General features: G+C 43.8%; 1 protein-coding gene across 1 annotated transcript; it reads left to right on the top strand.

Annotated features, from left to right (window-relative positions):
* Positions 1 to 35074: 35074 nt before the first annotated feature.
* LOC116862575 (egl nine homolog 3) lies at positions 35075 to 61737 on the top strand. Its single transcript, XM_032849934.1, has 5 exons — positions 35075 to 35734; positions 55601 to 55720; positions 57313 to 57449; positions 59436 to 59509; positions 60662 to 61737. Exons 1-5 carry the CDS (start codon positions 35378 to 35380, stop codon positions 60691 to 60693), a joined length of 720 nt encoding a protein of 239 aa, XP_032705825.1. The 5' UTR covers positions 35075 to 35377; the 3' UTR covers positions 60694 to 61737.
* The last annotated feature ends 10058 nt before the right edge of the window (positions 61738 to 71795 follow it).

The raw sequence follows: 71795 nt of genomic DNA, 5'->3' as shown, positions 1-71795 counted from the left end.
CATACCGGAAGCCTGGATGTCATCCTAGGATCCTCCCTCTTACTCATGCCCCACATCCAATCAATTCTTCTTCCTGAAAAGCGGTGTAAGTCTACTGAGTTCTACCTGTACTGTCACTACCCTAGGCCAGACCCTCATCATCATCCCTTACCTGTCCCCCACCCAGTCTCCCTGTCACCGGCAGTGATAGATCTCAAAACATACCAGACTCAGGTTTATGAGCAGAAGCTCTACATCTTCTTTAGCACCATCTATGCACCTGGGGAGAAGATGTGCGCATAGTAAAATGCTGAAGGCTCACATTTGGATAGCACTTCACAGACCACTTTCACATTCTTAGCACAATCAGTTCTGCAGCTGTGAGAGTCAGGTACTCCTTTCCTTGTTAGTTCTGTTAAATGACTTAGACTTGGGTTTCGAGACAAAGTTTCATTACTTTCTCAAATCAGCCTCCTACAGGGTCATTTCAAATTCCACACGTTCGAAGACACTTCCTCCTCTGGCTTCCCTCCTTCTGTCATTGAAACCCCCACCCCAGCCTTCACCCACCCTCAAATATACCCTTGACTGACTCCATCCTTATCCCATATCTAGCCAGACGCTGAGACTGGTTGGAATTTCTTTTGAATTATCTCTTGCCTCTGCTCCCACGGTCTCCACTACAGTCAGAATGCCCTGTTTTCCCTTACCACTAAGCCGATTCAGCTGCCTTGTTCCTAGTTTTCCTTCATCCTCTGTCTCACTGCCAGAAATAGAAAAAACACCATTTTATAACGTCGCTCCCTAGGTCAAAATCCTTCCGCGGCGCCTTGTTTTCTATTACACAAACCACAAGCCTCTCAGTGTAGCTTTCAAGCCCCGCGGTACTTGGACCCCTACCCCTACCCATCACATTTACGTAGTTGCCCCAGTATTCCAAACCCTTCTTGGAGACAGGCTGACCACCTCATCGACCCTAGTGGTTTTTCTCTCCATGCATTTGCCCTCGTCAGCGCCTCACTCAGAATGCCTGCTCTTCTCCCTCTGCCTTTCCAAACCTTGTTCTCCTTTAATACTGGCATCAATTTACCTCGTCTCTGAAGCCTTTATTCATTAACCCGTCCTCTGGGATCATGCCCGCCATAACTTAGTGCCCTTACGGCTCAGTAATCAAATGCCTCATGTTGTACTTGTTGTCTCGTTGCAACCAACTTCAGAGCCAGGCCTGTTTTCTGTTTTCTTTTTACCATAAATAATTTTTTTTAACAGATTCCCTTAATTACCCCCAAATTGGAGATTTATGACTGGTTTATTAGTTCAATTCCTCTTAGTATTTCAAACCATTAAGATATTGAAGTCTACTTGACAGTTCAAGGATTTACGTTGATTGACGAATAACTAATAATAGTTGAAAACCCCAACTGAACCATCTCCAGTTTTATCCCACATCTAGTTTCTGAAGCAGGATAGAATATAACTGACAAATAAAAACTAAACACAACCATCATGACAGTGAATTCATAGACATTCACAGTGAGGTCTTCCCTGTATGTCAAGTGCTACATGAGACTGTAAATTTGGAGAAGACTGAAGCAATTGGAAACTGGAAATAGGAAGAGAGTTTGGCCCACTCCCCCAGTCACAAGGAATTTAGCAAGTTTAGGAAGGGTAGTGTACAGAACATAGTCTAATGATCAGATCGACATAGGCATACAACAGAGGCATACGAGAACAGTGTTAGAGTAAGATCTTTCGATCAAGAAAGTGAGTGGTTAATTTACAAACTGACTGAATTGTTGCTCTGAAGGCTGTCATAACCCTGATTTACAATCAGTAACAGCACCAAAGCCAACACGAAAGCAGGCAGTTCTGTAACCAGAGGATCCAAGTACAGGAGCAACTACTCTGAGAAGACCTATCTTAAAAAGATTTCTCTCTACACATGATCGATTTACTAGTTTTGAAACTCAGTTTCACAATCTGATCAAATAGGGTTGTTCAGGTCTTTACAGGGGGAAGAGGAAACTTTCTTTTCTTTTTTTGTTTTTCCCATAAGAAACAACTTTATTATCATACAGTGATTTTTAAGACACTGTTCCAAAAGCAGCACAACCCCTTCCTCCACAAAGTGCACACACACATACACACACACACACACACACACACACTACGAAATGTCAAAGTCATTAGCTGTTTGTATCTTAGATGTGGAAGAAGGAATTCCCCAGGTGATTTTTAAATTCTGGGGCAATTACTACATACAGTTTCGAGAGCCAGAAGTAAGAATCAATCTGCCAAGCAACTATTAGGAATGAATTGCTTCTCCTTCCAGGTATATGCTGGATTAACTTCTAAAGTAGTTAATTACCGTTCAGATCATGCTGTAGTGACACACAGCTTACATGGAAAACTACGGCCACCTGGGGTTTAAGGAGGTGGGAGAGAAGGAAGGTCATGATTTCTGTTATCTTTTAGACTGTGTCTAATGAGACTAGCTTAAAAACCAAAGAATCAAAAAGCAGGGTTTTTTGTTTACTTGTTTGTTCATTTTAGCCAAACCAAAATAACAAGGTTTATTTTTCTTTAGGTAAATTAATTGTTTAAATGAGTCAACTACTGGTTATTTGATCATTATATAGATTTTACCCAAATTGGAGCTGCTTGTCAAAGACTCAGGAAATAGCCAAATGCTTTGGTTGAATAACTTTCAAATCCATTTTGACTTTGATAACGGACTAAATTTTCCTAGCAGAAGATGGTAGAATACAGGTCCCCCAATTCATTTCCCTTCAGAAGTACCTCATGGCAGGTGAAGAAAACACTGGTCTCAATGGAAAGATCAGGAACACAGATGGCACATGGCAGGCCTGGATTGCTGTTTCCCTCTCTTTGGACCCAAGACGATCCCCATTTCTCATGGCACTCTTCAGTCCCACCAAGTGTGTATCTGGTTTCAGAAACCTTCTCAACTTGGTGCTGTGGGAGCCTGCTACTGTCACAGGACTGCTCTGCCTTCAGTGCCCACAGTTCTTGGTCACGCTGTTTCAAAGAATGAAGAGGTAGACCAGACCAGATGAAGAGTGGTGGGCAGTAAAGCAAAGCTTATTGAGTGATAGTACAAAGCTCCTGAAGAAGGAGTGACCCCAAGAGGGTTACCCTTGGAGTTTCTAAGTTTGGGGGTTTTTATGAACTCTTTTGTGAAACTACCTTAAGCAATCAGGGTGTGCTGAGTCGTGCCAATCAGGGCTGTGATCAAGCATTTGTCTATCTATTAGGCTAATATTTATGTGCTAATAGTCCTTTTGGGGCTGACATTCTGGGGGCTGACATCTTAACTGTCCCTTGCTTGTGATAGGGACAAATGCTTTGTGGTTGGGGTGCCTGGGTAGCTCAGTAGGTTAAGTGTGTGCCTTTGGCTTGGGTCATGATCTTAGGGTTCAGGTCATGATCTCAGGGTCCTGGGATGGAGCCCTGCATCCAGCTCCCTGCTCAGTAGGGAGTCTGCTTCTTCATCTGCCTTCTCCCCCTGCACATGTTCTCTCCCCCGCTCCCCTCTCGCTCTCTCTAATAAATAAATAAAGTCTATAAAAAAAAAACAACACAAATGCTTTGTGGTTAATTGTTTTATTTTAGGATGTTTTGCAGAAGTCATTTCTGCAAAGGCTGCAGAGCAGAGCGTTAGTGCGGTTCTGTTTAAGCTAAAAACAGGATGTTAGGGCTGTTTTGTCTTAGCTGTCCCAACTCCATATTTTCTTGTTGGCGACCCCGGCCCTGACTATCTAACTGTCCAACTAACTCCTAACACTACTAGCGAAATGGACTGGACCTGCAGATGAGACTTATTTACGATGTCTGATTTAGAAAGAATATAAACTCAGGGGGAGGAAAGAAACTGCTAGAAATAGATACTCATTCTCAGAATTTGTCGATATCTGCCAAACCTAGGGGAAAGAACCTATTTGGTTCTTTGAACCTGTAGGGTGCATTGACACCTCTGATGGATTTCAGTCTCGGGATACCTTATCAAAATATTAAAGTTGAAAAGGCCAAAGTCACCTGTCTATGCCCTCATTTCTATGACTCAAGAAACTGCGTCAGGCTTGAACAGTGTTCAGCTGGGCCCCCGGGTCCCCTGCTCCTCTGTTCTTCTTCCATCTCATGTTGCACGTCCACTGACCATGTTCTGCGCCCAACAGATCTTTTGTGTCCTGCTTATATCGTGTGTGTATTTATATAGAGATGTGTATGGATTATTGTATGAAATAGTACTGCATGAAAATGATTTATTAGTAAACTAGCTATTTGACCAATTTGTAAAATTCTTTTGTTCTTTTTACAGATGTATTTATTTATTTGAGAGAGAGAGAGGGACGGAACCAGCGAGAGGCAGAGAGATCCACTGCTCAGTGCAAAGCCTGACCTCGGTTTGATCCTAGGACCCTGAGGTAATGGCCTAAGCCGAAGTCAGAGGCTCAATGGACTGAGCTACCCAGGTGCCCCAATTTGTAAAATTCTAATCACAACTTACTTCAGAGGTTAACTTAATGGTCAAAAACTGCACAACCTAGTTGTCTGCTGATTTTTGAGTAGCAGTAAATTCAGCATCTGCTTCTAACATGGGCAGAAAGAAATGACAATACCAGTTTTCAGAAATTCAAAACATAACAGGGATGATTAAATGATCTATAACAACTCCCTAGGATTTCAGCATTTCCTCTGCTTCCTAAAATTTCTAATTAAAAAGGAAGTCTCACTAGTGTTTTCTTAAGGATTCAGAAAAGTAATATTTAAGGTCTTTCTAGGACCCACAAAGGAGTCAGAGCACAGACCTCTTCTCTTCAGGCTTCCCTTTCACTAAGAAACAGTCCTGGCCTTCCCATTGACTTCTTCTGTTTTTGCCAGGCTATGTAAGGTTGACTTTTCCTCTTGAGGCCAAAAGCAAAGATAATAATACCAACCCTCTGCCACAAAAATAAGAGGTGTGCTACTTTATTTATTTTTAAAGAATTATTTGATAGAGGGAGAGCCAGTGGGGGGAGGAACAGAGGGAGAGAGAGGATCCTCAAGCAGACTCCCCAGTGAGCATGGAGCCTGATGCAGGGCTTGATCCCAGGACCATGAGATCATGACCTGAGCCAAAATCAAGACTTGACCGGTTGGTTGCTTAACCGACTGAGCCACCCAGGCACCCCAGAGGTCTACTACTTTAAACCAGCAGTTCTCAACCTTGGCTGCAATTAAAATCATCTGCCTTTTTAACATTCCCCGCCCAAAGCAATTGAACCAGAATCTCTGCGGCTGGACACCAGGCACTGCTAGTTTTTTAAAACTCCCTGGTGAAGGGGCAACTGGGTGGCTCAGCTGTTGAGCCTCTGCTTTCAGCTCAGGTCATGATCCCAGGGTCTTGGGATCCAGCCCTGCATGGGGTTCCCTGCTTAGATGGAAGCCTGTTGCTCCCGCTCCCACTCCCCCTGCTTGTGTTCCCTCTCTCAGTGTGTCCAAAATCTTAAAACCAAAAAAACTCCCCAGGGTTTCTGGTGTGCAGTCAAGTCAACCAACCCCTGACTTGAACCAAAAGGATGAAATGTTACTGTGGGAGCATCATAAATCAGATGAAGTTCAGGCCCCAGATACACTTCCGAGAGCATGAGAGCCACAGCCCACGCTGTCTTACTCTTCCTCGTGCACATCACTGGACATTTAGCATCCTCCTCCGGAGTGTAATGAAACCGGGAAGCAATCCCAGGCTGAGGCAACAGTTAGAGAGATCCCAGCGTTCTGGAGTCAGCTGGTATTACTTTGCAAAGTGCAGATGTGAACCTTTCTTCTCATACTCCTAGCTTGAAATTGACCATGGTGGGAATATTTACATCATGGAAATTGGCAAATTCTACCCGCTGGGGCTTTTTTTGCCCTGGGGGGCCAGTGAACATTTATCCACACTGAGCTGAATAGTTCTCTAGCTTCTGACCCTAGTCAAACATGAGAAGGGGAAAATTAAAGTCACCCTTGATTCGTTAGCAAGTCTGAACTTACATTATATATATTACTGCTCTTTTCATTATTGACTAAAAAGAGGCGGGGAGTAGGTGAGCCTGGGTGGCTTGGTTATTCGGTTGAGTTTCCAACTCTTGATTTCTGCTAAGGTCATATTTTGGACGTCGTACAGCCCTGTGTCAGACTCCCTGGGAGTCTGCTTGAGATCCTTTCCTTCTGTCCCTCCCTACTCCCTACCGACTCAAGCTAAATTGTGTGCACTCTCTCTCCCCTTAAAATAAATAATTATAAATAAATATATATTTTTAATAACAGGAATAAAGTCAAATAGAAAGAAAAATTAGGAGTTTGCTACTGCCATTATGATCCTGGTAGCTTCTCTGGTAAGTAGGAGAGGACAGCAAGAATTTAACATGGCCTCATACATCCCTTTTCCTTATCACTTTTGTCTAGGTGTCTGTTATTTATTTAAAAACCTTTTTTTCCTATTATTTCTTTAGGTAGAGACCAAGGTAAAGGAAAGGTGGATAGTTATTGTAGTAGTTAAGTTATAGTATAAACTCTTTAATATGGACACTCCAAACCACAGTGACGTAGGCTTAAAAGAAATTTTAACTGTAATGGAAATTTCCATTCCAAGGCTGTGATGGGACCTTTCACCTCTGGCTACTCCCAGTTCTTGTCATCACATCTGCATACCAACCAGTCAGAAGGGAAGAAGGAGTAAGGGGAACACACACCTCTCCCATTAAGGACACAGCAGGAAGGAGTTACATCACCACCACTCATAGCCCATTGGCCAGGACTTTGTCTTAATGGACACACTTAACTGTAAGAGAGGCTGGGAAATGTAGTCTTGACTGGGCGATGTGCCCAGCTAAGCCTCAGAAAATTCATTATTAAAAGAAGGCGGTGAGGGTGAATATTGATGGATAAGCAGAAGACTTAGCCACACCATCCTACTCATTTAAATGCAAGTTTGTGTGTTCTCATGGCTGGAGGTGGAGGCTTAGGAGGACAGTACTTAAAACATCTTACAGGGGCACCTGGGTGGCTCAGTGGGTTAAGCCGCTGCCTTTGGCTCAGGTCATGATCTCAGGGTCCTGGGATCGAGTCCCACATCGGGCTCTCAGCTCAGCAGGGAGCCTGCTTCCCTCTCCCTCTCTCTGCCTGCCTCTCTGCCTACTTGTGATCTCTGTCAAATAAATAAATAAATAAATAATCTTAAAAAAAAAAAAAAAAGCATTTTACAGACAACAGTATCTTCTCAGGGTTTTCAAGTTCTGACTTTCCCAGGAGCTTGTTGTGTTAATAGAAGACACCATTTCTGGAAATTCACTGGAGCTCATTTTTAGAGTTAATTTCAATGTGCACATGAGAAAATATCATGTATTATAAAACTTGGTCATAGACTTTCCAATGTAGCATTTTACTTGATATATTTTTGGCCCAAATAATTCTTTTAAAGACCATTTTATTAAGACTTATGAAAACACATGGGTTGTTTTTACAGTCACAAACTACAAAACTGTAGAGCATAAATTTGCTAAGTGTAAATAAATTGGAACTAATGTAATTTCCAGTCTTTCCCTCTCCAATTCACTTTACAGTCATCACACTAATCTTTCTTTAAAAATCACTTCTGTCATAGCACTCTTCTGTTTAGAAGCCTTGAAGCCTGTGTTTTAAAGTCGAAATGTGTTTGCTTGGCACTGTGGGGCTCCATGTACCTGTAGTGGTGTCCTAACCAAACACATATGAGAGAAAACAGAGGACTGATCAGGAACTTCCGAGTCTTGGGTTCTAGGTCTCGTTCTCCCTCTATGAGGTGAGTGATGTTGGACACACCCACATGGTGGGTGTGACTCTGGGTAGAGCTGATCCTGAAGCTAAGATTCAAGATTGGCTAGACCATCAGGGAAAAGAGCCTTCTTTAAAGTAGTTGTGGAGATCAGCTTCTCGCATTATTCTTGATGATCCCTGCCTTCTGGAGTGCACCCCCTTGCACCCCCTTGTCTAATCCCTTCACCTGGAGTGCAAGATGTGCGTAATGACTTGCTTCTAACAAGATAGAGCAAAAGTGATGGGATGTCGCTTCTGAGATTAGATTACAAAAGAGCAGGCCCTTTGCTCCCATGCTGTCTTTGGTTTGTCTTGCCTTCTCTCTGATGAAACAGGATGCCATGTTGTGATCTGTTCTGTGTAGAGGCCCATGTGGCAAGGAACAGAGAGCAGCCACCAGCCAGTGGCCATGTTGTGAATAGCACTCTTCAGAGGCCTTCATGGCAAAGAATTGATGCCTCCATTCAGCAGTCAGCCAGGCTCTGAGGCCTCTCAACAGCCCTAGGAAGGAGCTTGGAAGTACATCTTACCCCGGTCAAGCTTCGAGATGACTACAGTTTCTGCTGACATCTTGACTGCAGCCTCTTGTGAAACTGTGAGCCGAGGAATCCAGCTAAGCTGTGTCCCGGTTCCAGACCCCCAGAAACTGGTGACAGTGAAGATGTTGGTGTTCTAAGTCACAAAGTTTTGAGATGATTTTTATGCAGTGATAGGTAGTAGATATAGGAGCACTAGAGACCAACTATCATCTGAAAATGGAGGGAAATTAGGAAAACGTTACTGAGATGTTAAAGCACTTAAAACTGAATTTAAAATTTTGAAAATCACATGCACAGTAAAAGACAATAAAAAACTAAATAACACCAATAAATCTTGGTCTAGTGATTAAGAGTTATGCTCAGCCTTTGGCCTTCAAAGGAACATGTTTGATCTTCTGTGGAATGATTGCTGTTCTGGCACAATATAAAATACTTCACGCACTGGGAGGTAAAGGATCTGAGTAAGACATTGGTATGTAGGCCAGAAATTACTGGTTTCAACCAATTTCCCGATCATTGTGATGAAAAAGAAGAGGAACCTCATTTTATGAATATTCTAGATCTCCACTGTCCAGTATAGTCACCACATGTGATTATGCATATATAAGTTACAATTAATTAAAACTGAGTAAAATCTCAAATTCAGTTTCTCAGTCCTACTAGCCACACTTCTAGTGCTCAAAAGCCTCAACAACCAGTGGCCGCAATATTGGACAGTGCCAGTACAGAGCATCTCCAAAGTCACGGAGGTTCGGCTGGGCAGCCCTACTGTAAAGGGCTTCCATGATGCCTCATAACAGTGCTTACGAAGTTTGTTTCACTATTGTTCTCCTCATGTACCGTTAAACCAGTAGACGATGTCAAGTGTTCTTGGGCTACTCTGGAGGAGTTGGCAGCTCAGCCAACCTGGAGGTATTCTGAACACACTGCAGAGCCTCCAAATGGAGTGGAGAGAATTTACATTCTAAAAAGCATTAGAGGGGGGCACCTGGGTGGCTCAGTGGGTTAAAGCCTCTGCCTTCAGCTCAAATCATGATCCCAGGGTCCTGGGATCAAGCCCCTTGTCGGGCTCTCTGCTACGCAGGGAGCCTTCTCCCCCGCCGCCGCCTGCCTCTCTGCCTACTTGTGATCTCTGTCTGTCAAGTAAATAAATAAAATCTTTAAAAATAAATAAATAAAAAGCATTAGAGGGCAGGTGCCATAAAGGACTACGAAAGACTCAGTCTTAAGGTGAGCCAGTGGACGTCACCACTGCTGATACCAGCTCTCAAACATAGACCAACCCACGAGCTCGCTGTGGGCTTTAGTTTCCATCTTTGTCAAATGAGAGCAAAGGGCTGATGTTCTCTTAAGTTCCTTCAAGCTCTAAAACTCAGTGACTATACAGCAATCAACAAGAAGGAAATCTTGCCATTTGCCACTATGCGGATGGATTATGTGGGGTGTATTATGTGGAGTGGGTTATACTAAGGGAATTAAGTCAGTCAGAGAAAGACAAATACCATATGATTTCACTCCTACGGGGAATTTAAGAACGAAAACAAATGAACACTGGACAAGGGAAGGAAAAATAAGATAAGAACAGAGAAAGAGGCAAACGGTGAAAGATGAGACTCTTAACTACAAAGAACAAACTGAGGGTTGCTAGAAGGGAGGTGGGTAGGGGGATGGACTAAATGGGTGATGGGCATTAAAGAGAGCTCTTGCTGGGATGAACACTGGGTGTTCTAGGTAAGTGATGAATCATTCAATTCTACTCCTGAAATCAATACTACACTATATGTTAACTAACTTGAATTTAGATAAAAATTAGAGGAAAAAAGTACAGAATGGAGAAAAAATCCAACAGCATAAAACTCAATGACTGTAAATATGACACTAATGAAAATTTACCTGTGTAAATTATTTGATGACTCACAGATGCAGGGTAGGAGTCCAGCAACTGGCTTAACACTGCCACCTCCAGATTTCTTCCTACAACCCGCCTCCTTTCTTCTTCCTGGATGATATCAGGGAACAGAAGGGAGAAGAAGGGAGGGAGCAGGATTGCACCTGGGGAGTTCTGCTGCCTTCCTCCAAAGATCCGGCCATTCTGAACTCCTGGGGTTGCTTATCCCTTGCTTATCCCTCAGTGGGTCTTGTAGGGCCTTGGGAATTTCTTCCACGTCACATGACTGCCATAGGCAGCCAGGTCTGATAGTCTCTAAGTCTTTCCTCTACCTAAGGATACTTTACCGCCGTGCCTACTTCCCTGGGGTTACTTCCTATAGTGGGTTAAGGTGCTTAAGGTTTTCCTCAGCTACCAAGTCTCAGAGGGCAAGAAACAAGTCCTTGTGCTCTTGATTCTCTCAAATTTATCTGTTCATTCCATGGACTCGTAACTTCCAACCCACTCTTGGATTTTTAGGTTTGTCCCGGGGTGGCGGCTCCCACACTCACACAGGACCTCTTGCCCTTCACCTCACTTCCCCTTCATGTCTAACCAAAAGTGGGTTTCTACCTTACCCTGTCTCTCTCAACACTGTTTGTTTTTTTAAAGATTTTATTTATTTATTTGAGACTAAATGAGCACAAGCAGAGGGAGGAGCAGAGGGAGAAAGAGAGAAGCAGACTCCCCGCTGAGCAGGGAGCCTGCTGTGGGGCTTGATACCGGGACTGCAGGATCATGACCTGAGCTGATGGCAGATGCTTAACCCATTGAACCACCCAGGTGCCTCTATACACGGTTTTCTAGCAAACTTTCCTCTCATGCCCTCTACAAGAATTCTGAAAGCTTCCACATTTTTAGGTTGACATCTGAAAATTTTTATCTCACGTTTAATAGTTGCAAAAGATGTTATCTCTGGTGTGTTTTATATCGTATATATGCTCTAAATAGATTTTTGTCAAAACCTTAGAACATTTGATTTTGCTCATTTAACGTATGGAAAATAACCATACAGAACCTAACTGGCGAAGTCAGTTTTTGTTTTCTAGCCGGTCAGCCAAAGCAACCATACTTTCTGTCCAGACAAGTCTGGATTTTATTTCTCAGTTTAAGTCAATGTTTCAATGTAAGTCCTCATGACAACCATATCATTTCTGAATTCTAATACAAGGAAACAAAGATAAACAGATGAGGCCCTTCGCCATGGAAGATGCTGAAGCCCGGATGAGATGAGGTCCCATGACCCTCAGTATTTTCCTGGGAGCTCACCTGGGGCTACTCTCAAAGAACCTTCCCTCGGGGGCACGCATTTTCCAACTGTCCAGTCATTTGGTGACCCAGAGGTTTTTGTCCCCTTGGGCAATGTACTATTTTAGGATTCTGGACAATGAAGGGTATGTTTTTCTTTTGTAAAAGAGGAGAACACTTTGAAAAAAAGCAGGGTCATCAGCAAATTCTAAAAGTAGGTTAATTTTAGGAAAGAATACACATGGAAGTTGATTATTTTGAAAACCGTTCCTTTAAAGTCCCCAGTGACCACGTATCCCTTAGCAAATCTTCATGCATTCCCAGGGGGACACACACGGCAGTGTGAAAACCAAAGCATTCTAGTGAAGTTCTAGGCTCAGACCCCTGAGCTTTGCTCTTTAAGGGTTGAAAAGAAAACTTCTTGAAAGTAGGCAAAACCTTTTTTTTCCTCTTAACAAAGTCTGAAATTATCTTGCTGTGAACTGAAGAAATTTAGTTTGCCACTCCAGGCTGAGTAATGACTTTGTTCTACTGAAGTATGCAGCCTTTCCCTGAAGTAGTCAAACCCATTGATTCAATGAGTGAGGGGTCATAGGACAACACCACTTACAGGGAATGAAAATTACTTTGGTTTAATATTTCAAGGGCATCATCATGCCTTTATCTTTCATTCAGAACCAGGATGAAACGGCCTGAGTTGTTACAGAGCAGAACTGAAGGCACGGAGGCAGACGCAGATTGGGAGCTGCTCTGAGCAGAGCTCTGGGAGGGGCTGCCCCGAGTAACCCATACCCGCAGGCCGCTGGGGCCTGGGCCTGTGGAATCCCAGCAAGACGACCCTCCTCCCTCAGGGACCACCAGGTAAGGGTCCCAAGCCGTGAGTGAGAGTTTGGTAAGTTCCAGCCTTACGGGTGATGTTGACTCTGGGTGCTGTTTCATAGCATGTCTGTTGAGGCTTAAAAGTTACCCACGACTTTGATTTTCACTAAAAAAAAAAAAAATTTGAGTGGGAGGAAGCAAAGCAGAAGAGACAAGGAGCTGTTAACGTCACAGGGAACAAAAGAAAAACCCAAACAAACCAAGTAACAGTCTCATGGTGCCCTGGGTGGAAAGAGCTCCCACCGACCCCTCTCAGAGATGGCTTTAGTGGTCCCAGCTTCTCTCCAGCTTGTGAAATGCCCTCTCTCCTCATCTTTCTCTGCAAAGCTCTCTCCCATTTCCTTCAGGAAGAACACTTGTTCTTCCCCTTGTCTTACACAGAACACTTGATCACGGGTGTACCCTGGGTCTTGGAGGCTCCCTGCACCTTAGTGCCCCCTAGTATTCTGTATTTCCCCAAACTCTTTTCCCATCCCAAATGGAATTCCACCATCATCAGAATTATCTTGTTATACGTGGAAAGTAGTGAGTTTCCCATTCATTCATTAAGTCTGGGTGAGTATCTGTCAGAATCTTCCAGAAGGGGTCTCAGCACTGGCAGTAAGAGGGTGGGAGTGGTGGAGTTGGATGAGGGAAGCTTTTTACTGTTCCTTCTACACCCAAACTCTTGGACTCTACCCTTCAAGTTGAGTTTTAAAAAATGAAAATGATATTACTGTTGGTTCTAATGATGAAGGTAATATGTGTACATTGTTTTAAAAAGGCACATCATTAAAAAAATAGAAATTCAAATAATTCACCCATATTTCCATCACCCTGAGAAAAGCACTGCCATTTACATTTTGGCATACATCATTTGAAACTCCAGATTCAGGGCGACTGGGTGGCTCAGTGGGTTAAAGCCTCTGCCTTCAGCTCAGGTCATGATCCCAGGGTCCTGGGATCAAACCCCACATTGGGCTCTCTGCTATGCGGGGAGCCTGCTTCCTCCTCTCTCTGCCTGCCTCTCTGCCTACTTGTGATCTCTGTCTGTCAAATAAATAAATAAAATATTTAAAAAAGAGCTTCTTCTTAAAAAAAACCCACAAAACTCCAGATTCATACAATATTTTTTTTTTTTTTACAAAAAATGGGATTGAAACCTGCCACTTTATAACCTGTTTTTTTCCCAGTGAATATACTTCCACACCAACAATTCTAAGCCTACATCATTTTTAATAACTACAGAGATTTCTGTGGCTTACTTAACTAACATCCTATTGTTGGACAGTTAGGTTGTTTCCAGTTCTTAGATCATGCTGCAACAAGGATTCTAGCACATAGCTGGTAAGAAGAGACTTTCTGAAGTTTCTGTTTCCTGAAAACTTTTGACATTAGCCACTCCACCACACATTTTACCCATATGGGAATCTAGTTTTCTTCACTTTCTTAAGTTCTTTAAGACGCAGTTGTAAAGTCATTTTAGAAAATGATAGTTATTAAATAAATACTATGTTGTTGTATCATTAGGTAAAGGGAGCTCTTTAAAAATTTAAATACAGGCTTTATTTGCATATACTCCAATGTAATATGCCATGTTAGGAAATATTTCCTGTAATTATTATTGGTAAACCTCATAAGGATAATTTTTATCAATTTGCAGCTCATTCTGTCACTCCAGGAAAAGTTGGAATAATCTTAATCTCCTACAGGGAAATCCAATTTACATAAAGTTATATATCCATAAAGAAACAGCTGGACTGTGATCCAAATGACTGTAATGAAGCTGATGATATTTAACAATAAGGTTTTCTGTAATTAAATTGAAGTGAGCTCCAAAAATTCTACCTAGAAAAAAGTTTTCAGATGCCCTCAAATCTAATGGCAGGATTTCCTCTGGAAAGAGAATTTTCTCTGTTAATGCTTTGGGGTTGATTAATTTGTATATGACCTGCTGGCTCTATTAGTTAGATGTATCTTTTTGGATCCAAGTATCAGAAATCAGCTCATGCTAACTTAAGTTAAAAAGAGAAATATGTTATGGGAATGCAGAGGTGTCCTGTCAACAGGGTCTTGGGGAGGTTCTGAAACAGGGACCTGGAAAGCTGGGTAGCCACTCTGGCTAGGAGTCAGGAGTCAGCCTTGCTTCTCTGCACATACGCACTCCTTCTGTTCGCTTGTGCATCAGCCTCTCCTGAGTCTCTGCTGTGGAAAGGGTTTGCCCCACAGCTCAGCCTCGCTTACCTTTAACAGGTCTACTCTCTGGAGAGGGAAAGTCAGTTGATCTTTTGCCCTCTCTCTCCGGATTCCAAATGTATAGAAAAAGAAACTCTGGCCTGGATCACATGACTGCCCCTTCCTCAACCAACTGTGGCCTGGGGGCCAGAGTGCAACACACAAGATGGCTGCCTAGGAGGCGGCTGCCGGAGTGGTCACTGTGAGCTGGGAAAATGCTCAGAAGCGTTCCTCTGAGTATGAAACTTGAGAGAGAGAGAGAGAGAGAGAGAGGTGAGTTGTACAGAAAGTCAAACGCCATTAGGTTATAAGCATTGATTATAAACTTGGGAATAGATGAGATGGTGTAGTTACTTTTTCACTGTGCAGAGTAAAGAGGAAAGGACAAGCACAGAATCCTGAGGAATCTGACTAGAGGGCTAAGCAAAGGAAAGGAAACCATTTCTCCCAAAATAAACCTGACTTGTCAGTGAAGAGAACTCCAAGAATGTGTCAAGAGCTGCCAAAGGCATTTGCTTTTCATTTCTGGAATTTATCAAGTTCACTGCCTGTTTCTCTCAAGGGATTTCCTAGGTCCTTTGTCTGTTTCCCTTTCCACCTGGTGTGGGTTTTATAAATTTTCCACCTTGATCAATAAGGACTCAGTTGTGCTTTCTATTCTGGCATTTCTTCACATGAGAAGGAATCCAGGTTTGAAAGGACCCTGAAGCTCACACAATAGTGGAGGCCATTTTAAGAAAAAGACTACAAAATTGTAAATACAAAATAAGGTCCAAAAATATTTATTTAGAATGAAAAGAGAAATGACAATAATCACACATTTTTAGAAGTTGGCAAATGCCACAACATCACAAGATCTAGAAAGTCACATAATTTTTTAAAAATTAACTCCTTTAAGTACCTCTAAAATACTTTTCCCCTAAATTTTTGACATGGTAGTTTTAATCACTGATTCATATGATAATGGTTTTGCAATATCACTTTTCGTAGAGTAAATAGGTAATTTTCTCTTTCCTCTAGCGTGGTTAGTCAAGCTTTAAAAAATTGATAGTTTTGAAAGTTTTCTTTGAGCATCACAATAATTATTGATGATGTCGTGTAAATATTTAAGATCGTTGTCAAATCTGAGAAAACTATCAGGCTTCTTTCCTATAAAATTTGGAAGAGTTTTCCATGGACTAGCTCTGGGGTCCATACATTTCATTCCTGCTTCTCCTCCATTAAACACAGGCATCCAGGGCGGGGCTCTGTGGGACGCATTCCTATTGGGATACAGCCTCAGGCTCTGTACTTTCTGGTGTAGGACACCTCACACAGGAGTGGTCGACAGCTCATTGTGGAGGCTGGTTTTGAACAGGCTAGTGGCTGGGGTGGGAGACAGACCCGGGAAACATGCATCTCAAGGTAGGGGAATTTGAAGGAGAGATGGCAGGAAATTGAGGGAGTTCTGCTAATTACTTCAGATTTTACCAGGAGACAAAGGTGGCTGCGAGAGAGAGACATTAGAGGCAGGCTTGCCAGATTTCAGCAAATAAAAATATAGGACATATGAAATGTGGCACGGGACAGACTTCCACTAAAAATTATTCATTGCTTATCTGAAATTCAAATTTAACTGGGCATTCTGTATTTTGTCTTGCAATAGATGGTGGGCCCTTCAAGAGAAATGTGAAGCTTTGGCATAGTCACCGAGAGAATGAGAGAGCTAACCAGAGGTTAGTGCAAGGAGGGCTCGATAAAGATTAGATACCAGAAAATTCATGGTGGGGGTGGGAGGTGTTTTTCTAATGGAGCTCAGCCACTCAGGTGCATTGGCATTCATGCAGCCTGTGATTCCAGAAACAAGTTTTAAGATATATGATAAAAGATGGGATTCAACTAGGTTTCTCATCTCTTTATGCTTACTGTTTGTGCTTTCCATAAAACCAAGGCAGCAGAAATTTCAAAAGAAAGATGTACTGATTATGGATTGGAATCCAAATCGCAGAATATGTTAACATAAGAATATTTTATTCTACACTTCCCAAACATGCCATAATATATTCACCCAAAGCAATAAATCCCAAGCTGCACAAGCAAATTATAAACAAATGATAGAAGCTGAAGTTTCCTCTCAAAAGAGGCTAAGGAACAGATAATTTAGAAAGAACAGATTTTATTGGAACGTCAATAGTTTTCATGACACAGATACTTAAACTACTCGTTTTCAACATTCCCATATAAAGAAAATTATAAAAGGTTTTTTGTGTTTTTTTTTTTAAGAAAAGATAATTTGACAGATGGAGTCTTTTTATGGGATCCATAGAAGTGATAAAATTGAATAAATTACCAAGATTTTATCTCCATTTCTGTAATTCTCCCTAAAGATTTAGAGGTGGCAGATTGAATCAACTGGGAAATAAATTTGCATGTTTATAACATGTCTAAAACAGGAATTAAAGACAAAAACTTCTCACTTGTTTTCGAGAGTGGTTTGTCGGGAGGAAACTTGCTCTCATGAGATCACACATTTCCTAACCAAGTATCAAGGTTCACCAAATGGAAATGTATTGCAAAATGTACACGAGGTTTGGTGAACAGTGTACTGTCTATTATTATCATCAGTGTTAAAGAACAAGCAAAAATAATTACGGACTACAAAGTTGGGGCAACTTAACTAAATTCTAGATAATTTTTTACATAGGAGAGGATTTGGTTATGAACAGGCTGGACTTGATTTTGAGTAAAGTTGAGCCACAGTACTTTGGTTCGCAAGATAGCTCACTTTTGTGATCCCTGAGTCACATATCACATTACAGAGCCTGCAGGCCTGCCTGCCCCTTAAGGAGCAGAAGGACCCCTGCCTGGATGGTGGTGGGATGTTTTATGTACAGTGTATGTGTCTTACTTCAAGAAAAGCACCCAAAGACCAGATGCCCCTCCTTCTCCTACAGAATCCTTAGTGATGATACTCACACAGCCAGCAGGCTCTGGCTTAGACCAGAGTTTGAGTGGGAAAAGGCAGTGAGATGTACAGTTTGCATTGACCATGGGAGATGGTATCTGGAGAATCTGTTAGTCCTATACCCCTCACCTGGTAGGTGAGGATCCTGAGACTCAGAGGGCAGAACTGACTTCTCCAAGCCTCATGCACTCACTGAGTGAGTGGCGGAACTGAGGGCAGCATTGGCCAATAGTGAGCGAGACAAAGGCTGAAATGGGAAGCCTTAGAAAGTGGAAGCAACTTTGAGGGTCTTGTCCTAAGTCTCAAGTCAGCTGGCACTGTCATTTTCCATTGGATTTTGGCATTCTCGAATTCAGGATTTACATAAGGAATATTCTCTGTGTTCTGTCATTTTTGTCTTTTTTGTTTGGGCTTGTTCCATAATAATAGCTAACAACTTTATTTATGTACCCATTGATAAGAAAAATCAGTGGTAGGCTAGGAGTCATGGGGAATGGATTCATCAATTTTTTTTAAAAAAGCAGAAAAGCAGCTCTTGTTTCCTGGTATATTTTTGGCTGTTCACCCCTCTCTTCCATTTGCAGCTGTTTGCCTTTGTTCTTGTATTCAATTAATTTTGTAATGTAAACAGTGAGCAAATCAGAATATTTAAGGATTCTTTCTGTTTATGTATTTAATTGTACTGCAGTGTATTTGAAGCAGGACCCCTCTCATCTCCAACTAAATCTATGGTGGGTAAAAAAAAAAAATTAGGATTTATTTTCTGCTGGGTGTTTTCCCTCTCTGTGTAGGATTCTAATTCCAAATTAGTGTGGTTGCTATGTGTGGAGGAGAGATGTGTCAAGAGAATGTGGCCCCAGGGAAATAAGAAATTGGAAAGAAGTCAGTGCATCCAAACCAAGCACACTGATATCTTCTTTGAGGAAACATTGAAATATTATTTGGATAAAAGATGGCCCTAGAACAAATATGACGTCGACTTGGCTGGGAGGAAAAGCTGAGAAAACTTATAACTACAGTTCTCTTTTCCTTCTTCTGCCAAGAGCAGAGCCTATCTGCTGGCCCAGCTCACCTGGCTGAAGGCACAGCCGGCGCTCACCTGGGAGACCTCCCTGAATGTTTTCAATAACAGGAACTTTCCTTTTGCTCTGATTGAGTTGAGTGATAGAGGTGAGGCCTTGTATGTAGATGGGGTAGAAATCCCACTACCATGGCCGACTCTGGGGAAGTCACTCAACTTTTTTTTGCCTTAGTTTCCACAGCTGTAAAACTAGGATCATAATTTGTAATTTGGAAAACCTCCATGAAATGAAATGAGGCAAAAAAATGGAAAGCACTTCCGCAGTGTCCAACCTGCTCTCTGTTCCTCCTTGCCCACTCCCCTCCTGGTCTGCTGCACTTCCAGCAGGATTCTGAGAGAAGCGCGCTCTGTCCTCTTTTCCTTATTTTCCTCCCACCTCAGTTTCGGGCCCTATCTAGGCCTTTCTCCAGATCTAGGATCATGTGATATTGTCTGCCTCAAGTTTTGAAGGTGTTCCTTTGCTAACCATCCTATGGATGTAGGCTTTGTTTTCTTGTCCCTCTGAACCTTCTCGACTGCCTTCTGATGTACTGATCCCATCTTTAATTATGGCTTTGCCTCATCTATAGGGAAGACTCTCAAATCTGTTTCCTGTAATGACCCCTCAGACCAGTCTTTGCCCTCAACTGTTCCTAGACCTGAATTGTTAAGAGGAAACCATACTATCTGCAGTTAGCCATTTTGGAGACACAGCCCATGAATGCATAATAACATCACCTGCTTTTTGTAGATATAGTAGATTCCTGTCTCTTGCACCATAATACAACACAAGAGGGAAATGGTGTGGTTCCTGTCCTTGGGTACTCCTGGGGCAAAGAATGTTCCCGTGCCAGTTACATGCACGGCGTCGCTATAAACACGTGTGACTGAAAATAGAGAGTTTTTTCCACATAAATGCTGTCTTACCTTGTCCCTTAATGCTGTCAGTGGGGTCAGGAATAAAGCATTGGCTGTACTATCAAGTGAGAGAGGAGAAAGGAAAGGAAGGAAAGAAGGAAGGATGGAAGAATAAAAGATTTATGAACAGAAAAGGGGAGAGCCCATGAAGGAAGAGAAAAATTGAGGCGGGGGAGGACAGTATAGATGATATACCACAGAAAATCTCAGAATCCCGGTATTCTTGGTAAAGAAAGAAATGTCACTGAGTCGAACTCCCATCAAATGCTTCAGTTTCCTCTAGTGTTTCCACCCAGCTGTGTTATCCTTCTGCCTGAAACTCACTGACAAATACTCCTGGAGCCCAATCTATGCTGCACTGTGAGAATTATTAGAATAGTCATCTAATAATATGTAGAATCTAAAATGGCTTCCTATCGTTTTTTTCCCCCATTGATTTTGGTTTCCCTATGGGGCCTTAAAGCTAACCTATAATCCTTTCCCTGACCTTCAGAACGTTTATGATTTGGGCCCTGTCTATCTCTGGTACTTCTTGTTGGCTGTGTTTGCTAACACGCTGTGCACCGGCCTTCCTGAGAGCCTTCTGACGAGAGCGCCTGATTCCCGCTCTTTGCATGAGACCCCCGAACAAATAGATGTACATGCAATCTTTGAGGTTTCGTGTCAAGGGCCACCCTTCTGGAGGAGCCTTCCCACAGGGCCAGAGCTAAAATAGCCCATGCCTGGGGCGCCTGCGGGGCTCAGTTGTTAAGCGTCTGCCTTTGGCTCAGGTCATGATCCCAGCGTCCTGGTCCTGGCATGGGTCCTGCATCAGGCTCTGTGATCAGCAGGGAGTCTGCTTCTCCCTCTCCCTCTGCTACTCCCCCTGCTTGTGCGCTCTCTCCTAAGCTCTCTCTCTCAAATAAATAAATAAAAATCTTAAAAAAAAAATAGTTCACTCTTGGAAGTCTAAATTGGGTAACTTTTTTTTTTTTTTTTTTTTTTTTTTTTTAATGTGATGGCAAAGCCCCTAGAAGCTAAGTCAAAAGACCAACAAAAAAACTGGGAAAAATACTTGCATTTTACATATTACTGTGATAGTTTTCCTAAAATATGAAGTGTTTCTGCAGTTTGGTGAGAAAAAAACCAATTAGGTTATTGGTCTACTGTAAACAAAACAAAACAAAACCAGGCAAAGGATACAAACAATTCAAGTAAACAACCCACATATGCTGCCCAAATATATGAAAAAGTACTGAAAAAGAGAGAGAGAGATACAGTTTTTCATCTATCACATTGGCAAAGATAAAGCAATACTATTCTTATGCCAGCAAGGATGTGAGAAACAGGTACCCTTGTATCCTACTGGTAACAGTATAAACTGGAACAATTTTTATAAAGGTGATTCCATAATATTTATCAAAATTAGAAATGCGCAAATGCACTTTCCGCCCTGGGATTTTTAGTTCTAGAAATTTGCCCTACAGATATGTTCCTGAATGTGGGAATTGATGTATGTACACAGGTGCTCATAGCAGTGTTTTATATAAGAGCAAGAGGCTGGAAACCACATATGGATCTATCAGTAGAGGAATGGATAAGTGGTGCATTCATACAATAAAATAGTATGCAGTTATTAAGAAGAAGGAGGCAGATCTGTCTGTGGCAGTGGAGTGCTTTGAGTGCATTTTAGCTTACAGGCATTTTATATCTGCTATTTTGTATTTTGTTTAAAGAGAGCACCTAAAACTGTATCACCTTCAGATCCCCCCAAATCTGGATACACTCTTGGCCCCAACCCACTTGGGAGACAGACTCACTCCTGTGAGTTAACAGAGGTTCATTCTATAGTGTTAAGGGGGAAAAGGAGGATACGGAGGTATCGATATGGGTCTTGGGGGGCATGGTGGACAGGGTTGGATCAAAATGATGAGTTTGAAAAAGTTTCACGGGTGATTCTGATATGCTTCCCCCTTTTGAGATGCACTCTTACTCCGTGTTCAACCCACAAACCCCCAATCCTGCACAGCCACGCCATCTCCCTCTGCTCCTTTAAGGCTCTAAAACCACTTTCACTCTCAGATGAGGACTAACCTTGCAGCAAAAGTCCAAATGGCCTTTGTCCATTTCACTGTACCTCTCTGCCTTTGTCAGCCTCATTCTCTGGGTCCTGGAGGTGCCCGAGGAAGGTAGACCAGCCATGCAAACTCCAGAATGGTTTCCTCTCTCTGGCTTTTCTGACCTCTGCCTTGCAACACAGCTACTATTGGCCTCATCTTTCTCGAAAACGTGGCAATGTACTGAAGTTCCCAGATCCTTCTGTAAGCCGCTCACCTTTTTGGAAGCAGGCAGCCTCAAAATAGTTCTTATCTCTTTAAAATCACCTGGGTATTCACTTTCTGTTTGTCTCCGTTTCACCTGTTGTCAGACAAACACCTGCTGCTGGGGAGGTTTAGAGAGATTTTGAGGAGGGTGGGGAGTAAACCAGGCTGGCAGGAAAAATTATAGTCTCATAAATCAAGAAAAGAAGTTATGTGGGATTTTTTTAACCATAATTTTTGAACTTTTTTAAAGACTTTATTTATTTTTCAGAGAGAGAGCAAGCACAAGCAGGGGGAGCAGCAGGTAGATGGAGAAGCAGGCTCCTCACTGAGCAAGGAGTCCCATGTGGGTCTCCATCCCAGAACCCTGGGATCGCGACCTGAGCTGAAGGCAGACACTTAAACAACTGAGCCATTCAGGCATCCCTTAACTATAATTTTTTAAAAAATATTTTATTTATTTATTTGGCAGAGAGAGAGATCACAAGTAGGCAGAGAGGCAGGCAGAGAGAGAGGGGGAAGCAGGCTCCCTGCTGAGCAGAGAGCCTGATGTGGGGCATCATCCCAGGACCCTGAGATCATGACCTGAGCCAAAGGCAGAAGCTTAACCCGCTGAGCCATCCAGGCACCCCACATTTTTTTTTTTAAGTAAATGAGGCATCGTACTTTGAAAAATGAAGGGGCACTCAGGAGTAACATGATTCCATGTACTTCCCTAAATTTTTCCCTTTCCTCCTTCCCTCCCTTTCTGTCTTTTTAATGAACAAAATGAGCTAAGAACACTCTTTAAAGGTTTATTTTTTGTTGTTGATATTATTTTGTGGTACCTCCCAGGCTGTGGATTCATCTGATTTGCATTTGGACTTGATTTTGAAGATTCTAACTCAAATCTATAATAGTTTGAGAAAAACAATTTATTTTTTAAAAATTGAATTGTGGCGCCTGGGTGGCTCAGTTAGTTAGGTGTCCGACTCTTGATTTCAACTTAGTTCATAATCTCAGGGTCTTGGATTGAGCCCCTCATGAGGCTGTGCACTCAGTGGGGAGCCTGCTTGAGAGTCTCTCCCTCTCACTCTGCCCCTCCCCCCTCAAAATTAATAAATAAATAAAAATCTTTAAAAACTGAATTGAACCTGAATGTAGCTGAGAGTGAACAAATGAGATATGGCAGAAACCAGCCTCTCAGTCAGTCCAGGAAGTTTTGTCAAAAACTTTAGCTTCCATCACTTTCCATAGCCCACTTGCCTCCCCTTGCCAGGAAGAGCCAACACTCAGAAGAAAGCAGATCCAGAGAGCACCCAGACAGTCACCAGACAGGCAGCAGATGCAGAGTTCTCAAGTTAGAGAAAAGAGGACACATTGCTCTTTGTTTTTTTAGAGAAAAAGAGACGCGGGCCTGCTTTGTCTAAAGTGTCAGCTCTTCAGAAGAGAAGCCCAGGCAGGTGGGCGCATCAGCAGAGCCCCAAAAAACACTGTGCCCTGTGAGAATGACCAGAGAGGAGGACACAGATCAGGACTCTGCCAATAGCCTGCCCCGGTTCTCAGCAGCTTGTCCCCAGGAGAAGCTGAAGAGTGACACCAACGTCCGCACTGTTTCTGATGGCACAGGCAGCTGGCAGAGGCCCTGGGGGACTTCCGAGGCATCTGGGAACAAAATGGGAGGCCAGAGTCCAGAGGTTCCTGTGAAGGCCAGAAATGGGCAGAAGTACATCAGAGGCCTCTCAAAGAGGATGAATCAAATGGGACGACTGGAAAGGCAACTTTTCCGACTGCTAAGAGCTACACTGAGAAGGATACATTGAGCCCTTTCTGGAGAAAAATAAGCCCATTTGCAGATACAGAAGGATTGGTGCTCCCGGACACTTGATGCCTACCGTTCCCATTCAAGTCCCAGCCCCAGGGGACTTGACCCTTACCGTGAGCCCCCATCCCTGGGGACTTACCCCAGCTGCTGCCAAAGCTTCTACCCGGTTCTGCCATGCCAGCCTCCTGCCCACAGGCTCTGCAGAGTGGCCATTGTCGCCTTTTAAAAAAGGGAAAAGGAGGGGCACCTAGGTGGCTCAGTGGGTTAAGCCGCTGCCTTTGGCTCAGGTCATGATCTCAGGGTCCTGGGATCGAGCTCCACATCGGGCTCTCTGCTCAGCAGGGAGCCTGCTTCCCCCTCTCTCTCTCTCTGCCTGCTGCTCTGCCTGCTTGTGATCTCTGTCTGTCAAATAAATAAATAAAATCTTTAAAAAAAAAAAAAAGGGAAAAGGAAATCATGCTCCCGCGGCAACTGAAAATTCCCCACCAGCTCTTGATCTTATTTCATAAATTAAAAAAAGAAGAAGAAGAAAGAAAAAAATCCATGGATCAGCAAACTTTTTCGGTAGCGGGCCCCTCAGTACTTCAGGTTTTATCTGACATGGAAGCTGTTGTATGCTGTCGTCCTGGGGTGGTGGGCCACACTAGGGGGAGCCAGACAAGTGGCCTAAGGGAAGGAACAAAGTTAAAGGAGATGGTCCCTCTTGGTGGCAGTAGACTCAGACAATGTACAAAGAATGTGCCAGTAAAACTGTATTCAGCCCACAGGCTGGATACACCAAGTTCTCAATCAGAGGCTTTGCAGTCGCTCTCCCTTCAACCTGGAATACTTTCTCTTCAGGTTTTTGCATAGATGGCCCCTGGTACTAGGTCACTCAGTAAACAGATTAAAAGTATACTTTGGAGACCCAGCCAAAAAAGAGCCTCCACAATGAGAAAATATTGTGGAATGAATTTGATTTTAGATATTTTCCCCCAAAGTCTTCAAGTGGTTGTCATTGTTGGGGGGCAGAGGGTGGAGGGTGGTCAGAACTTTGTTGACCTTCTCTGCACTTACTTTAAGCCTTGGTTGGCTTTTTAAATTTTTAATTACCTGGGAGGGGGAAAGAGAGAAGACACCATCATTTTGGTATGTTCAAGTCTCAGGGTAGCCTTGTGAGTGGGGCCTTCTTACGGAAGAGTTCTTGGACAAGAGACTCAATGGTGCCCCTCTACCATGTTTCACATTCTCCTGTTGTATTTTCCCATAGCACTTCATCACGACCTGAAATTATTTTGCTTTAGTTATGTGTTTTCTTGTTGACTGGCTGTCTCCCTTTTGCATGTAGGCCTCCAAAGCCCAGGAATCCCATCTGTCTTGTTTACTCTGTATCCTGCGCCTACTAGAGTGTGTGGCACAGGGAAAGCAGTCAAGAATGTATTTGTTGCCTGACTGACTGACTGACTGACTGACTGATTCAATGAATAAAGGCCTGACTGAAGGATGTAAGAATGCAAGAGCTAAAAGCGTTTTAAAAATGAGATCTGGGGGCGCCTGGGTGGCTCTGTCATTAAGCATCTGCCTTCGGCTAAGCTCATGATCCCAGGGTCTTGGCATCGAGCCCCACATTGGGCTCCTTGCTTGGTGCTTGGTGGGGAGCCTGCTTCTCCCTCTCCCTCTGCTGCTCCCTCTGGTTGTGTTCCCTTTCTTGCTATCTCTCTGTCAAATAAATAAAGTCTTAAAAAAAAAGAATGAGCTCTGATCCTATGTGAAATTCTTTGCTCGACCTTCACATAGCCTTAAAAGAGACTCAGAACCCAGGCTGGATAACTGAATAAGCTTTAGCTAATGGGCTTAAATCAACTCAGGCAAAACCAAATTTGGCCACAGAAGAGTTTGGACCAAATCAGATTTGGTAGAACGTTTTGCAACTGCATCATGGGAAGATTTTTCAGCTCTATTTATCTTTTGTCAATTTGTTCTGTTTTTCCAAAAATTTGTCAATTTGGCCTGTTTTTCCATTTTTTTCTTTCTACTTTTTAGATTTTCATTAACTTGGCTTATTCTCTATAGAAACATAAGGTAAACATCCAACAATGGAAAAAATTTTTGAGAAAATCAGATTTCCTTGAGTTCTACGTGTGAATTTAGGAGCACACTTAAAAATGCAGCACAGTCATTCAGTGGATAGCAGACATCTGATTTGTTTCAGGCATGGTGCTGGGCACTGGAAAATAGTGTGGTGAATATGTCTCTGCCTCCAGACTTCTTGGAGAAATAGATGTAAAACAGACCAAAAAAAAAAAAAAAGTCAAGTTTTGACAGGCACTATTGATGGAAATGAACAAGGAGATGAGATGGGCACAGTCTATTTTCATTAGGGTGATAAAGAAGGCCTTTCTGAAGAAAGAAAACGTAGGATCATCAGAAGGAGCTACCTTTCATAGGGTAGGGAGAAATGTATTTCAGAGTGAAGATACCACGTATGCAGTATCATGAGGTAGGAAAGAGTTTGGCTTGTTTTAGGAACTGAAAGAAAAGTGTGACTGGATCACAGTGAGTGAAGAAGACAAGGCACGATGATGACCTGGTCACCGGGCCTAGACCATGGTAATGAGTTTGGACTTGATTGTAAAGGCAAGGGCTTCACAAAGGGGAATGATGCCAACTTACTTATGCCTAAGAAAGATTTCTCTAGCTTCTGTGTAGAGTATGGATCTTTGGAGGGCAAGTGTAAAAGAAGGGAGAGCTGAGAGAAGGCTGTCATAATGTGCATGGGAGACGATGGTGGTCCAGACTGGTCTTGGCAATGGAGATAAGGAGCAGACGAGAGGTTGGAGTTACAGTTTGGCAGTAGAGGAGTTATCAGTGAATTTGAGGCAGGAACTGAGGGTCCGTAGGCATATCAGTCAGTGTCCAACTGTGAAAACAGACGTCATTCTAGGTATTTCAAACAGGGAGTTCAGCTTAAGGAATCGGTTACAAGTAAATGTTGGCAAGATTAGAGGAAGAAAAAGGGGAAGTTGTGGTAACCTGGAGGTAAGCATCTGCAGGAAGTCAGGACCAGTCCTAATACTGGAGGAGAGAAAGGGAAGTGGCGAGGGCCTCTGACATTGTGAAGCTGCTGATATTGTTGGAACTGACCACTGCCCTGGCCATTGATGCTGTTGCTGGAGCCCCTAGCTGCTGGTCATGGCCACAGCCACTGCCAGAAGCTTTTAACAAAGGGGAAGATGTCTCTCCATCATTTCATTCAGTTTCCCACCAATGCTACTCACTCAGCCAGTTGGCAAGGGAGTCTGGGAAATGCAATTCACAGGATTCTAGCCACTTCCGACAGAGCACTGCACACAGAATGGCGGGAATGGTCCTTGGCACCAACAAGCCAATGACCAGCACATGGAAGAATTAAGGATTTGTTTTCTGTAGGAAAAACAATCCCTTATCCTTTACAAATATGTATTATGTTGTTTTTACAAAAACAATATGTGCCCATTACAGAAAAATTAGAACCACAGACAAATAATACAACATAACAAAACTTTCATATTCGCACTTACTCAAATAATTATTAATAACATCTTGGTCTCAGTCTCTCTCTTTTTCTCTCTCAAAAAGTGACTCTTCCTCTACTTTTCAGTTTTGTAACCTACTGCACTAAATCTATGCAGTAAACATTTGCTGGACACTTACTTTGGTCTAACTAGCTCCCAGTGTTGAATATTTATGTTTTACTCATATTTTCCTATTATAAATATAAAAAAGGAATTATTGCCTGAAAACAAATTTGCAATTTAAGAAAACAGCTCATGAAGCATACAGTTATAACTTCCAGTTTGACTATTATGAGATAATTTGCTTAGGTAGATAGAGAAAACTAATTATTTTCAACAAAAGGTGAAATGCGAGGTCTTTCCTCATCCTGTTCATTTCCTCTGTTGGGGACAGGACAACAGAGTTACAGAGTTGGAAACATGCAGTCTGGAGAGGGAGAGGCGCTTAGCCACAGACTATCCGAGAACTGTCCTCTACCCCATCTGTCTAGTCTCCTTGAGTCAGATTTCTGACAAGGAAACTAGTCCCCTGGAGTGTACAGAGGGGTGACACTGAGCCAAAGTATCGTTAAGAGTAGATGCCATTTGTGATGGCCATGGCATGACCATTTCTCTGGGGTCACCTGTTAGAATGCTTCTCAGTACTAGTTGCTGAAAACTGTAACTTGAATTGGTTTTTAAAATGAGGAAATGTGTTATCTCACATTCTCCCGTAACTAGAAGTCCAGAGGTAGGACAGTTTCCCGGAACGGTGAGATAAGCCTCTCACTGTTGTCACCAAGGTCCCAAGTTCTTTCAACACTCGGTTCTGCCTTCCTCAGTGTTGGCTTCATCCAGACCCTGGCTCCCTTGGTGGTAACTAGAGGGCTGCCAGGGGCCATAGAGCTGTCTGTTGCTTTTCTCCACATTCAGCATAAAGAAAAACAGAGAGACATCTCCCTCAAATATAAATTCTTTTCAGTTCAAGCCAACCAGTGGTTCTCAATACTGCTACACATTACAATCCTCACAAGTGCTTTATTATTTATTATTGCTATTATTTCATTTTAATGGATTAATTTTTAATCAATTTATTGTTTAGTAATTGGTGTTGGGGATGGTGATGATAATGTATTATTTATTTACTTGCTATTTTAATTTTTTTTAAGATTTTATTTATTTGACAGAGATCACAAGTAGGCAGAGAAGCATGCAGAGTGTGGAAGCAGGCTCCCTGCTGAGCAGAGGGCCTGCCTTGGGGCTTGATCCCAGGACCCTGAGATCATGACCGGAGCTGAAGGCAGAGGCTTAACCCACTGAGCCACTCAGGTGCCCCGCTATTTTAATTTTTAAACTGCTCCATACCTATGCCTTATTGCTGGAAATATTAATTTATTAGTCTGGGATGGGCCCTGGCTGGAAGTAGTTTTTTAGGAGCTCCCAAGTGAGTCTGATGTACAGTCAGTGGGGAGAACCCCTGGATTAGGCTGGTTAAGGTCACCTGCCCACCCCTTGGACTAACAATCGCCAGGGTGACATCAGGAACGGAGTGGCTTAGAAAAGTGGATCTCAGAGTGTGACCCAGACCAGTAGAAGCAGCTTCATCTGCATATTGCCTATGCATATGCATCCATAATGCAAATTATTGGGCCCCACCCAGACCTGCTGAATCAGAAGCTCTGCCTGTGGATCTGTGCTTTAGCAAGCTTGACAGGTGATTGGGATGGATGCTAATGTTGGAGACACACTGCCTTAGACCAATCAGACTTTTTCTCTGGAGCTAGGGAGGAGGTGTAAATATGTGAACAAAATAAAGTTCTTTTAAACAGTGATCCCCAGGTCATTGGAGCCTTTAGTATTCCCCCTTTCATAGGCTGGAAAAGGGAGGAAAGGGGAGGGATTAGTGTCCTGAACGCCAGAGATCCCTGGTTGTACAGAACCATCTCTCAACGGTTCAACCAAGGCTCAGGCACCACAGTGGGCTATTAGGATGGGAAGAAGACATATTCAATTGGTATCCATTCCTTCCTACCTTGGGGAACCCCTGGAAGTTTCTGCAGGAGCCCAAGGGCTGAAAAGACTCTCTTGGTCTAGACTTTCCTGAAAACACTGTGAACTCATTTCAACCACTGTACAGTTTCAACAGGATCCTGGAAAAGAAAAAAGACCTTTAGATAACAAAGGAAATCTGAGTACAATAAGGACTTTTGTTAAAAATAATGTATCAATATTGGTTCATAAGTTGTGACAATATACCATATCTGTACTAAATCAGATATTAATCGGGAAACTGGGCATGGGGCATATGGGAACTCTGTATAAATATTCACAATTCTCCTGTAAATCTAAAACTAAAATACAAAGGTTTTAAAAAATACAGTGCATTAAGGGACACTTGAGTGGCTTAGTCAGTTAAGTGTCTGCTTCCTGCTTGGGTCATGGTCTCAGGGTCCTGGGATGGAGTCCTATATCAGGTTTCTAGTTCAGCAGGGAGCCTGCTTCTCTCTCTGCCTGCTACTCCTGAGCTTGTGCTCTCTCTCTCTTTGACAAATACAATCTTAAAAAAACAAACAAACAAAAAATGATACATTAAGATGTGAAATTCTAATGGATAAAAACATTTTGGAAAAGGCTTTATGAAATTAAGCATAAATCATTCTTTAAAATACTCCATGTTAATATAAGCTTGACCCTGCTATATGTTTATGATCAGTGTCACGTTTTTAGTCAGAGCAAATGCTTTTAAAACATTTTCGGCTTTGGGGCGCCTGGGTGGCTCAGTGGGTTAAGCCGCTGCCTTCGGCTCAGGTCATGATCTCAGGGTCCTGGGATCGAGTCCCACATCGGACTCCCTGCTCAGCAGGGAGCCTGCTTCCCGCCCCCCCCCCCCTGCCTGCCTCTCCATCTACTTGTGATCTCTCTCTGTCAAATAAATAAATAAAATCTTTAAAACAAACAAAAAACATTTTCGGCTTTAAGCAGGAGTTGACTTGGAAAATATTAATGAAGATTCCTGTTAGTTCACACTTCCCAGAATCTGCACATGGCCTGAATTACCAAAGAGCAAATGAGAGAGGCTTAAGTTTGTCCATATGTTAGAACAGTTATGAACCCATATAGGGGTGCCTGGGTGGCTCAGTCAGTTAAGCCTCCAACTTGATTTCCGCTCGGGTCATGATCTCAGGGTTGTGAGATGGAGCCCCTGTTGGGTTCTGCGCTGAGCGGGGAGCCTGCTTTCGATTCTTTCTCCCTGAGCCCTATCTCCCTTAAAAACAAACAAACATACAAACAAGACACATACTGAAAGTTGCTTTCTTTGCCATCCCACTAGACCTGGAAAGGAGTAGGTTGGCTTGACTCACAGGGAATGGCACATAATCATATGCATCTTTCTTTAAACCCAATTCATAGCAGTGAGCTAGAGCATAGATTCCCTTCAGGCACTCTCCTCTTGTTTTGTCAGCTCCATTTAAATTAGATGCACTTCCTGTGTCCTGAAGGGCAGCCACAGGACCCAATGAACTGAGGTGTGGGCTTATTACCAGGGACTACTTGACTATTGTCAATAGACTTTTTATCCCTGGATTTATGTGGGATTCCTGGAAACACTGGTGGCCATAACTGGTGGAAGGGAGCAAGGAACAAATCCTAATTTGTAGTTTGGAGTTTTGGAGGATTACTCTTAATGCAGCTGACTAAATAATTTATGGTAAGTTTTGTTTATTTCCCTTCTGCACCAAATATCAGTAAGGGAACCAATAATTAAAATTGTCATTGAGGAGTATTATAACTAAGAGTTATAACAAAAAAACAGTATTTAAGGGTGAAAACATTGCTATGTCAAGCAAGTGGCTCAAAATGACTTTCCCCCTGATCTTACTACATTGGAATCTCTCTGATTTTGTCCATTGTGGTTATACTCTCTTACTTTGTGACTTGGACAAGTTCCTTATGTCCCATTTTCATCATCTTTATCATGTGGAATAATAACAGTACCTTTTTCTTGGTAGTGTCATCAGAATTAATGGAAGTAACATTTGAAACACTTTAGCACAGTGCCTAGAATGTGGTAAATGTTGCAAACAAGATAACCCTTGCCCATTTTCAGGTCATTCAATGTAATGATCAACCTCTTGATGTGTCATGGCAAAAACATAAGGAAGAATGGTAGCAGATAGGAGAGAGGAAACCTCAGGCACACCAGGATACTGAAAGGGCAGGAGAAACGTAGACAGTGTTCATCAAAAATGAAAAAGGAGGGCACCTGGGTGGCTCAGTCAGTTAAGTGTCTGACTCTTGATCAGGTCATGATCTCAGGGTTGTGAGATTCAGTCCTCCTTCCTCTCTCTCCGTCTCCCTCTGCCTCTTCCCACCCACCTCTCACTCCATCTCTAAAAAAAAAGAAATAGAAGAAATAAAAAAGGATGTGTTGGAACTCTCCCACTCTTCCATGTTGTTGGTGGGAACGTAAAATGGGGCAGCTGCTGTGGAAAATAGTGTGGCGGTTCCTCAGAAAGTTAAACAGGATTACCATATGACCCAGCAATTCCACTCCCGCATATATACCCCAAAGAACTGAAAGCAGGTTCTCAAATATTTACATATGTATGCTTATAACAGCATCACTCAAAATAACCCCAAAGTGGAAACAACCCAAATGTCCACTAGCTTATGAATGGATAAACACAAGTGGTATATCCATACAATGGAATATCATTCAGCCTCAAAAAGGCATAAAGTCCTGACACATGATATCACATGGATGAACCTGGAAAACATGCCAAGTGAAAGAAGTGAGTCATGAAAGATCTCATATCCTGTGGTTCCACTTATGGGGACTATCCAGATTGAAAGCAGACTGGTGGTGGCCAGGGGCTGGGGGGAGGTAGGAACTGGGGAGTAACTGCTTAGCGGGTACAGGGTTTTCATTTGGAGTGGTGAAAATGTTTTGGCACTAGACAGAGGCCATTGTTGCACAACATATGAGTGTACTAAGTGCCACTGAATTGTTCCCTTTAAACGAGTTTATTTTATGTTTTGTCACTTTCACCTCATTAAAAAGACAAACACAGAAGAGGATGAGAGTGAGCACTCTCTCTGTTCTAGTTGAGAAGACAGAGGCATTCCAGGTTCCTTCTCCCACCTACCAGAGACTCCTTCATGAAGAGCTGATGTCCAGCCCCTCGGGTCTTGATTTTCTCATCTGTAGGAAAATGAAGTTGGACCAAGTGACCACTAAGATCCCTTTCAGCTCACATTCGAAGGCAAAGAAATTCACCACACTTCTTTCTCCCTGACTCAACCACGTGCTTGAAAATGACAGCATCTGTCCCGCAGATGGACCCTGGAAGACAATATTATTGTAACTAAATGACATGGACATTAATTTTAGTTATGAAAATGAAAAGTATTTTAATATTATTATAATGCCACACATTAATGGGCAAATAACTAAAGCAAATGTACTTTAATGCTTAGCTTGGGGTTTGCCACTCTGAGGCTCAGCCTCTGAGCCTGCCTGTGGCTCCAGCCTGTCTGCCCCCGTCTGTGTGATCATACCGAGTGCTTTTTGCCAGGCACAGTATCTCGGGCTTCTTTGCCAAGTGTGGAGCTGGCGGCCCCAAGTGGATCGGGGGACCTTGATTGATTAATAGGCACCCTAGCTGAGCAGGAAGGGTGGGAAGGGATTGAATCCCCTTCCATACTGCCCATATTGTGCAACCAAATCATCTAGAGCAGTTGAAGGCTGTCAGTTGCTAGAACTTGTTTATAGACTATTATTCTAGTTACAACTAGATTAGTTACAACCATCGAAACATTAGCTTCCTAGTAAGCCAAGGTAACCCAGTTCTGGGATTTAAAGTCCTGGGTCAATACGTGCATTCTGGGAGATGGGTACGAATGCAGTCTTCTGTGTTTTGCTGACTGCTACTTCCCCTGCCTGCTACTACAGATTTTCAGCCCTCTGTAAGTTCCCTTCTAATTACTCCTCTGAGTATCAGGTGTATCTGCAGAGAAGTTTTAACCAGCAAAATTTCAGCCAGCTACCAAGGATTATCTGTCATTTCCTCCTTTTTTCATTCAGGTATCAACTTATAAGGTCTACAGCAGATCCCAAAGCTGCAAATGCTACAAGCCACATCCTACCAGGGCCCATATTCAGGCCACCTCAGACCACAACTCTCCTGGGTATCCCGTTCTCCATAATGTCCCTGGAGATCACTGAATGGACCAGAGCAATTCCTTGCAGACTGCCTCCTTCACTGGCCTCTTCAATTTGGTTCTGGACCAGGCTGATCTGCCAGACCCTCTTTCAGTGACTTCTCTTTGAGCAGGTTCCCCAGGTCCTCAAGCAAATGGACCTTTCTTGTAGGCTTTCAGACAAGTCCAGACATGACCCAAACCCTTGTGGAAGTTGCACAGCAGATTCCCAGTAACTATTTGTTAGGCACCCTAGGGAGTCCCAGGAGGATGGGCTCCTGTCATCAAGAAGCTGCCATGGACATTTGGACAACAGCTCGTCGAGGCTGTCCGAGTCAAGAGTCAAGACTTTACCCCAGTCGGTGCAGCTCCTATAGAAGGGTTATGCGGACAGTGCCAACTAATCATCGTCTTGGCAGAGAACCTCCTCTCAGGATAACAGAAGTTCCACCAAAGGTTTCTTACTGACTGCTCCTCAGGAACATTCCTCAGGTTCTTATTCCACCAAGTGCCCCTGTCTGCTTCTTTCCATCATGTAGCAGCAGCCCCTTTCCTATTCTACTCTTTGTTCTTGGCTTGGATTTCACCATTTCTTCCTTTTATATCTCTCCCCTAGCCTGCTGAGCAGAGAGGGCTATCGGAAGGAGAATGAAAGTGAAAAAGCTGTAGAGGATTGTGTACAAAATACACAATACCTATAAAACTTGTACATTCTTTTGTTCCACTTAAATGAAGAACCTGAATGTAATCTAATGTAAAATTTAAAATATGGAAATAACTTTGCATGCGATTTACGAACCTTTTCCCCTGGATTCTAATCTCTGGTGTTTGGTAGGAAAGGGAATGAAAAAATTTCATAAAGCAGTCAGCTTACCTTTGGATAACTAAAAAGTTTTTCAGGTGGTGTCCATCCCTCCTACAAGTGTAGTTTCTTGTAAAAAGAAAAAGTGAGTTTGGAGACCTAGAATTTAGTCTGTCTTTTGGGGGATATACTTAGATGGTTGTTACATGAGCATGTGATTAATTCTGAAGGCAGACTTTCAGAACACCCTATTTGAGTAAGCAGCTTGCAAAAGAAGTCGACGAAAACATCCAACAAAGCAAAATACAGCATTTTCAGGGTTCAATCAGATAAGATCCAGCATTTCTTCATTGTGCATCCCCCCCCCCCCCACCACCATTGAGAGGACACAGGGCTTTGGGGACACAGGGGTTAGGGAAATGAGTTCAAACTGGATTTCTCCCAGTCCTCAGTGGCTTGAGTCTCCTGACCTGGGTCAAACAGCAGAATCAAGGGTAATAAGGAAAGGAACCAGGTGAAGCTAGAACCAGATCACGGTTTAATACACCTACTTGTTCCTGAGTTTGTTATTCTGTTCAAGAGGTGACCGGCCCAAAACGCGGCCGTAAACTGTGCTGATTTCATTTACATTTACAGAGTTGGGATCCAGGTTTTCAAGTTTGCGATGGGACTTTATGCATAACATATGCAAATCGACCACAGTCTAAAAATTCCGTCTGTTCTCCAACCCCCCCTCTAGTCACAAACAAGCGGGGCTGGCGCGGGGCAGCGGTAGTCGGGGAGCGGGTGGGGGACGGGCGCGGGGAGGGCTGTCCCGGAGGCGGGCCCGGGGCGGGGCATGGGCGGGGCCCGTGACGCGCCCAGTCGGCCGGCTTGGGGGCTGGACCTCAGCCTCTCCCCGCCTGGGGCCGCCGCGGCACCAGTAGTGGCTCCGCATCTCCAAAAGGGGCCCTCCAACTCCTCGCTAGGCCAGTCCGGCGCCGGGTCGTGGAGCCCTGCGCAACTCCCACTGGCCTCTCGAGGGATCCCTCCTCCAGAGTTTAGAGCAACTTTCCCCTCTACCCCGCGCGGCGGCGGCGGCTCGGGGACAGTGGCCACCTCAGGTAGCTGAACCCTGGGCCACGCTCCCCGCGCCTCGGCTGCGCGCGCGCGTCGGTCGCCCCGGGTCTCCGTGCACGCTGGGGATCCCCGAGCTCGGCTCTGAGGGCGAGATGCCCCTGGGACACATCATGAGGCTGGATCTGGAGAAAATCGCCCTAGAGTACATCGTGCCCTGTCTGCACGAGGTCGGCTTCTGCTACCTGGACAACTTCCTTGGCGAGGTGGTGGGCGACTGCGTCCTGGAACGCGTCAAGCAGCTGCACTGCAACGGGGCCCTGCGGGACGGCCAGTTGGCTGGGCCGCGCGCCGGCGTCTCCAAGCGGCACCTGCGGGGCGACCAGATCACGTGGATCGGGGGAAACGAGGAGGGCTGCGAGGCCATCAGCTTCCTCCTGTCCCTCATCGACAGGCTGGTCCTGTACTGCGGGAGTCGGCTGGGCAAATACTACGTCAAGGAAAGATCCAAGGTAGGACGCGGGCGGGTTCCCCGCCGCCGCTGTAGCCCGCGGGGACTGGGGACTTGCGGAGCCCGCGGTCTGTTGGCTTCTCGGGGCTGCGAGTGAACTTTAGTTTTTCACCTGAGAAGCGAGCAGTCGGTCTGCCTACCCCTCCCCCACCCCTCCTTCGAGCGAAAATCCAGACTAAGGGACTCAGGTGTGTCGTTACGGTGACCTTCTGTTAACTGAAATAATGGGTCCGGTGGGTGGTGCGAACCGGACAAGCTCTGGTTTTTTTGGTCTGGTTGTAACACGTTAATGTTCTCAAAGATCCAGACGAGGGACAGGTTATTGGAAACATTGCGTATGATCTGAGACACGTACCAATTCATGCTGCTAAATGGCCACTTTAAAGTCACCTACTGTTGTACTTCATGGTGTTCAGAAGGCATTTTGAATAAAGAGCGTGCTTCAAGGCTTCTGGAGACGGTTGTGATTTTTTTAGTGTGGCAGTTGGTGTGTGGAGTTTGGCAGGTGGGAAGAAAGTTTGTCCCGTGAAAGAGTAAAGCTGCTCTTCCCTTTTGAGAGGTGCCCTTGGCTTGTTGTGCCCAGGACGCTCCTAGATCAACTGCTTGATTAGAACATTCATTCTCTCCTGGTGCTGAGCCCTACACCACCACCACCTTCCCTTTCCTAACTCTCAGATCCACTCAAAATAGCTTGTTAAGTGATGGGGAGTACACCTTGGGAAAGAAATCCATATTTTTGTTCACAGGGCCAGAAGTGACTGCCTGGGTGGTAATTTATCTTGGAAACATTTACAGGTAGATGGGCAGAACTACGGGCCGTGGGGTACCCTGATGTTGGTCCGTGTACCTTACTGTCGGATAGTCCAGCTACTCAGTCTTTTCTACAGATGGTAATTCTGCCATTTTTCAGTGGCAGTTCTGAGTGATTTGCCCTTTTATTGTGGACTGGTCAGGGGGCACGTGGAGCTGTGGAAAACTTTTACGTTAACACTAGTGAGGCAAATGTGTGCTAGCACAAGAAGAAAGGAGCACCATTCTTCAACAATACATGTAGTATTTCTCAGTTCAAGACTGACTCTTTGATAAAACACATCCTTATTGTCTCATCTCTCTCATAGACCCAGGACAGTTTAAATAAAGGGCAAGTGGTGAAGACTGGAAATGTGTGGACAGGAAGAGGTTGGAGTGGGGGAACCCAGTTGTTGAGAAAACACATTGCTGTATGCCTTTCAAGCGGGAGGACACGAATAGAATGTCTGAGAGCACTTACTAATCAGACACAAAGTAAATCTTGGGAGAAAACGCTGCTTTCTAAATTTTATTTTGATTTGGGGAAAATTCGGTTACCTGGACTCTGGAAGGTTGACGTTGAAGTGTTTCTTTGCTCCTTTATCTTTGGGTGATTAGAAAGCCATTTGTCTCGGTTGGTTTTGGTTTTGCACAGAGTGACCTTGCCTCCCTGGGGCGGGAATGGGGAGGGGGGAAAGGGCCGGCCTCAGTGTTGCAGAAGTGGGTGTTGCTCCAGTCTGGAAGAGCAGATGGCTGCCTTATCAGTTATTCAAGTTTCATTTCAACTCAGGTGCTAAGATTTTACCCCCAGCATTCTGGGAACGTAATTTGCTCGGAGGGAGGGCAGAATTAGCTGGTTGAAAGATGTCAGGAACAGATTTGGGAAAGTTAGATGTTTGTATTTACCTGTGACTTAAAGGACCGTCCGTGCTGGGGTTGTAGGCTAGAATTTGACTGACAAATTGAATGAGAAACACTGTGTACGCCTGGGTAAGGGAAAAGAAAGATCTCTAGATAAGATTCTTCAGTTATAGATTCTCTTCTGCGGAGAACAAATAACTTCTCAGTTAACTCTTTCAGAAGGTGACTGAAGTGAAAAGAGAAATACATGTTTTGTCCCTAGCTAGATCTCCAGCTTTTCTTTGGTTGTTTTTGCACAAAGCTCTTCATTCCGGTCTTTTAGAAAAATCACCTCTAGGCTGGGCTATTCCGTGGCCAACTGGATTATTAGAGTCAAAAATAAAAAGGCTTGATTGGCTTGTTATACCATTGTCCTTAGCTTTGTGGCCTTGGGTCTTATTAAAGCATGATTTACAGTAGTTTCACATTAATTTAACTTTCTTCTCTTCCTCATCTGAGTGCCTTACTCCATGATGCTTCCCAGAGTAGTGATGTAAACCCAGTTTCCAGCTGCATCCTCCAAGCAGGTTTTGAGTAGAAACTAAATTTTTGAAAGGTAGGATGTATACATTTATCTTCAGAAGTTATTTCTAAGGTCTTATTATGGAAAATTTCAAACATGTATATGAGGTACAGAGGTCAGCGTAGTGAATTTTGCTCCGATGACCCATTTTCAGCAATTGCAACAGTTTTGGTTTTTTTTTTTTTTTTTTGGATATTTCTTGGAGTTTTATCTATTAACCCACTCATCCTAATTAAATACTTTTTTTCCCTTGGACTTTTAAAGGTCAATGAATAATGCAAGAATGCCCTTTATCTCAATGAAGCAAAAGCAAAAACAAAGGCATTGGGAATAAAATAGAAATATGTATATGTTGGGCCTAAAGTTGAAATTGTGGAAGAGACTGGAAAGAAATGTTAAAGGCTTCCTCCTTACTGCCAAAAAAGGTGTTACCAGTCAGACTTTATCTTCCTCCACTTTGTTGGAGAAAAATCCAAGGGTGCTGGAGACCCTCTGGGGAAGGAGTTTCCTAAAATGCACAGCGGCATGGCGCCCCCTAACTTCAAGCATGGTCATTGCTTCCAGGCTATCAAGAGATTTCTTGATCTATTACTCCCTTTTGGAGAATTCAGACCCCATCCAAGATAAATAGTGGTCATAATTTGCTCCCTTTGCTTTGGCTGCCTAGATCTTGGAAATGGCTGTTTTCCAGAGAACGTGCAATTTATGGAACCAAATGTTCTCCTGCTTGAAGCCTCTCACTGTAGGCTCACTATTTAGTCACTTTAAGAATAATAACTACTTTTTATTGAGCTGTGTGCCCTGTCTGGCACGGTGCTAAGCACTTTATAAACACTGTCTATCTGATTTAGCCTTCAGAATCACAGTCTTCAGCAAACTGAGTGATTAAATCATTTCCCCAAGGTCGCAAATTGAATGGTAAGCTGCAGTTTATCCTATAGGTGTTAGGGACTTAGGCGTGGGCTCGGGAACTTTGTGGCCTCAGGTAAGTTGTTTACTTTTCATAAAGTGTAAAACAAGGGGTAATAATACCTTAAAGCTTTTTGGGGGAGGGAGTATTAAATAAGATAACGTACGTAAAATTCTTAGTGGAGTTCTGTACCCCGGTGAATGTGACTGTAAGTGGAGGATTTAGAATTCTAACCCAGATCTGACTCCAGGGTTTATGTTCTTGACTGTTCTCCTTTTCGTCCTTTGATTTGTTCAGTGGCGTTTGCTCTGTGTGGGGTGCTCTGCAGGGCCCGAGGACACCAAGGTAAACAGGCATCATCCCTGCCTCATAGAGCTTCCATTCCCATGTACTGTGGAATCGTAGGATCCCATAGTTCCACTCAATTAATTCTCAAGCTTAAAACAGCGAATAGACAAAAACCTAAGCATTGAAGAAGAAAGTGGAACGCGGGGCTAATGTTTTCCTTCTGTTATTTGCAGGGAAAGTGCTCGCTAACAAGGTTGGTTGGTAGGATCCCCTGCCTGGTGTAGTTCTGGACAGTGGGGTCACGGGAGTTGTATTGTGAACAGATAGATCAGCCCTCCTGAAGCAGCACAGACAAAAGATGACTCAGCGATAAGTTGTGAATAAAAGAAAATGTGTTGCAAGGTAGTAGACCTGTTCCTCTCCAGCTGAGCACTGACAGTTGTGGCCCGCCGTTCTCCGGTGATATGGGGAATATCTTTGCCTCAGGGGCGCTTCTTATGGTTGCAAAAATGGCATAATACACGTCAAAGATTAGGATATGTCTCAGGACCCAAGTGCAGGAAATGAGATCAGGGTTCACAGAAGACTGGGGCCATGAACTAGGAACCTGAAAGTCCAAAGGACAGCTGGTGTGTTAGTTGTTTTCTCTGAAGGTTTATGGCCCTCATCTTTGCTTCTCTTGAGTGTGCTCTTGAATTCTGCCCCAATCTACTTACCATCTAGCTTTGGCTCCTTCTCCATGCATCTGGCTCAAGATGGCTGCCTCACAATGGCCGCCTCAGCCTCAGTCAGTCTGAAATCAACAGAAACTTGATGAACATTCTAGAATCCTTGTTTTCATTCTCTGGAGGAAAGTCTGAGGGTTTCACCTTGGTCCTGGGGACCTGTCAGTCTGGGTTGGGGTGGTAGTGGGAATGTATAATCATATGAAACCACAGTTGCCAGGGCCGAAGAAAGGTCCAGTTCTTAGCATGGTGTTTGAGGACTAGACACCATGCACAGTGTCTCTGTAATTAAGACTTTAAAAGTCTGTTTGTGAATAAGATATTTTAGGGGGAGAGTCACTGAGTTTGAAGCACTGGAATATCTTCTAGTAGGGATGTGAAGAATGTCTAGAAAAGGTTTTTATTTCAAAATAATTGAGCTCCTGGAGGAAGGATATTAATTCAAGGAAATAATTTGTAGGATACAACCTCAGTGACGGGAAAGCAAGTTTCCCCATTGGGTGGGTTTTCATAATATTCTTGGTGAATTTTGTTGAATGACACTTAGAAGCAAGGAAAAGACTTGGGGTGTGTGTGTGAGTGTGCATGCGTTTACCTTGTAATTTCTTTTGCTCAATTTTGGGCCTCTGGCCATTCCACCACAACTTACCTGCTTGCATTGAAGTTGCAAATCAGTGGGTATCAGCTTAATTTATTTACTCACAAAACATTAAATGCCTTGCACTGTGGTGGACCTGTACATAGATATGCAAAGGGATGTGGAAAGTGATTATAAAACTACCTAAAAAGAGGGGCACCTGGGTGGCTCAGTCGTTAAGCATCTGCATTCAGCTCAGGTCATGATTCCAGGGTTCTGGGATTGAGGCCCGCATCAGGCTCTCTGCTGGGAGGGAAGCCTGCTTCTCCCTCTCTCTCAGCTTGTGCTCCCTCTCTTGCTGCGTCTCTCTCTGTCAAATAAATAAATAAAATGTAAAACAAAAAACAAAAAAACCCTACCTAAAAAGAAGTATACTGAAAACGGAGTAGAGTGAGATCGTTGTCACCAATTTTGCTTTTTCTTTTTCTGGTTAAACAGTCCCCTCGTTCACTGATTCATCATGTTTGTTTTTCTTCTTTGGGCTCTCAGCAGTTTCTCTGTTTACTTAAAATGAGAAGTGACCAAAATGTACTTAAAATTTAAGTGACCAAAAACACACAGACCTTTAATAAGAGGTCTTTAGAGCTAGAGAGGTATGAGACATCACACCTATCCAGTCCACCAGTCAGTCAGCAGGTAAGGTGTTTTTATATTTGGAGCGATGAGCTCTTTCGCAAGCCGTGGGGAAGGGATTAGGGTGTGCCTTGGGCTGGAGCAAGGAAAGGTGTTTCAGAGAGGGGCTGGCCTCGTGAGTCAGGTAGACTAGGAGACGGGGTCCTTAGGTTAATTCAGCCACCTCAGCATGCAACTTGGGAATTTAAAATACAGTGAAGACTTAAAATTGATAGACACCCTTAGGTGGAATTATGTGCGCTCGACCTTGGGTATCATGAATTATTTCCCTTTCTGACCTTGTTCAGCTCGGGCAAAATTTGTAAATTCTTTCCTGTATCCTGACTCTGGCTGGAAAAATTTCAAATTTGTAAATAACAAGCAGCCTCACATGTTACAACACCATTCCGAAGACACACCATGTATAGAGGATTTCTCTGCCGACATTCTAAGGTGGGGTGGTTTAACCCAGCAGGAGCGGAGGGTGTCTGCGAAGTATCTCCAGGCACCCCAGGGCCATGCCCTTCAGGATGAAACATGGAGGGCCTCGCCTGTGACCAACGTTTGCTCCGTTTGGCAAGACCTCTGCCTCTGACACACCCTTGTGGCCTTGGGTACATTAAGTGACATTTCGACCCAAGTCTATTGAGCACCCAGGAAGCAGCTTGCTGGCTAGCCTTCTAGGCTTTGCAGGTAACCTTCCAGAGAGAAGGTTCTTCGTTCCTTTTTCATTATTACAGCAACAGATTTGACCGTTCCTTTGTAGTATCACTTCATAGTTGTTAAGTAATATTCCTCTAAGAAATGGGTGTCATTTTCCTCTAGTGTTTGTCAAATGCTGACGTTCTGACAGTAATGATAGTTCAGATGTATTCTGCTGGGCCCCTGCCAGGGGTGCCCAGCGGGTAGTAGAATCCAGAGGCACTGGAATTGTAAATGCGACAGACAAATCATTTTATGATGCCAGACTAAGGAATTCGGTTTTGGCAGGTGGCCAAGAGCCGATGATTTGGCTCACATTCAGAGCCCTGTGTCTGTTTGCCAAGCGAGATTAGTTAGCTTGGTTCATTGTACATAGAATTTATACCCTGTTTCCCTTGATTATCTCAATCTTAAACCAGGGTGGCACTTACCTGAATTTCGTATCTTCTTTCGATCATGATCTGTGGGTTACATTCCTATTCTGGGTTTGGTGAGTCGGGAGGGACTGAGGGTTGTATTTTTCACCCCCTCCCCCAACTTGATCCCAGCCTTACAGACCTGTGGGTGTTCCGTCGTATAATGCAGGCTTTCAGATCCGGGACTGGATTCGGTCCGTACTTCCTTGCTGGGCAGCCCTCATGTTCTGTGCCACAGGAGTCCCTCCTTATCAGGCCACGCCAGGTTTTCATCCTTCAGGAGATAGAGTGATTAGTGTTTCTCAAGTTCTGGAATAAGTGTGCCTCTTTCATACTAAATGTTATTTTTCCTTCCAAAATGAGGCCCAAATGCTTTTACCATATTTAAAAAGTTCCGAGCTACAAAGGCTCAGAGAATATGATGGTAGTCTTGATTATTTTTTCACTGGGAAGGAAACAAAATGACAAACTCAATTCCAGGTGTCAGTGACATCTATTTTTGGTTCTGTTGGGGGAATGTGAAGTTGTTTTGAAGTGTTCGGGATAATATTCTTTTGAGCATTACTTGGAAGTGGTAAGGACCTATGATTTTAAACAGTCTGAATTTCTCTGGGAGCTTTGCTCTGTGTTCTCCCGACACAACACAGCACATAGAACAAAGATTCTGCCTGTGCCCCTCATTCCACGCCCCCTCCTATGTCTCCCCGTCTTTCTAGTTAAACCTGAGAGAGAGCTCGGTGCTCTACACAGAACTGACAGGGAGTCTTTGTGGGTGTGTGTGCGCTTTTGGGTTTTTCTGGATGGCTCCTTTTGGATTCATACTGTTTTGCAGGTTAATTTGAATTACTGGAGTGGGTGGAAGAACAAAACCTTTTCATTTTTAATTTTAATTATTTAATAATTTCTTTTAAGATTTTATCTTCTAAGGAATCTCTGTACCCAACGTGGGGCTCAAACTCACAACCCCAAAATCAGGAGTCCCATGCTCTAGTGACTGACCCAGCCAGGCACCGCCTATACAGGACCTTTTTAAAACACAAAATATTGGGGCACCTGGGTGGCTTGGTCATTAAGCGGCTGCCTTCAGCTCAGGTCATGATCCCGGGGTCATGGGATCGAGCCCCACAGGGGCTCCCTGCTCGGCTGGAAGCCTGCTTCTCCCTCTTCCAGTCGTCCTGCTTGTGTTCCCTCTCTTGCTGTGTCTCTCTCTCTGTCAAATAAATAAAATCTTTTAAAAACAAGCAAAATATCAAACACTCAGGCAGGAACATGCAATATTATTGGTTCAGACTTGGCCTGTTTTGGATTTTTGTTTTTGTTTTGTTTTAGGTTCACTGTGGAACCTCAGGTTTTGTCTTTTTTTCTCAAACCTCTTGACTAAATTTTGTTTTGCTTTCGTAGTAGGAATCCCTGAGGAGGGAATTATTTTAAAGAGCCTTATTTTAACCATAAATCACCTGCCTTTGTTTCTTGCGAACGATCACTCCTATGATCCATTTTAATGTGATTTTAATGTGGTTTTGCCAGAATGTAAGTAGTCCAAAACCCAACACTAATCATGTCATCTCCATGCTTTCAGCAGACTAAACCACACTCTCACCCCAGTGTCTACCATATGTGCTGCAAACTTCTTACCGTGTCATTTAAGGCCCTCCATGTCTGACTCCGTTTGACCCCATCTGACCCTACTGTGCTTAATCTCCTGATGACCGACTTTTCCCTCCCACTCCCTGAAATGCTAGAAGCTGATTTGCCAGGCACACTGAGCATCCCTGTCGTCTTCTACTGTTCAGAATCCATCTTAGTGACTTCTCCATGAAGCTGTCCCTTCTGCTTTCCAGAACTCTGTGGGTAGCTCAGTCCACGCCTCCCTGCTACATACAGACATACCTGTATTTACTTACTTAGTTACCCTACCCTCCATTTACTTACAAACTCCGGCAGACTGTTAAGCTTGATAGAAATTTCTAGTGCCTCGGAATAGTCTCTTAAAATTCATAGGTGCTTGACTTAATTTCATTATCTTCAAAAGGAACTTTGATTTCAAAGGATGTCAGGGTGTCAGAAAAGCTATAAATATTTTGTTAGGTGAAAAAAAGATTTTGCAGTGTGGCCCCTAATTTGATGTCAAAGTCTTTAAATATTTTATTATATTAACATGCTATGAAGGAGCATCTCAAAGACAAGACTTCGGCTTTATGAGGTTTTTTTTCCCTCAGTTGTGAAATTTTATTCTTGGCCCCAGCAAGTACTGGGGTCACGCCCAGATCTTGGCAGCTCACACATTTGGACGGGTCTGGCGCCGGGAAGCAAGAAAACCCCAGACCGTGAGCTTAGAGCCCTGGCTTCTGGCAAGTTCTGTCTCAGGACCTCCATCTCCACTTATTAATGAATGAGATGGATTTTTATTTTTATATAAAGTTCTATTTAGTTGGTACCTACCACTAGACCCTAGGATGGGCATTTTACATTTTCATTCATCTCGCCTTGACTCTGGGCAAGCCTGTTTTCTGAGCCTTGCTTTCCTCATCTACACCATGGCTATGATACTATTTCTCTGCCTCAAGGATTATAGGGAATTAAATGAAAATTGAGACTGAATTTCCATCTGAGAGGGCAGATGGGTGCTCTTAGCACTTCTTATTTGATTCCAGAAGCGACTCCTACCAGCGGTCACACTCCAGCGCTGACATGACAGTAATCCTCAGCCATGCCACCGAGTTAAAATTGGAATGTTTCCTGCCAGCTTTAGGAATCAACAATGCCAAGCCTGGGCCAGAAACTGCCTGAGGAATTCCTCTCCCTTCCTGCTGTTACCCACCTCCTCCAGGTACCCACCACCCTCCCCAGATTAACAAGCACGGGTGGTTGGTGACTCTCCACCGTCTAGGAGGAGGCGTTGCTCAAAAACTCTTGGTTTGGCCACAGAATCGCCATGGTTTGCAAAGTGCGGTGGTTGGGTCAGCTGCATCAGCCTCATCTAGAAACTTGCCAAAAATGCAAGTTCTTGGGCCTCTCCCCAGACCTCATCAGTCAGAAGCTTGTGAGCCTGCCAGGTGATTCTCACACTTGCTCAAGTTGGAGAAACAGTAAAATGAATCAGAGGATGCTGAACGGGGGTGGGGCTGTATCTTCCTACACTTTCCCTATTCGTGAGAAAATTAGAGTTCAGTCGTTTGCTCAGATCTGAGTGTTTTTATTGCTAAGACAAAAACATACAAGCACGTGAGGCTCATCTGGGAGATTTCTGAGAAAAACCCACCACCTGTGAACATGTTATGATTTTTTTTCTGTTGTTTGTATCAGTAAACAAGTTTTCTAGAGCCAGAATTGGAGCGCAGCTTGGAACTGATGGCCTCCTCCTTCTGTGAAATGGTGGGGGAGGGGGGTTGAGGCGGTGAGAATCTTGGTTAAGGACTGCGGGGTGTGGTCGCCCTCCACCTGCCCAACAGTGTCGCAAGAAGTGGGAGCTGAAGGCTCCACGAGGAAGGGGGACAGGCCCCTCGTGATTTTGGATGAGTGCAGACCACACGCATAAACCACCTGGCTTAGATGCTAACTGCCTGTGCTCCCTGTGAATCCCACACAGAAGCCTAGAATGGTCTCTGGCCCTCCAGGGTTAGGGATGGCTGCCCCATGGGAGACCTGAGAAGGCAGACTGGGGTGGGCTGAAAAGCTGACCGCCAAATCCAGCTTGGTGGGAATCGATGATAGGACCTGGAGAAGGGCTGGCAGGAGCAGTTGCTTGTCCTTTTCTTCCTTCTGCGTGGAGGCCTTTGAATCCCCAGTTAAAGGTTTGAGTCTGCATCTGGTAAGTCAGGAGAGTCATCTGAGAATCAACCTACTTGCTTTATCTTGGAGTTGAAGCGGTTGCCCTGGAAATAAGAGCACCTGTTTTCAGTTAACAAATGCTTCCTGATATTTTAGAAGTGGTGTTTAGTGGTGGAAGGACCATGCTTAGTTCTACAACGTTCCATGCGTTACTTTGGGTTTCTCCCCCGCTATAAACTGGGGCTTTGTATAGGTCTTAGAAGAACACGGGGACACATAAATGAATGATCCCTGTCCTCCAGATTCAGAGCCAGCCACCCCTTTATTTCTAGTCTCCTTGCTGCGCCCCCAAATAGTTTATACTTCGCTCTCAGAGGAGCCTTTTACTTTCTTCTCCTCTAAGTTACCCCTGTGGGTCTCACCCCTCCTCTGGGCTTCAGTGGGCCTGTAGCCAGCGTATTCTAGTTAACGTGCTTTTTAGAAAGTTCTGTGTACAGTGATTTCCGGTTGACACCGTACTGCCGGAGTTGTCTCCTGAGCAAGCTCGGCGCGTGAGTAAGGACAGCTTAATCTCATCTCTGGCATTCCTTTGTGTTTACCAGGTGCCTCTCTTTTGACAAAACACTTTTGTATTTCCTTGAAGATTTTTTCTCCCTTGGTCATTTATCTTCCGACTTTGAAACAAGTGTGAAAACCTTGGCGGGTGTTGACCTGAGCTAACAAGAAAAGCTCCCGAGACGCCGACCTCCTCCCATGGAACCCCGGGCCTGGGAGCAGCCCCTGGGGGCATGGGGTTTAGAGTGGGCATGAGTTTGCCCTTCAGTGGGAGTATCTGAAGCAAAGACCCTCTGGACAGCTGGTGCTTTCCACCAGGAGTGAATCAGTCTCCTTTACCCTGTGCTTCTGTTAACCGCTCTCCCGCCTTGAAGCCTTCGTTCACAGACTCAATACGACCGCCCTTCTTTTTCATATTTTGTCTTTTTTTTTCCCTTTACAGTTTTCTACGATTATGGAATGGGTGCTAGGCAAGGGTGAGACGGATTTAAATGCTTCAAGTAGAACTGAAGATCTCTGTTCCCCGCAAACGGGTGACTTGGCTAGTGTTGGGCATTGGGTAAGCGGTACTGATGAGGCATGGCTTGGTGATGGAGGCTTCACACTCCGCAGCCAGAGTGACTGGGTTCGAAAAGGCAAGGGACTGAAACTCACGGTGCCTCAGTTTCCCCATCTGTAAAATGGACCTGAAGAGGGCTCCTGCCTCATGAGGTTATTTATGAATATTGAGTGAGGGAATATTCATGAAGCACACGGAACAGTGTCAGGCACGTAGTAAGCACTATACAGAATGTTCAGTAAATCAGTGTGTCTCCTCAATGTCATAAGTTCTGATTCCAGCTGATTTGCTGTGTGTCATTTCTTTAATTGAGCTGATACATTTTGCCAGGTGTTGAAGGGCACATGTAAATATAAGATCTGGCTTCCTAGAAAATAATCTGACTTTATTTACTCCAGCATAGCTGCAGTGTCCCTAGAGAATTGCAGGTAGTGTTTTGGCTGGTTTCTCTTAGCTTAAGAAGATTGTTTCAAGGCATTTTTCATGATGTGTTTTGACTGGTAACTTTTTTTTTTATTACCCATTTATAAAATCTTGTCTTCCCAATTATATTTGAGTTATGATTTCCTTAACATGTTTGAGGATTCATGGCTGAAGAGAACTTAAGGACAGACACACCTAGTTTCTGAGAGTCCTGCAACCACAAACATTCTTGTTTTCTCTTATTTTCAGAGCCTTTCTGAGAGCTGCAGGTAAAATTTTGTTCTTCTGATAAGCCTATTTCTAACATCAAAAGAAGTCAAATATTGTGAGACCCTACCCCCATATTGCCTTAAGGATTAGTCATGAATTTGTTTTTCTATACAAAGAAGATAACTTGGAGAGGGGGGTGTGGTGGTTAATGACTTCTACTGAGAACTTGGGGGCAGGGGAGACTCCTGGCCAAGGCTGCTGCTCACCGTCCCCATAATCAGGAAATGAAACAGGATGGTACGTGGAAAGTGCCACCCCAGAGGGCCACCTGGCTACACAGGTCCTCGGGAAATGGCAGCTGTTAAAGTGTGGAGAAAGGCATTGGAAAGGATATGGTTAAACGCCTCTCTTAATGTCCTTCACCCTGAGTCTGGCTGACTTTTGCTGATTTCATAAGTGCAAGGAAGCCCTTATTCAAAACATTTCTCTGGTGACTCGGGGAGCGCCGGGGGAGGGCTGTCCTCTGCCGGTTCCCTCCGCAGTCTGCCCTGCGGTGTGCTCGGGCGTGGGCTAGCTGCCACCCTCACGCAGCGCACGTAGCCCTGTCTCAGCCCTCACCCTGCTGGCCGGGAGCCAGGCCTCCGGGGGGGGAAGGGCTGCCTTTCCAAACCCAAACGGCCTGTATTGATATGTCGATGTTCCCCAGCCTGTTTACTGTGTTTAATTGCAGAGCTCTGGCTGAATCCTCTCCAAGGAGAGGAATTAACCACAATTCAGAAAGGAATGACAATAGTTTCTGAAATTCTTGGCCTTACAGAGTTTCCACGGCCTCTCCAGGGAGGGTGATTCACTCAAGTTCATGCACGAAGTGCAGGATTCCCTGGAATAGAATCTTGATACAGTGCAGTCTTTACAGGCCTGTGAATCCCCTGTGATTTTATGCAGGCGGGTGTGTGTGTGTATGCGTGTGTGTGTGTGCGTGTGCGCGCGCGCACGTGCATTTCTGAGGTGAGGGTGGGAACCTAACTCTTTAATGAAGAATTTCAAAGAGCTTTGGCATCTGGTAAAGCTGCCGTCATTGAGCTAGGAGAACTAAATCGAAGGTTCTAGAGTCTGGGTAGTTGGTGGTGGTTTGGATGATTCCAGAGCTAGGACCAAATTCTTAGTAGAGTTGAACAAGGGCACGGATGGAAAAGTCTACCTGGGGACAGGTTTTCAAGGGAAGATGGTAAATTCCTTGCCTTCACATGAACGATGCTCTCACCTGACCTGAAAGCGGTGGATAGACCCACATCATCAGAGCAGCTGAGAGTGGGTTTGGCCTTATTACTTTTCATTTTCAGAATTACCAGTGCTCTTGCATTTCAACAAAATCCATGCATGGGGTGCATGATGATTATTGCTGTAAATTGAAGGTGAGGTTTTGTGTCCCAGTGCTCTGGGTTCAGGAAGAGGCTTTTCTTTTTTCTTTCCTTTCCTTTTTTTTTTTTTTTTTTTTTAAAGTCAACTTAGGGCTTGAGCTCAGGACCCTGAGATCAAGATGAGCTGAGATCAAGAGCCAGATGCATAACCCACTGAGCCATCCAGGCACTCCAGGAAGAGGTATTTTTAAGTGTAGATTTAGAACAAATGAGGAAGGCAGAAGTGGTTCTCATTATAGAAATAGAATAGCAGAAAACATTTGAATGAACAACTTGAGGTTTGTTGAAAGGATTACTTACTTACAGTTGTAGTGGTCTGGTGTTCTGACTCCTCTGAATTGTCTGGTCAGATACTGAGACTTTGGGAAGGAGAATATGGTACGTAGTTGGCCAAAGCTCATGTTATTGCCCACCAAAAGCACATTTCCTATTTTTTCCTCATTTTTTTACATAAGTCTTTAACTAGAAGCACTAGGCGGAAGGAAACAGCTAGGTTTGATCTTAACCAACCAGATAGACAACAAGCAAGATGCCAAGATAATTCGTGACAGTTTGCAGAGTTTCCTGCTTTGTTCTCAAAAATGCCTACATTATCTACAACTAATTTCTTCATGCCAGTCTGGATGAAGTTAGAGTGAGTATAAAAGGTTTCTCAAGTACTTTTTATGTTCATGAGCGGTTCGTCATCACCTTGAGAGTTTGCTTTTTTGGTTGTTGTTCAATTTCAGATGAAGGCTAGAACTGTCAGAAGTGTGAACTTTGCAGAGTGACTTTTCTGGAAACTCCGCACATGGTTGCCTTTATCTTGCAAAGATGCCTTATGAATATTGTACAGTAGGAATTTAAGTGACAACAGTGGGTCCCATGAGCGGGTCCTTGAAGATTACATACCCCTGAACAAAGAAGATGGGGAAAGGCTAATGCAGTGATCCCAGCATTAGCTTTCTTGTCCTCTGGATTTAAGTTCCTTGCCCTTGCAAAGGATTTTTTGTAGTTTTCTTCTCTCAGTCCTTGTCAGAGCCAAGTGGAAAACCATGGAAAATGACATTTTGGCTTAATTTATCTTTCGTTTTTTGTTTTGTTTTGTTTTTCTTTTCTTTCTTTCTTTTTTTTTTTTTTTTTAAGAACAAAACTTGGAAAGATCATGCCTCTTCCAGTTTCTCTCTAGCTTTTCTTACGGTTTACCTGCATATAGCAGTTTGAATACTTCTACTAATTTTTGCTTTTCTTTTTAAATAGGAGAACTTCAATTTTAGAGCTAATGTCTTTGTTGCAGGGACTAACACTCCCCCTACCCCGTTCCGAATTACCAAAGGGGACCCCTTCCTCAGTGGGGGCCTCTGAATACAGGATGTAAAGTATACAGCCCCAGGACTGCCCTGTTCACTGTCCCCATGAAATGTGTGTGTTTAAATATGTGCTGAACTCCAAGCACACAGAAAAATGACCCTGGGAGTATATAGCCTTCAGCTCCTTGGACCCAGAGCTGACTAGGAAAATTGGCAGGTTTATCGCCTTGGCGGTTGTCACCCATCTATAAATTGGACCCATTTCTAGCCAGAAAGTTTGAACTCTTACCTTTTCTACTATGGTGAGCTGCTTGGCTATTTTTGCAAGCTAACAAAGCTACTTGATCCCCTATATCTCTTCTCAAGTCTTTACACACCCGAGTTCTCTTTATGGTTAACTGTCTCAGGGTGGAGAGAGGAAGGACCCTGTCCAGAGCCCACATGGGGGAAGGACCAGAGGAGGCCCATGGGATGTGGATGGCGTTGAAGGATGAGGCCTTGCATTTGGATGGGGTACATCTGAGCTGGGCGAGGAGAGATGGGGGAGTGCCCCCCTGGAGCTCAGGAGCTGTCCCAGAGTAGCTTGACTTCTTAGGAGACCACAGACGGCAACCTCAGAGTACAGCCTGATGTAATTTTTTGTGACCATGATTAAAAAATTGGGATAAAAACCATTCAAGAGAGTTTATATGCAGATCTGCTTTGGTTGCCCATATGTCTCCTAAAAATCTGCGGATTTGGAACACTGGGCCTTCGTTGCAAAGACCTGCAGATTTCCTGGTTGTAGGCAGCAGAGCACACATTCTGGAGGTCACACATTATATTCCTGATTAGCTTCAGTCATTTCTGTTACTTGGAAGCACCAAAGCTATTTGAGTCGGCCAGTCCTGGATTGGAAGCTGCAGAGTACTTAAGTAGAATCTGATCCTTGAAGGGGAGACATTCAGAAGCCCTGGCTGAGGGGAATAGCTAAATATATAGTGAAAGAAGCAGCGTTTAGTGTATGCCAGGCCTTGAGCTCAGCATTTTACAGGGCTTAACTCCTTCAGTCCTCATAAGCCCATTTTACAGATGAGAAAACTGAGGTAGAAAGAGGTTAAGTACAGGTTATCCTGTACTTTGGTTGCATTTTATTCCATGTATGCGTTTGCTCAAGAGCATTCATAATTGAAAGCAAATCCTTACAAAGACTGACTGGTATTTCTGTCTAGCAATGAGAGGGGTCTCGCATTTGGCAGTGGACCAAAATACGGGCTTGAAGGTCACTCAGCCAGGCAGCTTTGAAGTTATGCTATTCTTGACACCTTTTTTACAGTGGATTCACATTGATTGCAAATTTTATGAATAAAATGAGTTGATTAATATTTTGATGTACTAAATTCAATTTTATGTAAAAGGCCACTTTATAACTTGTTTAAGACCAAGTCATACTAGTGAGTCTGACTCCAAAGTCATGAGCGATGTGAAGTATGTTTCTCTAAAAATCTAGGTCATTCCTAAGGAAGTGGTTAGTCTAATCGGAGGCTGGATGAGGCAAACATATCACCTTTCCACCTATGGGTCTAAAATGATCGTCACTGCTGAGTAGACAATGTGTGTCCCTGCCTGAATGTGGCCACCCAGATGTCTAGAACACCTGTCTCTGGTCTAGAGCCAGCCTGGGAGGGTTTCACCCCTCCGCTCATTTCCTTCTGCTACAGAGCTCTGGAAAGGCTTCCAGGGGTGGTGGTGGTGGGTTGTTGTGGGGCACAGCGGGGTCGGAGGAAGAAATGATGAATGCATAAGGGGACACGGGATTCATTTGCACATCCAAGAATGCAGATCTACGGCTGTATTGTATGAACTACTGTGGGCCACGCTAACATTTCACTAAAGTTCTGTAAATTTCAGGTATCAATCTAGTCAGCAAGTTTTGGCAAATAAAAAGTCTGCCATTAATGAGTCGTTGTCCTGGTCAGTGCCAGTGTTACTGCTTGGCATGTTGGTCCCGCGATAATTCAAGTGCTCTGGCCCCGTTTTTACTATTCCAAAGCGTTCTCTGCCTTTATACGTTATAAATCCCTTCCCAGCCTCGATGAGGCTTAGATCGCCCTGCAGTTGAACCGATCTGTTTCCGGGGTTTGTTTCTGTCCCGTGCACAAGTTGGCCCAGAATTGCATGCCCAGTTGTTGAACGGAGCCTTGCTTCTCAGGACATCCTTACCTCCTGGTTCTAGACTGTATCAGAGACCAACTTATAGCTGGGAGCATGACCAAGCCAAGACCTATCACCTGTGGCTCATGTCCAGAAAACACTGATAAAACTGGCCTGTGTCGTTTGGACAGGCCCACTGAGGCCCCCAATAATTTCCTTCCATTGTTTCAGACTTGATGCTATGGTTTCAGAAAGCAGGGGAGAGGGCGAAGATTTGCTCTGGCCAGAAAAATTCCCTCTGCTCCCCTTCCCTAAGCAATTAGATTCTCTGCTGACACTTAGGGGTTTTGTCCTAATAAGTCCCTGGGAGGGTCTAGCTCTTTTTCTGTGTGTGTGTCTGTGTTTTACAGATGCAAGTATTTGTAAAGGAGGTACTTTTGTGAGTTTTTATCTCTTTTCTCAGTATTTACTGGAGACTGCATTCTGAGGTAGAGAGGTGTTTCATAACACCCTGAAGAACCCTGATGCTCCTTCTAGAGTTGCTGCTTAGCTGGAGTCTCAGACCTTCAGAGGCCCTCCAGCCTGTGCCCCTCCTTCTAGAAAAGAAACTAAGCCCGGGATCACATAATTAGTTGCTGAGTGAACCAGATGGCAGGCATCCAGACCACTGACCTTTTCCATAGAGTAGGGCTGTTTAAGAATATAAGATTATATAGCATTGACGGAATGCTGCTTCTTTTCAGGACTTCACAGTGGGGAGAGGCTGAGATGGTAGGGAATCTCGCCTATAATTGTTTGTGGCTTAAGTGACTTTCATTATTGGCTCAGTGGTGGCTCTTATAATCCTAATAGCTGCTTCCAGGGATGAGTAATTCCCTAGTCATTATAGGTGACTTCATTTATCTCTTCTTCCCAGCCAGGCCCATCATTTCTGCCTGTTACCGATCAGCTCTCTCCAAGCCATTCTTTGCTTGATGGTACCATCATTTGTTAAATCTTGATTGCAGTGGCCTCAGAATTCCACTTTCTGGATGAGGTTCAGGCCAACAGCCTCACGTCAGCTCCAAGATATGACATTGCATCAACATTGTAGATGGTCAAAGGCAGGATACGGGGATCGATAGGCGCCTGAGGGATAGGGTGATTTCAGTGTTAAGATCATTGTAAAGCCAAGTCACTGTTGAGCCTTACTCTTCTAGTATGCAGCATGTGTGATGCCTTTAAAGCGACACTCTTTGTTCATGTTATCATGCTACGGCTCACGGTGACTTGGCAGCCACAGCATGGAAGCTGATTCATTGAGCCGCTCGTGCATTAATTTGGACCTCTACCTGACTGATCATTTTACCGGTAAAACAGCCCTGCCCTTTATGAGGGACAATACCAACTGATCAGTACGTGTATTTTGAGGATAGGCTTTTAAAATGACGGAAATCTTGGGGCAGCTGGGTGGCTCAGTCAGTTACGTGTCTGCTTTTCGCTCAGGTCATGATCTCAGGGCGTGGGATCGAGCCCTGTTTTGGGCTTTCTGCTCAGCAGGGGCATCTGCTTCTCCCTTTCTCACTGCTCATGCTCTCTTTCATGCTCTCTGTGTCTCAACTAAATAAATAAAATCTTAGAAAAAATTAAAAAATAACAGAAATCTTGGGGCACCTGGGTGCCTCAGTTGGTTAAGCATCTGACTCTTGATTTTGGTTCAGGTCTTGATCTCAGGGTCATGGGATCGAGCCCCATGTTGGGCTCCATGCTCAGCAGGGAGCCTGCTTGAGATTCTCTCTCTTTTCTTCCTCTGCTCCTTCCCCCTACTTGTGCTCTCTCTCTAAAATAAATAAATCCTTAAAATAAGATGACAGAAACCTCTGTTGATCTAGGTAGAATGTAAACTTACTCTGTAGAGGACAGAGCCATTTGCTAATTTATTTACTTAATCACATTTTAAACAGACACCTTCCATGTGGCAGGCACTGTGTTAGGCACTAAGAAGGCATCAGCCAATAAAATAGGAAAAATATCCCTGTCCTCATCTTATGTTGCCAGTTCCAGTATCTTCCCTGCATATGTCTCATCCCTATGAAAATATTTTAGGAATAAAGGCAGTATCCTGTGAAGAGAAATAGCTTTTGCACTTTGCCCATTGTTTCTACTCCTTGCTGTAATCTTCCCATGGAACAATTAGAGGTTTGGTACCTGCATAATAGTAATTCTCTAATAGTAATTTTTAGTAGGATTTGTTGGTATGGCTTTCTACTTTATTCCTCTGCCTGGCTGATACAGGTAGTGCCTGGGCAAAGGAAGAGAAGAACTTCGGGTTCTTGCCTGATGTGATAGTTATCAGTAGGCAAGAAGACAAGCATTGAGAAACATACTCCGATGTTTCTGTGGCTTCATCTATGAATTGGACCTGATTACGCTGCCTGTGGTAACAAATTGTGGCACAGCTTCCTTCCTTTCGACTGACCCTTCCCTCTTCTTTCTGTCCTAATCATTTTATTGAGCAAGCCTGATCTTTTCCTTTGTTGTGATTGGTTCCTGTTTCTTTGTCAATGCAAGGATCTTTAGCCATTATTCTAAGACAGCGGGTGATTTGGTGAGATTTGGTGATTCAGGAGCACTTCTTATAAGGCATAATCCCTAAACTCCATTATCTACTGCATCTGATTTTGTGGGTCTAGGATGGGAGCCCAGAACCTGCTTTTTCAAAGAGGAGGATTAGAGAAAAGAAGGGCATCCTCATGATGCTATAGCTGGGTTACTGTCTAAAATATTCTAGGACTGGGGGAATATTGCTGAACCGCTTTCCACGTGGGCTGAGCCATAAGGTATGACTTGGCTGTTAATCTTACATGACGAAGGATCTCGATTTATGTACTGTCCATGCAGTTAAGGAGCCCACGGCTGCCTGTAATGTCACATAGCGCCCAAAGAGACTGCATTACTCTGCTGTTCCCCAGTGGGAGAAGGTGTCTCAGCTTTGTTAACCGGCTTTCTTGGGATGTCTCCACAGGCAATGGTGGCTTGCTATCCAGGAAATGGGACGGGTTATGTTCGCCATGTGGACAACCCCAACGGCGATGGCCGCTGTATCACCTGCATCTACTATCTGAACAAGAATTGGGACGCCAAGGTACAGTGGAATAAAGGGAGTAGAGCGCGGGGCTAGAGAACTCTAGGGAAAGAATTCAGGTGACTTAGAGGAGTTCATGATTCCCACGGATGACTCTTTTCTACTTCACCATTTCCTTTTTTTTTAACCATTTCCATTTTGTCTCCTACTGTGGTGTTAGTACTTAAATTGACCAGATGAAAATAATGGATATGACGTTAATTGGGAGGGGGGGGCAGTAGGAGAGGGTCATTACAAGGTTATGGGAAGGGTGATTGATAGGAAGAAGGTAATTCACTATTTCAGGAATGGGGAGTCAATTTTTTTTTTTTTTCTGCCTAAACCAGAGCTGATAGGACTTTCAGTGCACAATAGGATACATACTTTTTCCTTCCAGCAGCAACATTGACAGAGTCCATAAAAATAGAACTAACTGTAGGATATAAAACCGGCCCCAAGTGAGGGTTCCCACACAGCCTGGGTGACCCGTCTCATTGGTGGCCGCTTGCCATGGCTCACCATGGTTTGTGAATGTCAGAGGCATTCTGGCTTATTTTTATATTTTTGAACATATAGATATATAGAGATATGAAGTCTGGTTCCATGCTTACGGACATTTGTCTGGAATTTGTATGCTTTCCGAAACTTAAGGATGATTTAGGAGTCTGAGAAGTCAGAGAACTTTTCAAGCTCATTTGGCTTTTGAACCTTCTGCATCTCCATTTCCTGTTCATTGGGGCAGATACTGGTCATCCTGAAGCACAAGGATATTTTATCTGGGGTCAGGGAAACAAAACCTGGGAAACCAGTGAGTCAGATGTCTCGTCCCCTCTTTGGTAACATGACAGGAATACATCCCTTAGTTGTCTTTTAAAATCTTTTAAAAGGTAGTGTTATAGGCAAGAGAGTAAAGTTACCATGTCAGTGATAAAAAATCATGAAGTATGAAATCATGCAACAAATACATGAGTGCCTGTTAATGCCAGGCCTTGTGCTATGCAGAAATATTGATGTGTGGGGCCTGGATTCTATCTTGATATGGTCATCCCAGCAGGCGGTTCAGGTGTACGTATTTTTAAGAAGAAATCCAAGGAAGAGAGTGATGCATGTCCTAAAAAGTGTAGATAAGGTAGTCGGAGTTCAGAAAAAAGAACATGGACCTTCCAGCTGCTGAGATAACATAGGAGCTGGAGCAGTTCAAAAGAAAGCTGTAAATTCTAATTGAAGGGGATGTTATGTGTGATGACTGTCCTAGGACATTCTTAATATTAGATGGAACCCTATGAAATTTCCGGTGGGTTTTTGTAGGTCAAAAACATTCAGATGTTGATAGTTTTGTGTGATTGGACCTAATAGCACTCCATTTTGTGTCCAGGGGTTTCATGACTGGGGGTAGGAAGGCTTCATTCCATGTGAGGTCGATAAGGAGAGATGACTAGCTAAGTTGGAAATAAAATGAAGTATAAGGTGTAAGGCTGTTGAGAATTTTGGGAGTAATGCACATCCGGACTGGAGGTTGGAAGATGGCATTGTCTCCAGATGAGGCTGAAATACTGTTGGTAGTTAATTATGTGTGAGGCTAGGAAATAATCCATCTTCTTTGTGGCCCTCAGCTACACGGGGGGGTCTTGCGGATATTTCCGGAAGGGAAGTCATTCATAGCGGATGTGGAGCCCATTTTTGACAGACTCTTGTTCTTCTGGTCGGACCGCCGGAACCCGCATGAAGTCCAGCCTTCTTACGCGACCAGGTAATAGCCAGAGCCATGATGCCTCCTGAGAAACTTCTGTACAAAACCCAGTTCCCAGAGAAGTCCCTAAACTCATGTCCCATGCATACGAAGGACCAACCGCTCTCCAAGGCTGATAGCTAACCTGTTTGGAGGCTATCACAGTTGAAGGGGAAACTAGATTCCTTAGGTCAGCTGGAACTATTAACATATTGTTTTCTGTAATGTCAGCTGGAACTAATAACAGATTATTTTCCATTAGGTGAGCATGGTGTATTCCCGATTTCCCACAGTGCTTTTCCCTTTCTCCTTTGCCACTCCTCCCTTAAACCCGCCTAACTTTGAAGTAGTCCTAGAGAGTTTTGGTCATCACATACCAGGAATTCTGATGGTTAACTCTGGATGAATTTATAAGTTGCCTATTGCAAATAGAGAGAGAATCTTGAGAAAAGAGAGAGGAATTTGTTCTGACTTCTTTCTCTTTTTACCCTTTCCTTCCCTTCAAGTTGGTTTGGGCCCACTGTACCCATCATGTCCCAGTAATGGGATATTTAAAAGCCCCTTCTTTAGTTGAAGCATGAGAAGATTTTCAGGGGAACATGACAAACTTGTTTAGTATTAGTCTAGAAACTGTTGATGTCATCTTACTTTCAGAATATACCTTTCATTATCTTTGTTTTATGGCCCGAGCTGTAAACCAGGCAGTGGCAGTGTGCTGTGGGGATGCAGCCCGAACTGGGAATTGCAGTTGGGGGCAGGAGGAGACAACTATGGTAAAATAATGACTGAACCTTAACAAGCCTAACTAAATTAGAATCGCATTTAAGATTTATAGGTGCCCCCCCCCCCAGGAATCCCAGATCTGAGCCCCACACAGAGTTGCATATTAAATGTCAAATTGGAATGCGCCCTAGGTGAGCAGGTAGCTGATTCTCCCCTCCCAGAGCCTGGTTGTGGCTTGTTTAATAGGGTATGATAATTGGGCCCTGTCATTTGTGCCAGCATTCCCTCGGTATTCCCCAATCTCTTGATCATCCAAGTCACAGGAGAAACATTAGCAGATGTTGATGAGCCCTTGAAAAAAAAAAAAAAAAACAAGGGCTATAGGAATTCCAGTAGCTAATAATAATTAGAAAATGAAACTTTCTGAAAACTCATGCATGAAATGATTCCTATTACAGTCTATCCCATAGATGGGATAAAGCAAATTAGTGGAAACACAATAGAAAGCTTGAGGGCATCATTATTCTGTTGCATCCTTGCCTCAGTATCCAAAACCAAAGAAAGCAGGTCAAAAGAGTTTTAAGTGTCCTGTTGTTTAAATAAGTTGCTCTTCAAAGCTTTACGCATCTGTCACCTCCTCTTCTCTGTGTTCCCCCCCCACCCCCAACAGCTTGGGTCTCTCAAGTCTTGAGCAGAATGACTCCCTTTGGGGTGCTTGGGTAGCTCAGTTGTTAAGCGCCTGCCTTTGGCTCGGGTTCAGATCATGGACCCAGGGTCCTGGGATGGAGCCCTACATCGGGCTTCCTGCACGGCAGGAAGCCTGCTTTTCCCTCTCCCACTGCTTGCTTGTGTGCTCTCTCTCTTGCTGTGTCTCTCTCTGTCAAATAAATAAATAATCTTAAAAAAAAAAAAAAGGCTCCCTTCTTGTCCTTTCTGTGTAGATCATCTTGACCTGTTACATTATTCGTTGAATTGTTTGTCTCCCCTATGAGAGCCTGAGCTCCTTGAGAAAGAGGCAGATTTATTCACAAAGATCATTTGAATTCCCATTGCTCAGGATAATGCTTGCTTCATACTTGGAATTCCTTACGTGTTTTTTTACATTAAAATAGAATTGAAACCAGAGAAGTTTATTTTAAATTAAAATTGGGATGAACTTCTAATAATAGGGAGAACTTTAAATGTTCGCTTTATGAATGACTCTGATGTGATATTTATAAGTATTTTTTATTTTTTTGGTAGTATTTCTAAACTTCTTTTCTTATATTTGCTTATCTTTCACAGATATGCTATGACTGTTTGGTACTTTGATGCTGAAGAAAGGGCAGAAGCCAAAAAGAAATTCAGGAATTTAACGAGTAGGTGTTTGAAATTTTTCTGTGACTTTTAATGGGGTCAGTCTGTGACTTTTATTTAACATTTGTCTATGTATTCTAATAAATACTTGACCCTTGAACAATGAGCGTTGGGATTAGGGGTGCTGACCCTCTTTCCGATAATCTTCATATACCTTTGGACTCCAACACTTCCTGTTGACAGGAAACCTTAAATATGAACAGTTCAATCAGCACATATTTTGTATGTTCTATGTGTTATATGCTGTATTATAATAAAATAAGCTAGTGAAAAGAATGCTGTTAAGAAAATCATTAGGAAGAGAAAATACACTACTACGCTGTATTTATCGAAAAATATATGTGTAGAAGTGGACCCATACAGTTCATACCCATATTGTTCAAGGGTTAGCTGTATTCTGTTTGGTCTTGACTGGGGCTTAGCTTCATATGTAATGACATCTTGGTGGGCTAAATCCCGAAACCCTGGCCTTAGCTGTGCTGGAAAAATCAGAAAAAAATGCAAAGGACCTCCCCTATGAATGTCCACTGATTGCGTGACAGTAAATAGTTAACTTTCTCTCATTAATGTTCACCCATCAAACATAACATTCAGTTTGGCTCATGATTTTGGCACATTGCATAGGGGATACAATGGAGCCCAGCTAGAATGGTTAATGTATTATATTGGTGTGGGACTGTTGACTGTGTCTACAAACACTCACGTAATACAAACTGAATATGTCCTTTCCGGTGTTAACACCATTCCTGTCCTGCCTCTAGCTGTAAGGCAGCATTTCCCAAAATATGTCGTACTGAAACATCCCACTAGTGATCTCGCCATGTTGGTTTGTGAAGGGAAAACTTCTGGCCCCCTAAACGTGGGAAATGTTACATGCTGTGTCCTTCTCTCGAAGACTTACAGTGGTCATTGGCATATTAATCAAGAGAAGTTAATCTGAGATTGAAATAAAGATATGTGCAGCATTGCCTGTTACCCATTTGGTACCAAAGAAAACACATTGTGCTAAGTCCTATGGGGGTGGGCATCATGCTCAGCTTTGGATTATAAAATGGGAGGTGTTCACTGGAGGCTTTTTTGATGCCATTTGTGGCCTTAAACTCATCAGATCTGGCTCCTTACCCTCTTCATTTTCTCTTCTGTCCCCAACTCAGGGAAAACTGAATCTGCCCTCACTGAGGACTGACTGTGCTCTGAAATCCGCTGGCCTCATTCATTTTGGTAATGGTTCCTGAGGTCTCTTGAAGAGTTGAGATCCAAAGAAGGCCTCTTCCGTGACTCGGTGACAAGAAGCCCCCCTACTGCTTGCGTCATTCACATCCCTGTCTTATGTATGGTACTTTGTGTTTTCTTGCCAAGACTGCATCCACCTTCAGACACTCTCTTTGTCAGATGAACTCATTTGCTAACTCCAGAAATACCTGCAGACGACCTAGCTGGCCAGCGGTTGAACTGATAGATTTCATAATACTGGCTACCAACACAAGATCCTGGAAGCATGGGCAAGGGAATGACTCTTACTTGCACTTTATGTACACTTCCTGGTTTGAAAGGAGAAGGTTTGCAAAGAAAAACAAAATGGCGACAGATGCCGAGAGGCATTCATGAAGCCTTAACAGCAGGAAACAGAAATTTGTGTCATCTGAACAGTTTCCAGATATTCTTAATCCCGGGCTTTTTTGGGGGGTTTCTGGAGAATTATCACAACCTAATGACATTATTACCTCTAGAAAGGGCTGCTGTCATTGTCATCAATTTAGAAGTATCCTGTGGGTGGACACTCTCTTTTTCCTGGTCCTGTAACCTGGATTTGCTGCCTGTGCCCCATTTTGCTGAAAACAGAGTTTTCTGGTCAAAGGTGATCTACCATGTATTTTTTATTTTCATTTGTTAGTTGAGAACCTAATTCCCCAAAGGCAAAAACTAGACCTTAATTGTTTGGGTTACTTTGTTGAAATGGAATTTGAATTTCAAGCAAAGGGGAAAAGAACCCACTTGGTAGGTAGTTCAGAGGCAACAGCCTCTGGGAGCTGGTATCAAAAGATGTGGGTCTGCTAATACACTGTAAACCTGTGTGCATCTTGGATTGTCTGAGAATGGCAGAAGGGTTGGAAATGTAGGCGCTCCCGCATTTCAGTTTTCCCTTTTAATGAGCTCACCCTTCTTGTTTAACAGAATGAGAAAATAAGAAAAAATGGGGTGTTGTGTTTTAAAAAGGAAAATGAAAAAAGAAAAAAAAAATCCCAGAAGACTATTTTCTGTCCCTAGTAGCCTTTCTTTAACAGAATTGACTCTCAGATCCACTGTGGTTGGCAGTATGTCCAGAACTATGGAATTTACCAGAAATGGGGAAGGTCCTACTACTGCAGTGAGCATAGGTCCCACTGTCTCAAGAATCCTGAATTGTGCACCTATCTTATGAAAGTTAGTCTTCCTAGTTTTCAATTCCATTCTCACGTTTTTAACTCCCATTAATTTCTTGCATACAAATCCCATGAACATGAAAGAGCCAGAAGTATATTCTTTTGTCATTTATAGATATATATACTTTCCAAGAAAGAAGCTCCCCACCCCCCACCCATTTCTGGTTTTGGAAAGTTCCCAGATAAGACTTGTCTTCATTCTCACAACTGCTCTATTTTTTTCATAGTGCTTATCACCTTCTAACTTCCCATGTAATTTACTTATTTATTATGTTTATTGTCTCATTTTCTTTCTCTAGAGTGTAAGCACAATGAAGACAGGGATTTTTGTATGTTTTTAAATCAACGGAATGTACTCCCAGCACCTAAAATAGTGCCTGGCACATTAAGGGCTCAGTAAATACTTTGTTGAATAAACTTGCTTTCCTACCTTAGGGTATTCATGGTTTGATTCATTTCCTCCATCTCTGGCAAAAAAAGGGACTGCTGGAAGTTTTTATATACCTCTCTCTCTCTCATTGACTTACAGATTGAGGCTAAGAGTATTAGGAAGTTTTGGTCATAGTGTCGTTCCGTATCTGTTTCCCTATTGGAATAGGTCTTTGACAACTAGGAATCTAAAAACAGAGCAACGAAAAATTCTGCCCTTCAGCAGCTTGGGACTCCAGGAGGAACCTCAGAACAGCTTCAGATAGGACAGAGTACATCCCTCCTTTGGAATAATTTTGAAACACTTTAGTAAGAGAGAAAGAAAGAACATTGTTCACCAGGAATTTTATATGCCATTAAATTGTAATCAGGTTTTTCCCATGGTTCCTGATGTCATGAGGGTGTTCGTGACAAGATTCTGAAGGAATATCGTATCATTCCAATAGTATGTCTTGTATCTTTCATTTGAGACATTATTTCGACTTGCCCAAAGCTCTGCCTTCTTGGGCCTTGCTTATTCCTTTCAGACAAAAGTCCTATAAGCTAATAAACTAATAAACTAAATAACAAATCAATTTTTAATGCACTGATTTTTCTCAGGGTTGACTCTGAGCCCTGGAAGGTTGAACCTAGAAAATAAAACTGTAATAGTGTCTGCTTTTTGCTCTTCTCTTTGACAGCCCACTTAGGGGAGGACTCAGCCCCGACAAAGAAACATTATTTGGCAAATAATCTGATCAATTTTCTTTCTATTCCTGGCAATGAAATGTTAAGAGGCCACCTCAGTGTTACGTCACCTAAAAAGTGCAGAGTCCTTGGCAGGAGATTCAATTTTGAACCAAAGATCCAATTTCATGGAAATAAAAAGTCTTACCTAAGTGCATTAAATAGATCTTTAGTAGAGTAGTTAATACCAATTAAATGCTGGGCTGTCTGTATCATGAATTACCCATTCAGACATGATTTTGTTTTTCTCCTTTAAATAACTCAGGTTTTTTTCGAGGCTGGGTCATCCTCATTTCTTTCGGCCATTCAATCCCGAAATTTCCTGTGTTTCAGAGACCAATGATGGGAAATGCCATGCTGGGTCAGCAGCTTGTATTAAAGAGGAATTTGGACATGTCAGGTACTTTCATATTTGATTAACTACAAGGACTAGCCCAAAGGATGTTCTTGGTCATGTTATTTTAAGTAAAAAGAATACAAGATTGACCTAGCTTCAGTCTTGAATCCTTTGAACAACACAAAAAGAATACTGCTGGTCAATGAGGTGCGTTTTAGAGACTTGTCAAAACAGTAGACAGAAATAGTTTTTCTCAAAACAAAGCTGGTTATAGTTGAGCTCTTTTGGGTCATATATGCTGGTTTGTATTCAAGAACCAATCTACTCTCAGACCCACTCCACTCCCATCTGAATGTGATTTTTTAAGTATGTTTCTGTTTCTCCACGTTGATAGGTTAGGTCCTCAGAGAGGCTGCGTTTACTAAGGCCTGTCTTTACCCTTGCAAGCCCGGGGTCAGAGGTCAAGGATTCTCCACAGAGAACAACTGGTAAAATGACACCCCCGCGCCCAAGAATACCTCTATGCCAGGCCTGTGCTTCGGGCTGTCACGGGTTTATTCTCTGCAGCTGCTGTGACACAGCTCTTCTCTCCACACGAGGACATGTTCTCAGAACAGTGAGGTGGCTCGTCTGAGATGACAGGGTAATGGAGCAGCACCCAGGATTTGACTTGGGACTTGCAGGCTCCTCAGTGACTGTGGTCTTTGGTGGTCTCCGCTTCCTGTGGAGGAAAGGCCAGACAGAAGAGTAGGATTAAGTGGATTTGAGAGAAGGGGAGATTAATGCTTAGATTTTTACATAATGTTTTGGTTATCCACAGGGGTCTCCTGCCCAGCCTTCTAAAGGAATGTCAGTTATTCAATGTAAAGGACAGGAGCAGAAATTCCTTGCCTGGCAATGGGATATTTTCCTCCTGCCTCTCAGGATTTGGAGGAACTTCGGGTCTGTGTCCAACATTGGCCTGTCAGGCTCAGGCTAGACAGGAGCAGGGCGGGGCCACCGGAAGGGAAAACAGATTGGATTTCCTGGGCACCATTTGGAGGCCTCCCAGCAGACCACGGTGCCTCATCGGGATGTCTGGGCAGTTTGCAAAGTGCTACCGCCTCTTGTCCCTGCTTTGATGCACTCTGGGGGAGGAAAGCAGATTTTTCTTTTTGATGCTCCTACCTTCCCAATTTGGGGTTGAGGGCGGGCTGAGATGTCAGCGTAGTTCTGTTACTGATAATTCTCCATCTGATTAAGTAGAAACTAAGGGAGAAGGGGCGCCTCTGGCTCGTTGGTTAAGCATCTTTGGGCTCAGGTCATGATCGCAGTGTCCTGGAATTGAGCCCTGCATCGGGCTCCCTGCTCAGTGGGGATCCTGCTGCTTCCCCTCCTAGTCCCCCTGCTTGTGTTCCCTCGCTGGCTATTTCTCTCTGTCAAATAAATGAAATCTTAAAAAAAAAAAAGAAACTGAGGGAGAAGACCAAAAAGACCTTGGCATCTTCAGCAATACTTTCATCACCTCTGAGTGACATTGAGTGGGGATTTAGAAACATTTTTTTTAATTCTCAAAGGCACTTGGGCAGTTTCTGCCTAATCTTTTTAAGGTGGCTTGTAGGAGGCTGTCATTTTAATTTCTTTAACACCGCTCTTTTGCTTACTTAAATGTTCTGAGTGACGAAAAAGCACCAGATTTCTTTCTTGAATCCTGTTTGTTTGACCTTTGATAAACTTCGCACTTAGAAAAAAGTCAGCTTTTTTTTGGAAGTGGTTGCTGCTCATGCTCCCGAGTACTGAGATTTTTCAGCAAATTTACAAAGACCATTTTGTGATTTTTTTTTTAAAGCTAGAGAAGGAGCTCAGAGAGTGGCCATTGGGTTTTATCGTCATGATTTCTCGTCGCAGATTTAAGAGCAGTTATGGAATGAAAATTCATAATTTTAGGAGTGGATAAACACTGGGTCATTAAAAATTAATTTAACAAGTAGTCTGTTTTGTGCCTTTTTTTTTTTTTTTTTTGAGGGAAAACAGCATCACCCTTATGACAGATGCCTGGCTGGTCTAGAGGCAGAAGGTGACTTGGGACGGAGAAATGGAAGGAGCATTTTATGGATCATTTGTGAGGTTCAAGGGAAATGGGAGTTAAAAGGGAATAGGAGCCGGGTGTGGTCAGCCCCTTGCTACGGGAGCTTTGGGAGTAGCCCAAATTCCTGTCAGGTGTCCCATAAGCTGTGGGTGGTGGTGGGGAGGTGGGCAGCTGTTCCCTGTGTCCAAGGGCTGGGCCAGGATGAAGGAAGTGGTAGCAAGCAGCTGGGGAAGGCTTAAGCACTTGCCAACTTTTGAATCTTGAAAAATTCACTGGGGACAAGGTTACCTGCCATAAAAATGCTGGTAAGTAGGAATTCCCCAAGAACATTTTCCATAGACCTTTTATTTTTTTTCTGAAAAGATAATTAAGGCACATGGCAGTGCAGCGGGGGAAGGGAAGGGGTTAAAGCAACTGATTTGAAAAAAGTATAGAGGGGGAAAAAAATCTATCTCAGCCTGAGAAACATCCATTGGCCTGTTTCTTGGGTACCCCCTTGAGGGTTCCTGGCCTGTCCTGGAGTGTCAGCACCTCCAGAAGGGCCCTCCTCCGGCAGAGTTGGCACGTTCCCGTGGTCATTTCCTCCTATTTTTATGCTTATTCATCCTGTGGCCTGTGTTCTCTTTGACATGCCTATTTTTTTTTCCCACCCTCCTGCGGGGAGAGATAACATTCTCCGGACTTAATTCTCATCTGATAAGTTTTATTTTTAACCAACCTCTACATCCTTTCTTCTTTGCTTCTTATTTTCCTGAGCCCACGTGGGCCTTGGCCTTCCCCAGCTTTCTCAGAAGGTGTGAGCACATCTGGTGACAACGGACGGTACTGGGCTGGCGGGTGTCCCCATCTTGGAGCAGGCGCTCAGGGTGCTGGGAACCTGGCTTAGCTTCCAAGGGGAAGGGAAACTTTCTTCTCTGCACACGTTCTTGTTTTTAACTGGGCAATTCACTCTTAACCTCCTGCTTCCCTTCTGGGCTGTCTGTAAGTTTCCTTTGTCAGTACATTTCTGTTATCTTGATGAAGGAAACACGCTTTAAAACAAAACAAGACAGCTGTGACTTGCCGTGATTAGCATGGACTGTCTTCCTGGCAGCCACTTAAGGCTCCTACCGTGTGACAAAGCCATGACTGGACATGATGTTTCTTGGATTGAGATGAATGAAAGCAGCCAGTGTCCACCCAACCGAAGGGAGAAGTTTCTCTTCTGGTTGGCTTTGTTGGCTACTTGACCTCTGACTGAGGCTTTCCCAGACAAAGATGCTAGGAGTAAACTGATCTCAGTTATGGAAGTATATATACCTTCTTTATTTTTCCTTTTAGCTTTTAACCTGCCCCTCCCGCCTCCCCAAATATGACTGAATATGGTTATGGCTGAAAACTTTTCCAAACAACACCACCAGGGTGAAGAGGAACCTTTTAACCTGGAGAGGGGAATGGGCTCTGCAGCTACTGTGACTGCATTCCCCAGAGAGGGCTGTGCCTGGGAATGCCGCTCAAGACTTGAACTTCATGGCCTCCAACTGCATTCTGTTCTCTGTAGACCAGTTGTCTCTCAAGTATCACGTAGCTCCGTCATGCATTGTATCTATAGTTTTGCATTTCCTATAACACCATCAAAGCCCTGGAAACGAAAGCTAAAATAAAAACGATCTGTGATACAGTTATATAATTTCACAGAATGGAAGACAATTATTCGAGGATCCGAGAACAGCGCTAATACAATGTAAACACTTTATCCTGGTGTACCAAGCAGGGTCTCGGGGGAAACAGATGACCCACATGAACTGAGATAATTGGAGAGGAGTTAAATGAAGGCACTTTTTTTCAATGTGGGGAGGGTGTAGGGAAACCATAAGAGAGAGAGTAAAGTACCCAAGGCTATCTCAGCAGGTGGGCTCACCCCAGGCATGAAGGGGTGTGGGAAGTGGGAATGCAGGGCAAGAAAGTGGTATACAGAAACAGAGGCAGGGCTGGAGAGGCTCCTTGGCAGGAGCTGGGATCTTTGCTGGAGGAACCCAACTGGCTCATGGGACCCTGCAAGAAGGGAGCCGGGGAATAAACACTCCACCCTCCTGCTTTTTCCTCTTCAGACCTGCTGGAGCACACCCTTGGCTAAACGCATCTAGAAGTCACCTATCACCCAAGTCCACTGACAGAGACACAGGTCAGGCTCCTGAGGCCCAGGACAGGGACATAAGGGTGAAGAGTGTGGTGGGGCAAAAAGAAATCAGCACAAATGGCCTTCAGAATTCTACACAATCCAGCCCCTGGCTATCCCCCTGTCTTATAGCCTCTCTTGCTACTTTTTTCTCTGTCTGCTATATGTCTGCAACACTAACATTGTCCTGATCTTCAAACAAATCAGGTTTGTCCCTGCCTCAGGACCTTTGCACTTGTTTCCTCTGCCTAGAGAATTCTTGTCCTATCACTATGCCTGGATACTGATCATCTCAGCTCCATAAAGAGGATTTCTCAGCCTCACATTTCACCCTCCAGTCATAGTCTATCTCACTATCCACTTCTAGTTTTACATTCAAGAGAATAAAAAAACAGTTTTATTTTGAAATGTCAACATTTATTCTGTAAGTGACATTGTTTGCAACTGTTTAAACTCAAAATGAAATACTTAGATATTAGCTTAAAAATACACAAGGGTTACCTATGTTTTTTTACAAGTTTCTTCTGGGTCCGTGCAAAACTGGACAGGGATCATGTGAAGGAGTGAGCAGTCCTCCTCTATGAGAGACAGCATGCCTCTGCGTTTCACCAGGGCCACTAATACTGTACGTCTTTAGCCACAATCTCTCCCAAGAGCTTCGGCGAGATTCTCTCCCTGCTCTGAAGGCCATACCCTGCCTCATTTGAACTCATGTGGATACAGAGCAACCAAATTTTGAAGTGACTACTTGAGTTCCACCTAAGGATTTGGTCTGGCCACCAGACCAGGGAGATTTTCCCTGTGTTTCTGAAGGGTCCCACCCCCACTCCTTTCAGGCACCATGGAAAGTGGGGTGATGCTGGAAGGGCGGAGTCTGGTTGGGAGAAATGTGAAGACTGTCTCACACTTGCTAATTTATGGTAAGCTCTTGCAGCATGATCTCATTTAGGGAGGTGTGAAGCTGTTGTGGATGGCCTCCTTTCAAGTGCCCTGATCCATGGTCCCACCTTAAGCTGGAGGCCAGTACACATTTGCCAGTGTCTGGCCAGGCAGACCTCTATTCCTGATGAAGCGGGGCCTCTGCCATGCAATTGCTGGGTATTCTCACAATCGCCCCTACTTTTGAGGATAGATTCATCAGTTTTGGTTTGGAGGCCAAGATTTTGCTCTGAGCTCTGTGACTAACTGATGGACCCCTTGCTCACCTGCTGTCACAGTGTTGAAATTCAAGAGGAAATGTCATGGACATCTAAGAACAGGACAAAAGAAGAGGCCTCCTTGGACTTGTTCTGGAAGCCTAGAAAGCAGCCACAGACTAAGGAAACTCTCAAGGCTGCTATCCCCCTCAGTTTCTCTTTTCTGCCCTCCTTCTCTTGGCTGGACAGTTTCTTCCAGACCATGATAGCCTAGCTACCTGCCATTCTTGCTGCCTCCAGTTTTCCAATTTTCCAGAAAAATATGATTTTCAGAGCTCACCTTTTTGGGCCAGACCAGAAGCCTGGACTGACCATCCCTCTGTCAGGTGTCTGCTGGTGCTGTGGCTGGAGGGGATGGTGTTCCCTATGAGGCTGTTTCTTCTGAAAGAGGATGTGGGCAGTGCAGGCCCTTCCAGATCACATAGGGTCACGGACATTCCCTCTTTCTTTTCTTTTCTTTTTCTTTTTTTTTAAGCAGAAATGAAGTCATTGCAATCACTTGTCACTTAAGAGGTGAAAGCTAAATTTTGCTACACATCTACTTAGATGATGGTACATTGCCTATTTGTTGTTCACATGTGCTCTGATCTGTGAATCAGATTCACTGCTTTCCGCATCTGGGGTCTGAGAGATGCAGGAAATAGGTTGCAGTGGGGGAAAGCAGAGCAGAAGGGGATTGGGCTCTGGGGAACGGAGGGAGGAAAGCAGGGGGTGGGTGACGGCAGGCACTTGTTTTCATTTCACACCATTTCTGGAGGTGGGCTTTGCCTTGCTCCCTCCCTGGACTCGGTGGTAAAATGGAATGAGTGGATGGATGAGTCATACCAGACCCTGGTTGAGATCTTAGAGCCACACAAATTAGATCGTGTTTCTAAAACCCACATCGGAGCCTGGTCTTGGGGGTGAAACATGTGCTCCAAAGTTATATTAGTATAAAGTTCCATCTTCAAGGAGAATAACTACATCATGGTCATTTCTTTCTCTATTAGATTATGGCCAGTTGCTTCTAAAACAAAACAAAACAAAACAAAGAAAAAGAAGAAGAAGAAGAAGACTCTGTATTAGACTCAGTAGGACCTATAGGATCTAATTCTTATTTTTCCCTAAATCTGAGCCATGTGTTTCTCTTGCATCCATCAGGGTGCCGCCAGTTAGAAATCATCATAAAGCAGAGAGCTTAAGCCTGCGTCAGTCACGCCCACCATCTCCAAGGAGAGGCATTAGTGACAGCTAACCACCTGGAAGGGCTCCTTCGCAGCTGTGGCTCCTTCACCCAGACAGCCAGGCTCGAGCTTAGAGGCGTTCTTAGAGGTCAGCGATTCCTTTCTCAGCAGCTTAAAGTTTCTCCGGCTCCTCCGGGTTGCAGGTTGCGTGCTTTTTCTCCCCTGCAGTCACTGTCCCCACCCTTGAGCCAGGGACAGCAATAGAGTTGGGTGAAGGAAAAGGGGCTGTAGGCTTGTCCTCTAAAAAGAGACCTGAGTCTGGGGTTCTCTAGGGAAGGGGGGAACCCGTTTGTTTTTTCCTTGGTTGCTCTTCCTTAGCCCTGTTCTCTATTACTATATCCTCCCTATAGAGAGTTTCTCCAATTAATCTTCCCTGATCAAATTCCTATGTAGTTTGTCTCTTGCCTGGACCCTGAGTGATAGAATTGGTACCGGGAGTGGTCCCAGAAAATAAATAAATAAATCTCTCTCTCTCTCTCTCTCTCTCTCACACACACACACACACACACACACACACACACACACACACACACGGTATTTGGTCTAGGCTTAAGTGCGGTACTCTGCTCATTGCTAATGGGAAATGGGATGCTGGCAATCTTTGGCATGCCAAGGAATCACAAGGAATCGAGCTATCACCTGTGGTTACTTGTGATGCAATGTCATTGGAAGCAAATGTCTTGAGATCCCCAGCAATTGCTGGACTGGACTGTTAGATAAAGAACTAAAGAATAGGACTAAAGAACAGAGCCATGGAAGTGGATTGGCCTAAGTCTACTAGAGCGTTTACAGAGAGGAAAGGACAAGTTCAAATCCATTTGTTCTCAGCTCAGATCCTGGTCTGATTACAGGATAGCACAGAGGTTTTATTATAGCACTCCAAGGATTAGTACTTCCCTAGTCACAGGGCTGATATCGCTAAAAGTCAGGTACAAAATGGAATTGTGTGGATTGGGGAGTTAGGAATGCTAAGTTCATAGTGTTGCCAAGTTTCTTTCATTCAAGTTTAGGGCATCGACTGGGAAAGGATGGGATTCCAAAACTAGGAATGGAAATGTCTGGTTAGACTCTGACAAAATGAACAGTCTTGAAGCCCAAATCACTGCAAGCTTCCCTTGCCCACGGAAGGGTCCTGCCCATGGAAGGGTCCTGCCCACCGAAGGGTCCTGCCCACAGAAGGGCTTGTACTCCTTTGCTTAAAACCTACACAATCACGTCAGTTAGGGTAGATGTCTCGAAAGGGGATGTTCATTCTCCTGAAGACCCACCCCAGCCATCCTTGTCACCCTTAGCTCTATCACTGGGGTCCATTCCTAGCAAGCTCTGGGGACAGAAATATACTGACACCTGAGAAAAAGTGACTCAAACACACTAAAGAGCCTGTAAGACTTTGCTAAGAAATCAGGAGAAACCTGGAAAGGAATATAGGGGTGGATTCCAAGGATGTTAGACCTACTCCTGTGCTTAGGGATTTTCCTTTCTTACATTTTTATGAAGATTTTTTTGCTTTCTGTACTTGGAAATTCTGGGGCTAATACACAACTGTGTGTGACCATTAGGGTTTTTGTGGACTGTGATTTTTAAGAAATATACATCTCTTTGTTTTCTGTTAGTGACTGTTGCCTCTAACTCTGTATTATCTGAGATGACAGTATTCTTGTAGAATTTTTCTGATAGGTGGTGTTTTTTTTTTTTTTTCATTTCTTTATTTTTGACTTTGTGGTGGTG

This window comes from Lontra canadensis, unplaced genomic scaffold (genome assembly GCF_010015895.1).
Source record: "Lontra canadensis isolate GAN:19392208 unplaced genomic scaffold, GSC_riverotter_1.0 scaffold265, whole genome shotgun sequence".
NCBI classification, from domain to species: domain Eukaryota; kingdom Metazoa; phylum Chordata; class Mammalia; order Carnivora; family Mustelidae; genus Lontra; species Lontra canadensis.
This window is presented reverse-complemented; position numbering and strand designations above follow the sequence as displayed.

Bases quoted from the DNA above. Each gene is read 5' to 3' on its own strand.
- LOC116862575 (XM_032849934.1), top strand. From the start codon at position 35,378: ATGCCCCTGGGACACATCATGAGGCTGGATCTGGAGAAAATCGCCCTA. The intron at 35,735-55,600 runs GTAGGACGCGGG...ATGTCTCCACAG, and splicing joins ACGTCAAGGAAAGATCCAAG to GCAATGGTGGCTTGCTATCC. The intron at 57,450-59,435 runs GTAATAGCCAGA...TATCTTTCACAG, and splicing joins CAGCCTTCTTACGCGACCAG to ATATGCTATGACTGTTTGGT.